The sequence below is a fragment of the Mesoplodon mirus genome (genome assembly GCF_964341445.2).
Source record: "Mesoplodon mirus genome assembly, contig: HAP1_SCAFFOLD_901, whole genome shotgun sequence".
NCBI classification, from domain to species: Eukaryota; Metazoa; Chordata; class Mammalia; order Artiodactyla; family Ziphiidae; genus Mesoplodon; species Mesoplodon mirus.
In genome coordinates this window covers 30,871-102,959 of record NW_028295141.1, presented here as the reverse complement: position 1 = coordinate 102,959, position 72,089 = coordinate 30,871, and the positions used below count along the sequence as shown (strand labels likewise).

Here is a 72,089-nt window from a genome sequence, read left to right as displayed (position 1 = left end):
ACAGGTCCCAGTCTCTGTGGTGGTTACAAGGATGCACTGTGTTAATGCTTCTAGACTCTACAAAGTAGAACACTTAGCACAGTTTGCAGCATCGTTAATTGTTGCACAGATGTTACCTGCTCTGTTGAATGACTTTGCCTGGTACACACCAAAGCGATTAGGAAATGGATATATCCCAGCTTCATTTCCTTTCCATTCAAACAGGGTTCAGGAAAAAAAAATTTTTTTCAATAGTCATATCATATAGTGGAAAGAGCACTGGTGTGAAGGCAGTTTAGCGTTTGAATTCCAGGGCTTATGCTGTCTGTGGCCTGGGCAGGTTACTTTTGAACTGCAATCCCCACACTTGTAAGATGACATTAAAAACCACTCTTTCTGTGGGTTCTTAGAATTAATTAAGCAGGTTATGTGTGTCAAGTAGCCTGGCACTTGAATGAGTTGTCAGAACCAAGGGCTGCTGGAGACGATGCTTCTGCCCTAGGTAATCTCCCCTTCTACTGGGCGGCAGGTAAACACAAGCACAGTAGTCAGTGCTCTGGAAGAAGTGAGTTCTGGTGCTACAGAGCATAGAATCTTTTTTTTTAATTTAATTATTATTTTATATTGAGGTTATTTGATGTACAATATTGTGTTAGTTTCAGGTGTACAGCAAAGTGGTTTAGTTATTCATGTATCCATTCTTTTTCAGATTCTTTTCCCGTACAGTTTGTTACAGGATATGGAGTAGAGTTCCCTGTGCTATGCAGTAGGTCCTTGTGGATTATCTGTTTTATATAGAGTCGTGTGTATATGCTAATCCCAAACTCCTAATGTATCCTTCCCCCTCTCACCTTTCCCCGTTGCAGAGCACAGAATCTTGGAAGGGAAAGTTCAGGGTAGGCTTCTTGGAGGAGGTGCCATCCTTTCTAAGGATATGTAGAAGCTCCTGGGGTGGCAGGAGGGAGCAGTGTGTGTCAAAGTTTGAGAAATATAAGAAAATATGGCAAAACTAAGGTATAGGACTGGAACTCAGGGTTTGGGAAAGAAATGAGAGTTGATACTGGAAACTTAGTGGGGCCCAAGAGAAGGGGGCCTTGTTTGTCCTGTCAGAAGTTTAGATGTTTATCCTGAAGGCTGTGGGAAACCCTAAAGAACAGTGAAATGGACTTGTGGTTTAGAGACTCACTCGGACATCCATGTGCAAGGCACTCGATTGGGTGCAGGGTGAATTGTAATCTAAGGTTCCCACTTAAGTTATAAAAGGTGGGACTGGATTTTGCAGATCTGAGAGAGAATGGGTGGGGCCTGGTGACCAGTTAGAAAAGGGAGGGCAGCAAGCGTGGGTGACAGTTTACAGCTGCATCTTTTTGAGAGATACAGAGCACAGTAGAAAGGGATTGGGGGTGGCGAGAGGATCTTACTTGATCTTCAGTGCTTTAAAGGGGCCTGGTAGACGGGTCTGGACCCAAGGTACAGATCTGGGCTTTTTGGGAGGACAGGTGTTTGAAGGCATGGTAGAGACTTAGGTTACCCACAAGAAGATCCAAAGAATCATAGGTCTGAGAGATTTTTAAGTGGGTATATTTGAGGATGTTTATAAGCTGTGAGAAAGTAACCAGCAGAGAAAGGGTGTGAAGATGTAGGAGAGGAAATGATTGTTCATTTGTTTTCAAAAAGCTGAATACTCATCGTGTGCCTGGACCTTTTCCAGGATCTGGGGTTCACACCATCTGTTATCTCTTCTGCAAGGATAGTTCAACTCATCCCCTGGTGAAGAGAAGTCAGATTATTCTTTGCATCCCATTCAGGTATAAGAACTGTTCTGTACCTCTGAAGGGACTTTACTTAACCAGAGTAATAAGTTAGAAATCAAAAGAAATTAGAGCTGGAAGGGACCTTAAAGGCCACTGTACTTAATTTTGCCTAATATTTTACATTGAATATAAGAAAAATTTATTGTAGAGCCCATTCTCTTCAGAGTTCCTTCACTGAACTTTCTTTATGTCTTGCATCCAGTGGGTGTGTCTTGTAAATTTTGGCCTCCTCCTAAATTTGCTTCTTCATCCATATTACATTTGGCCCAGACTATGGCAGAAACTCCTGGGTGGTTCACGGCCCCTGGATTCAGTTCCTCTAAGTTCATCCGCCTGCTCGGGTTAAGTGATCTTCTAACATAAAAAGATGTGCTTAAAATAATGCTGCTAATGGCTTGCCCACACAGAGTTACTGCATAGTAGCCGCCCAGCGTGTGCTCTGCACGGAGGCGTGTAGTCTGAACTGTGTGCGGCCAAGCCTCATATGGCTCTTTGCCCTGAGGAAGGGGAGCTTTTTGTGATCACTCCCTTTATCTAGTCGGTCCTTCAGCAGCAGGGAGCCTTTTTCTAATCAGTGGAGGCACCCTTACTCAGCCAGTGGTAGCCCCAGGTCTCACCACCTGTGGGATACAAGCCATGCTTTCTCCCAGGCTTGCTTGGGCCAACATCTCTTTCATTTCTGTCTCTTCTCACACTTGGACCCCTGGCCTTTAGTCATCCCCACCTGCAGTATTTACAGTGCCCAGCAGGAGTCAGGCTTGAGTGTCTTTTCACAGATGTTCCCTCTGCAGTTAATGCACCTCCTACTCCAACTCTGCATAGCCTCATCTTTCTAGATTCCGCTTCAGGGTTATCATGAAGCCATCACTTGGATATAACATTCTGCCTCCAAAGGAGCCTCTGTGCATAAAGGTTATGTTTCTTTATCTCATGTGATTGAAATTTTCAGTTTACACATGTCCCTCCTTAATGAAGGCTTTAAGGGCAGGAGTCGTTTCTAATCCTTAGCACAGAGCAGATGCTTTTTTTTTTAATGCTTTTTAATGATGATAAAATGTGTGTTTTAAATCACTTATTTTACAATAATTTTGCTTTAGCTTCTGGCAGAAATAAAGTTTACAGAAGTCGTGTTCCTGCGAAAAGAAATAAAGATGTGACCTTCCAATTGTGTAAAGCTCTTAAACGCTGTGTAAGTGCATCGGGTGCGCTAAGGAACGTGGAGCTAAGTGGGCTAGTTGTGAGAGAGAGAGGCTTAACTATGTTAACAAAGGTAAGCCTTCATTGTGTCCTGCCAACATTTGATAGTTGCTTTTGGGGCAAATTAAACCAGTAAAATTTTAAACTCTTCCTCCATATTAAAGGGATTGAATAAATTGGCCACTTTGGTGCACCTGTGTCTTGCGAATTGTCCAATTGGAGATGGAGGTTTAGAAAGTGAGTTTCAGTCTTGTTTATGTCTCTTCCCATCAGACTGGTCTCGTGATTTCCTACACACCATGTTACTTCCTGTCTACCTTTTCTTGGTGTTGTTCATGCCTGGATTGTCTCCTGTACCTGCTCAAACCTTGGTCCATTCTCATTTGTACCATGACATTTTGTCATTCTGGATACTGTCAGAACTAATTTTACTTAACTTTGTGTTAAGCCACAAACCACACATTTTGTATATTTTCTGTGTTTTGTGTTTGTCTATATATTTATGGTTTCTCTTCAAGAAATATTATGGGAAGGGAAATGGCAAGATGTAAAGAGCAAAAAAGTCATCATTCTCTTTAAATTGTTAGAACATCTATCTGCAATCATAATTATGACGCACTGTGTTATGTGTTAAAATAGTAAATACATGTAACGTCCCGTAGGAGCAGCAAACTCAGTGGTGTTGGTGAGGGTGTGTCATGGAAGTACTCACAAAGCAGGTGACTGTTGGTTGGGGTCCTGAAACATTCGTGTGCCTTCCCTGTGTCCAGTAGTGGTCTGGAGGGGTCAGGAAGCCTGCTTTTCAATTTGAGGGAACAGAGGGTTTGAGGTCCTCTCTCTTCTATTGCTCTAGTATAGTATACTGCATAGCAGCTAATAAAATACTGGGTTTATAGTTGACATTTAAATCACTGATTGATCATTAAGATTGGGATGTATCTTTGGAAATGAAAATAGGAAGAATCTTATGCTTTTTCTTTTTTTCTTTTTTTTTCCTATATCTGAAAACGTATGTAGTACTTTGCTGAGTGGTTGGGAATAAAGTTTGCAGTATTCAGTGTATTCAGTTTTAGTATCTAAATAGAATTAAACTGTTGATGTAAACTGGAATAGCACTTTGTTACTGACAAGTTTTAGAATGCATCTGTTCGTCAATTACCTGTTTGGGAAGATTGTAGTTAATGATTTTGAGAATGTGGCTATAAACCTCCAATTGACTCAAGAAAAGCAAATAAGTCAAGATTGACAAACGTATAGGCTCTTCATCTTATTGTGTATGTGGGTTTTTTTTCCTTTTAGTTATTTGTCAAGGTATAAAGAATTCTATCACACTTAAGACAAGTTAAGTAAACTTCACGGGGTGTATTCTGACATGGCAGGGAGCAGATCACATGGCCTAGATCTTAAAGGTGATTTTATGTTTAAACTTTCATGAAAACATATGTGATTGAAACACATTAATATATTGATACAGAGGGCAGTTAATTTTTGTCTTTTTTTTTTTTTTTTTTTTTTTGCGGTACTGTTGTGGCCTCTCCCGTCGCGGAGCACAGGCTCCGGACGCACAGGCTCAGCGGCCATGGCTCACGGGCCTAGCCCCTCCGTGGCATGTGGGATCTTCCCGGACCGGGGCACGAACCCGTGTCCCCTGCATCGGCAGGCGGACTCTCAACCACTGCGCCACCAGGGAAGCCCTAATTTTTGTCTTTTGATACATGTGAGTGCAGCTTTCATTTTGCTGAAAGAATATGACCACTTTTCAGGTTGGGATTCTACCATTTAATAAAGATAGTCCACTTAATTTTAGAAATAAGAGATTTAATATATAATACCTAATAATACTTTTATGTATTTTTTTTACTGAAAACGTTTATTGTAATACTGTGAAGAAACTATGCGGTTATAGTCTTCAAGACTTAAATGAATCAAGTGTTTATTAGCTGCTGTAGTTTTTAAACTAATAAAAATCAGTACATCAGCAATTTGTAAATACAGTTTTTAAAATAATACCTTAAAACTTTACAGTGGTTATTATGACTGTATTTAGGCCTAAAGTTATTTAATAATTTGATATGAAGGCTTTTTAATAGTATGATGATGCAGCTCAGGGATAGGTAAACTCTGGCTGGTAGGCCAGATGCAGCCTGTTGCCTGGTTTTGTAAAGGAAGTTTTTTTGGAACATAGTCGCACCCATTGTTTACATGGTAGTTATGGCTACTTTCACCCTACGCCAGTGGGGCAGAGTAGTTGCAACAGAAACTGTATAGCCCACAAATCTGGAAATGTTTAAATTTAGATTTTAAAAATTGAAAAATTCTTTGAGCCTATACAGGGCAAGTCCATTGACCCCTGAGGTAGAAAACAGTCAAGAACTTGGGTGCCGAAGCCAAGTGGCCTAGGTTCAAATTCCCTTTCTCCCATTTCATAGCTAGTGACCATGGGCAAATCACTTAACCTCTATGCCTCATTATGAGGTGTAAATGCACTCATTTGTATAAATCGTGCCTGGCACATACTAAGCACTGTGTAAGTGATTGCTGTTGTTTCTCCTTGGAGCTTTGATAAGTTATTGTTAATAGAAAAACGACACTAATGATTTTCCTTTTAGAGTAACAAAGGCACTTTGAGTCTTTTATTTTTTCAAGAATGTAATAAGACTTTTTTCATTTACAGTCAGTGTTCCCTGTTACCACAATTTACTTTATGAATATAAAGAACTGAATGTCTCTAAGACAGTACTTTTGCTTAAATGTCAAACCATTATTTTTCCAAGGCACATCAAACTGGCTGTGCATAGTCCAGGCCTCTAAAGCTTGTGTGCATACCCTAGGTAGCATGTGAGATATACATTTTGTAAATATAGTTTTTAAAATAATGCTTGAGACTTCCCTGGCGGTCCAGCAGTTAACACTATGTGCTCCCAATGCCGGGGGCTTGGGTTCGATCCCTGCTCAGGAGCTAGATCCCACGTGCCTGCCATAACTAAGAGCCCACATGCCCCAACTAAAATATCCGGCATGCTGCAACTAAAGACCTGGCACAGCCAAACAAACAAATAAATAAATATTTATAAAAAATAAGTAAAATAAAATAATGCCTTAGGACTTAGGAAAAGAAAATATTAGAACATTTTTACCTTTGTATTATTTTAAAAAATCTGTGTAGTTTATCATGTACATAAATTATATGTATGGAACTTTGTGTATATAATTTGTTAGTAAATAAGATGTATATTAAAAAGTTTTCTTATGGTTTGCCCAGTCAGGTGTTTGGAGACCATTGGAGGACAGAATGATGAAATTTAGAGCCTCAGCAATGATAGAATTTAGAACCAATTCCCTGACTTAGAAGATAAGGAAAATAATTCACAGACTGTAATTGAGTTGTCCAACTTTACATAAGTGTTCAGAAACAGGCTATCCAGTGGCTAGAATCTAATCACTGACCGAGTAGAATCTGGGTCACTGGACTCGTAAACCAGAAGTGACCGTTGAATTTCTCAGGTTGATGCTCCTGGCATATATGCTTGATATGTGTGTGTGTGTAAATCTCTGACATAATAAGCCATACTCAGTAGGCACACCCTGTTTCCTTATTCAGGCATCTTAATTTCATCCCATTAAGTCTTTGACATATCAGACTACCAGAAAGCATGAAGAAACCTGGGCTGAGAGTCTTCGTTCCAGGAGACCTGATCTTGACTGTATGGCTGGTTTGAGGCGTATCACTCTGAACTGCAACACGCTCATTGGTGACCTGGGTGCAAGTGCTTTGGCAGAATCTCTTAGTGAGGATTTATGGCTTAGAGGTAAATTCTAAAATTGAAAATATTGAATTTTTAATATGAAATATGCTTAGCTTTTGGCATGGTACTATTGTGATAGGATTTTTTTAAAGCCTCCTTTTACTGATAGCTTTTATTTTGCTTTTAAACTTTCTCTAAGAGTTGCATATATCCTTTATAGAAAATACAGAGTAACAAGAGAACAATTACCCGTAATTTTAATACCCAGACATAATCACTGTTCATTTTGGTGTATATACTTTCAGTCTTTTTTTTCTACAAATATATTTGTACACTTAGGGATTACAAAAATAGAATTGTAGTATACTTACTATTTCATATTCCTGCTTTTTTCACTTAATGATGTATCATGTAGTATTGCGTCGTATTGATGTCCCATAGTTTAATCAATTCTTTGCAATTCGATTTAGACAGTTTGCTTTTCCCTGTCAGAAACAATGTGAATACGTTGTATATACATCTCTGTGTCCATCGGGATTACTTCTGTAGAATAAGGTACTACAAGTGGAATGACTAAGTGTGACATATTTTTAAGACTTTTGATACACATGGCCAAATTACCACCCAGAAATGCTATGCCAATTTATAGTCCACCCCAACAGTAGATGTGAAGCCTGCCTCTCACAAACAGTGGCTTGTAGCACTTGTAAAAAAAATGTAAAACTACAAAAATGAGTACCTCTCCATTTTCTATGCAAGTGGGATTACTCCAAATTTTATAACTTTTTTCAATTAATTTAGTATGAGCATTTTAGCAAGTCAGTAAATTTGCATCTCCTGCATCATTTTTTGTGATTGTTCAGTATTGCATTATATGAATATGCCACAGTGCACGTAGCTTATCCATTCTTGTATATAAGCTTTGTCCAGGTTTTCAGTTACAAATAGTACTCTGATATATATCCTTACCTATATCTCTGACTATTTCTTTTGGTTAAATTCTTAGAAAGAGAGTTGTTGGATCAAAAGGGTATAGACATGATTTAAAGGCTTTTCTTACAGAATCTTGGCTTAATCTGATAGGAAAATAACTACATTTTGTTTTATTTTGTATTCATTTGATTTACTGGTGAGGTTTACTGGCTGTTTGTATTAATTTGGCTATTTGGTTAATTATACCCTGTGTCCATTCTTCTGTAGTGAGAGTTTGTAAGGGTTGTATCATATCCTGTCAGATCCGTATGTCTTACTTGCTATTTCTGTGTGTCATGGGGGTGTTGAAAGACTCCAGTTATTTTAATGTGATGGTCCACACAATACTTAAAAAAAAGACTCATCGTAGTTTCCTTTCATGTAATATTTTTTAATACCTGTGCTTTGGTGATGATCCCTTTGGTTTAAATGAGTAGGTTGTTCAGCCCCAGAACTACTAGAATTCATGTTCAGTGTTTCTGGTTTTTGTCTGACTTTTTATGGAGAGAGTTCTTGACCATCATACTTTCATGATAGGTTTTTACTATGTACTCTCTATTCGCACATTGTTTGAATTTGTTATTATTTGTATCCTCTTAGACTTGTCCTTTTTTCCTCTAAAACTAACAGTTATTACATTTCTCCTATTTTGTTTTCCCCTTTTAGCTAGTTTCAAGTGTGATTTGGAGCTGAAGATCATGATCAAAAGAATGCAGTGCATTTCTGAGCTCCACCAGGTTTTGCTTGTGAGGTTTACATGCCTCTGCCGCCCTTGCTAATTATGAACTGAGATTCATTTTGTGATGCTTTTTGCTCATACGTTATATACAGTTATTCTTCAGTTCTGTAATTGTAAAATATGTTGGATGATTTATTGATACTAAAGCCAGGGTTATCATTGCACATTCAAGAAGAGGTTTTTAAATTGGATTATGCATTATGTGTGTGCATATACGTTTCTGTTTTTTTCCATACCCAAAATTACAAACCTGCCATGACTTGTCTTGTGCAGGACTCTTCCACACGTGAGAAAATGAGAGTTGTCTATATGTTAAATCTGTAGAGTTAGGAAGTGACCTTTGTCTTTCATCGAAAGCACTTGACCTGCAGCAGTGTGGCCTCACCAGTGAAGGAGCAAAGGCTTTACTAAAGGCCCTTGAAACCAACAGAACTCTGCTCGTTCTGGATATAAGAAAAAATCCACTTGTTGGTATGTGGTCACTTTTTTGAAATTGATAAACACGTAGCAAAACAAAAAGAATTTGTTCACGTATTGACAGTTTTTTAAAATTTAATGTGTTTAACTTTCCTCATCACACACAGTTGGCCCTTGAACAACGTGGGGTTAGGGGTGCCGACCCCTACGCAGTTGAAAATCTGGGTATAAGTTTATAGTCAGTGGTTCCACATCTGTGGATTCAACCAACCTTGGATCGTGTAGGACGATAGTACATATTTATTGAAAAATATGCGTGTGTCAGTGGACCCGCGAGGTTCAAACCCATGTTGTTCAAGCTTCAACTGTACTTTTCTAGTGTTGCACTTCCCTTATGTTTTTAGCAGATAATGTACTAACTAAAGTGAATTTTACTTGTAAATTGTTCTTATCTCTACTCTGAATAGAGGTGAACCTAGGTACTAAGCCTACTTCCACCAAGAGCATTCTTTCTTTCCTGTGCAACCTCTGAATTCTTGCCAGGAGCACTTTATTCATTTGTCAGAATCACAAGCAATTTTTAAAATATCTTCTGTGTGCCAGATATGGGTTTAGGCACTAGGGATAAAGCAGTGAACCAGACAGACAAAAGTCTTGCCCTCGTGGAGCTTACATTCTAGTGAAGGAGTTCAGATAGAAATGAGTAAACAGATAAGTAATATAATTTTAGAGAGTAGGAAGTGCAAAAATATCTTAAAGTAAGGAGAGTGAGGGAGTTCAGATAGAAATGAGTAAACAGATAAGTAATATAATTTTAGAGGGTAGGAAGTGCAAAAATATCTTAAAGTAAGGAGAGCGAGGGAGAGCAGGTAGGACGCCATTGGATAGGTTTGTTAGGGGACAGCTTCACTGGAGAAGTGGCATTTGAACAGAGACATGAATGAAGAGAGGAGCAAGCCATGGAAGAACTGGAGTAAGCACATTCCAGGACAAGGAGGCAATGAGTATGCAGGCATGTAGGTGGGTGGAGTATTTAAGGAAAAGCAAGGAGGCCAACATGGCCAGAGTACCGAGTGAAGAAGAGTGTGGTATGACATGAGGTCAAGGAGCTAGCCAGGGGTCTGCTCCTGTAAAATCTTGAAGGCCAGAGTGAAGATGTGGATTATTCTAAATGAGTAGAGGGGTTTGAACTGGAAAAAGGCATGATCCAAATAGTATCTCAATAAGGTGACCTGGTATAGAGAATGGACTTGGGAGGATAAAGAAGAGAAACAGGGAGACCAGTTAGGAGACTGTCACAGTGCTCCAAATAAGAGACGTTTATGGCCTAGGTTAGGTTGGAAGTTTGGAGCAAGTGAAAAGTGGTTGAATTCAGGTTGTGTTTTGAGGGTGTAGCTATCAAGACCTGCAGATAGATTAGATGTGGGGTATGAAGGAAATAGTAACAAGGAGACAAGTCGTTGATGATTATGTGTGCAACTGGGTGGTATCACTTAGAAGAAGGGGGCTGATGGGAGGAGCAGCTTTTGAGGGACTATCAGGACTTTGGTTTGTTATCTTGGATGCCCTTTAGGTATCTAAGCGTCTGGATGGTGCTCAGACTGTACTTTCTATCCAAAGGTATCTAAAGCCACTTTAGATGCAAAATGTTTAAAGCTGACCTTTGCTGCTGCCAAAATAGTAGCCACTGGGGGCAGTCTGCAAGATGGCATCTTAGGTTTTTGAGGAAGAAATTAGAATACACAAAGGGGGAAATAAGTGTATAATTACATAATGTAGATTTCATATTTAATTTTATGGGAAAAGCAATAATTAGTTGGCTTTTGGTTTTAAATGGAAATAGCCACTCATTGGGAAATAATTACTCTAATTTCAATTTATTTTACTTTAAATCATTCTGTGCTGAAAGCAGTTACCAAAAAAGGTCTCCAGAATGGAAGGAGTGCCAAGTCAGAGGTATATAACATGTTTTAATTCTCTCGGAAGAATTTCTCTTTAATGGCTTGTTTTTCTTTCCTTCTTAAAAGAAAATTATCAAGGTACTTTCTGCCATCTTAAAACTAAGTTTTTAGTCAAATGAAATGGCTTTTCTGTCTTTGAAAATGTTGTGTGATGCTTTAATTTAGCTTCCCAGAAATGCAGATTGAAGACCTTTTATTAACTTAAAATATCTTAATTTCTAATGAAGATCAAACCCTCCTAAATTACCTGTAACTTAAATGGCATATTTATCATTTCTCTCTCAGTACCAGTGGATAACTTCTCCATCGGTGAAGGAACCATCCAAAGCTTCTAGACAGAAAAAGAGAACTATAATTTTGGAAAGTGGTCGAAAAGGAAAAGCTACTATTAGAATTGGTAACTCTTTTTTTCTTTTTTTTTTTTTTTGCGGTACGCGGGCCTCTCACTGTTGTGGAGCACAGGCTCCGGACGCGCAGGCTCAGCGGCCATGGCTCACCAGCCCAGCAGCTCCGCGGCATGTGGGATCCTCCCAGACCGGGGCACGAACCCGTGTCCCCTGCATCGGCAGGCGGACTGTCAACCACTGCGCCACCATGGAAGCCCTCTTTCTTTTTTTTAATGCCACTAGAACTTATACCCCTTATATTTTCTGGTGTGCTAAAATTAAAACAGCTTTAATGGTTATTCCTTAATGGTTAATTACTTCCTTAACAGTTAGCTATTAATATTATTTGTGGTTCTTATGGAACGTACCTAGGATGTTCCTGACACATAGTGTTTAATATTTATTAGATATTAATTTTAATATGATAAAGCTCTTGAAGTGACAAAATCCATATCCAGATACGAGGTCACCTTTTCTCCCTTTCATGTGGGGTCCAGGCCTTAGGAAAGAGGGAAGCATGTGATGTGTCTGTTGACAACCCCAAAATAAAATAAAGTAGGCAGAGCCCTTGGCACTTTACAGATATGAATACCTTTTATTGTCATCAGAACCCTGTGAACAGACAGTGTTTTACAGCAGTGCAGACAGGTTAGGGTCAGGTGCAGCGGGGAAGTGGGATCAGGCAGGATAAGAACATGGGGAGATTGGTGGGGGGGGCTGTTTCCAGAGCCTTTACTAAGGAAACAACAAAAATCACAGATGATAATGACTGTTTTTTCAAAATGCAGCAATCAGTGGAAAAACTAGAAATGATCATGTTCAGAATTGTGATCAGTTGTGTCTAAGTATGTAGAAGTCAGTTACTTTCCCATAAGCCAGAAATAACACTGAAAAACAAGGAAAGATCCCATTTGCAATAGTCACAAAAATTAGTAAATATCTAGAAGCCAGTTCAGTGTTCTCCTGAAAAAGTTAGTGCAAAAGGATAGATGAAACATTTTAAACATATATGTTAACATTAATAAAATGTAATGTTAACATACGATCTATTAACATATAAAGCCACTGGCAGAGGGAAACAGAGATCGGAGGAGAAGTCCAGAAACAGGTCCCTGTTTACTTGAGAATTGTATTTTAACTTAGACAATTTTACAGTCTAACTTGACTTTGTCTAATTGATTGATTGAAGCATTGATAATTCATTTAAACAGAAATTAGATATTTGCATCACAGCATACACAAATTCTAGTCAGTCAAAAAGATGCAAAGGCAACTAAATGCAAGAAGCAAATATAAAATACAGGAGAGAATTTCTGTGTAAGTGTAGGGAGTACAGAAGCCTTCCTAAGTAAGCCATAAAACTCAGAAGCCATAAAGTAAAAGATATTTAATTCCATGAAAATTTAAAACTTTTCTACAGTTCAAGACGTAAACAAAACAAAATGACAGACACCAAAGTTGGGTAGTGTATTAACATATAAAGGTTACTGTTGATATAGAGAAGAACCCACAAATAAATGAAAAAGGATAAGCAAATTTTCAAAAGGCAGGGGGTGGTTTCTACCTGTATGAGCAAACAACTCAGAAGAAACACAGCTGGCTACTAGACAGTTGAAGAGGGGCCAACTTCTTTAGGAAATGCAGATTAAAACCATGGGATTTTCTTCCCCTCTGATGGGCAGAAATTCTAAAGACTGATAACATCTGGTGTAGACGAGGGAACAAACACACTTTGCCTATGTTAAGTATAATAAATGTGTTCAATTTTGGAGTGAGGTTTGCAGTGTCCATCAAAGTTCAAAACTCTCTTGCTCTTTGACCAAAGACTTTTACTTCTAGGCACCTGCCCTCTGCCAGTACTCTGCCTTGCACAGAAGTGTGCATAAAATCAGGCACCCGCAAGTCCAATGAGGGATACTGACATAATGGGGAAAATCTAGAGACAACCCGGATGTCCTTCGGGAGGGGTCTGATGAAGGAAATTAGGATCCATCCGTGGTATGGAGTAACGTGTGTGTGGAGAACGGGGAAGGTCTGTGAGCAAACTGGGAAGATGACCTGATACGTCGTGAGGTCAAAAGGAAAAAGAGCAGGTGTAGAAAAGGACATTTCTATGATTCCACTTAGAAACCCACAGTGTTTGTATTTGTAAATACTATGTATGTATGTATGTACATACGGAAACACGCATATATACACGTATACACATTTGTGTATCTGATCCTGAAAATGCACAAAAGACTGTTATTGGCAACCACCTCTATGGAAGGGAATAGATCTTTATATTTTTACTCTAGTTTTCCTAATCGTGTGCAAATTTAGAGTTAATTTTTTATTTAAAAGTTAGGCAGTCAGGAGAGGCCTAGTGACTGTTTTGTGGGCTTCTCTCACCTCAGGATGCACTCTTCGCGCCCTTCTTGTTTCTGGTTTGTCTTTTGGAGCAGACACCACTGAAACGAGCGTCTTGTCATCGCTTGCCAGCTGCCTGCGGTTTTCTTGCGCCCTACTAACCATCACCACCTTTGTGAGATGCTGTTTTGCGCTGAGGTGGTGCCTTTCCCCTCACACACACCCCTCTGGTACCTCGGGAAGTCCAGGGGTTTCTCAGTGGGCATTCTAGAATACTCATCCCAGAGATGCAGTGGGTTTTTCAGCCACATGCATTTGGGGAAAACTCTGTTCCTATATGAATTATCCTCTTGGGAGTTCACGATTCACTGGAGCTCTTGAGACGCTCTAGGAAGTTGAGTCCAGAAACCCATGTAGCCCTGTTAATTCAGGATTTCCTAAATTTCTATGACTGACTGTGGCACCGCTTTTCCAGTCACAACCATCCTTATCAGCTTCCGTCCTAGACTCCCTGGGGAGTGCTGCTCAGACTCTGTCCTGGAAGCTTTGTAGTCCCAGGATTACCTGCTGCTTCCACACCCACCCGGCCCCCTGCTAGCGCTCTGTCAGCCTGGCACCTTCTCCCTGCCCCCAACTCATTCGGCCACAGGCCCTGCCCCTGCTGTGGGATTTAGTGATAACTCCTGGGAGCGGTGGCCCAGCACAGCCCACGGCAGTGCTCGGTGTGGCTCACAGGGCTTAAAACACACAATTTGAGCCCTTACTGGAACGTGGGAAGATGATTTAAATCCAGATGTCTTATTTCATAATCCCCCTGTCTCTGAAAGTGGGAGAAACAGACTGGGAGGGCCGTATGTTTCAAGCAAAAGGGAGACTGTTTCTCTGTGGAAGTAAAGAACGGGCCCTCACAGTTAACAGGTAACGTAGGGGGTTTGTGCTGAGTCTGTCACGTTGGGCCTGTTATACTCATTTATATGACCGTTGGGTCCTTATTGGCATTTTCACTTACTGCCCATGCTTGAAACTCCCCAGTGTCCCTGTCTTGATCACGAGCCCTAATTCTGTTGACCTAGAAAGTTCTTTGTGGGAACTTTCTAGCAGGCCTCTCCCCCAGTGTCCCCACCCTCCAGCCCCTGTGTCCTAGTGCTTTTTCTACAACGCAGAACTCCTTGTTGTGCAGACCTGATTGCTCCTCGTGCTCCAGGATCCGATGGATCCAGTTCCCAGGAGAGCGTGTCTTCAGGGCCCTCTGCGGTCTGCAGTCCTGCCCCCAGCCAGGCACCCAGCACCCCAGGTGCTGCAGAGAACTTGCTGCGGTCCCCCGTGCCTTGGCAGAGACAGCTCTCTGCCAGATGCCCTTCCTTCGTCTCCCCCTGTCCTGACCCTTCCCACCTCCCTTCCGCTGAAACCTTCAACCTTCCCTTGGGCAGAGGTACTTGCTCAGCTCTGTGCTTCCACAGCGCTTATCCTGTGGAATCTGAATTCTCTCCACAGCCGTCTTGCTAGGTTGGGAGCAGCTGATTCCCCTTCATCTTTTTCTTCCTTCCCTCAGCCCCACAGCAGGGACACTCTCAGGCACCGTGCAAATTTAATCTTCAATTTCTAGTTGTTATGACATTGTTGCTGTCAGGATACCACCTACGTTCACAGTAGGATGGGTAAATGTGTGGGGGACGACTGTAAAGACAGATTCTTTGTAAATCCAGGTTCTTAATTCTTCCCCCTTTTAATATTTTTTCCCCTTAAATCACGTGTCCTTCTTGCTGCTCCAGCTCTATAATTGGACTGTCACCTGGGGAGCCTGAGGCAGCAGAATATCAAAGAGGGTAGACACTACATTTTTAACGTCAGTGTCAACCAGGATACCTACTACCTGTGCAAAGGGGGGCCCAGAATTCAGGCTCAAAGCCTATTACCGGATACTTGGTTTCCCTGCTTGCGTCTCTTCTGTCAGTCGACGTGCACTTGACTCCTATTAACTTTAACAGGAATTATGTGTGTGCCCTGAGGGCCGAGCATAGCTTTTAATGGGGGCTTCCTCACACTGCTTTTCTTTGCTGTTTACTTTTAATGAATCCCACCCTGTAGAAGTGGAAGAATAAAATAGGATGTGCTTGAGAAAATGGAGAGAGTTATGACATATTTTCCTTGTAATCCAGAATAGCATGTCAGCTCTTCTTCTGTTTGTCTCCTTTGGTTGTCAGTGGAAGATAATTTTGGCTTGCTCACTCTCCAAATCAGAAACTGAAGTCCAATACTAACGTATCCTAGATGAAACTTGACCCATTCATTTTTGAGAGTCTGTATGATCCCTGTGCAAGGTGCGGAGAATGAAAAGACAACTCTGTTGACTTCAATTGATATTTACATAGCATTGAATGTGTTCCAGATGCTGTTCTAAATTCTATCAGTTACCTACTTTTGCATCATAGAACACTTCAAGACTGTGACTGAAAACCACAGCCATTTCTTTTTCTCAGGATTCTTTTCAGTCAGCAGGTGGGGCTGGGCTCAGTGGGGTGGTTTCTTCTGCTGGTCTCATCTGAGATCACTTATTCAACCAAAGTCATCTGGTGATCCACCTAGAGTCTAAATGGCCCCCCTCATCTGTCTGGCAGCTGGTGCTGGCTGTGGGCTGGGCCTGTTATTTCCAGCAGGCTAGCTCGGGCTTGCTTCCATGGCAGTGATGTTTTAAGAGGGCAGGTATAGAAGCCTCATGCCCCTTGAGGCCTCAGCTTGGAAGTTGCACAGCATCACTCTTGTTGCAGTCTCTTGGTCAAAGCAAGTCCACAAGGCCAGCCCAGATTCAAAAGGTGTGGAGCACTAGACCCCACCTCTTGCTGGGAGGGCTGCAGAGAATTTGTGGCCATTTAGTCCTCACATCAGAGAGGCACAACAGAGAGATTTAGTAACTTGTTCAAGGTCACACAGCTTGGGACAACACAGTGTTTTAAGTGCTTTGAAAGCTGCTGCTCATTATTTTTAAATCTTACTGCCACTATTCGGACCAACTTATTTTTTTTCTCTGCAGCCTTGTAGAGAAAGGGTCATTCACATTGCTGTGTGGCTGCCATGGGTTGAAAGCTTCATCTATGTTGTACCACTGAACTGTCATAACTAGTATGAAATGGAGATATTATTATTATTGCTAATATTCAGATGAGGAAACTGAGGCTCTTGGAAATTAAGTATGAGTCGTATAAGAGAATGTTAACTCACTGTTCCATATGCAAGAGTGATCTCTCTAAGTAAATGATAAATGTGCTGGCACAGATCTTTTTTTTAATCTCTTGTTTGCATCTGGAAAATGGTTTTTAAAACTTTTCTGTTGCTTTGTTAATGGCAGTTGCACATTGCAGAAAAATAGCTGGAAGAAAAAACATGTTTTTCAGATGTCCAGTGCAGGCCCAGGATAGAAGCAAGATGAATATTCCATTCCGCATTGTCAACACCAAAGGAGATGATGCTTTAGAAAAAAGATTTCTCGACAGAGCTCTTGAACTCACTATGATCTCCCTGAAAGGGCATAGGTGGTGAGTACGTGTCCCATCCAGAAGCTTGTCAGAGAATTGGTTTAGTTTTCAGACGCTGAAGGAGACACATCTAGGAGGCTGTCCATCCTGGAGTAGCAGTTATTGTAACTAGTTGGGAAAGACCGTTTGTTACGGGGGTGCTCCTGCTGCTGCTTACAGGCCCCTTAGCATGATTCCATGGCCGAGAGCATGGGGCGGGGGGGGGCACACCTTCTGGGAGCTTTGGTCAAAATTTCCTTTGAAAGTCTCTGCTCTGACAGCACAAAGGGTGCCATCCCCTCTCTAGTGCAGCTGGCACAAGCCTGTTCAGTGTAAGAACAGACACTGTTGCTCCCCTGAACATCAGAGAGAGTAGTTAATTCTGTGAGCTCCATGGAAGATGTATGTTTTCACGCATGAGAATAGCTGCCCGCTCCCTGCCCCCTGCACAGCAGGCTCATTGAAGAGTTGAGCTAACCTAGGTTACCTGTGAGCATGACGGTCCTTCACTGCCGTTGGAAAGGAATTTTCTAATGACTGAGATGTGTGACGCTCCTGGCCACCTGCAGGGGCTTTCAGGTGGGAGGTTGGACACGACGGCCTCAGGGGCCGTGACTCTCGCAGGAGCTGGTGACGGGAAGGAGGGTCATCCTGATGCTCAACCAGATGCTCCTGTTCTTAACGGCTGCATCGGTGGTTCTTCTGGGTCCGTGGGAGGCATTCAGGCCTCTCTGTGTAATGCTGTCACCATCGAAGATGTCAGAAGCTGGCAGCCTTCATGAAGCATTTTTTGGAGATGCACCAGCTATGAGCACATCCTAACTAATATACACTCTGCCCTTGAACAGTGTACAAAATTGAAAGTCACCTGGGCATGGCTAAAAAACACAGTATGTTTTTCGAATGAACATACTTATGATAGATTTTCTTCTTTTTTCAGAGAACACAAAAGCATCCACAGCTATCCCAAGCTGTTGAAACTTAACCTTAATTCTGACTTGAACTGGAAGCTTTTAAAAAGTCTTCTCTTACTTTTCTACCAAATGCCAGCCACTGTTGTCTTTGCTGCTACTTTTTCTGCCTAGATCTCATATTCAAAGCTGCCTATGGGTTTAATTATATGCCAATTGCAGGTTATTATTTTTAGAGAAACACAGACACACAGCATGGAGGGTGGGTGGGGCCCTCTAGGTGCTGAATTTTGATCCTTTGCAAGATGACAGCAGTGGGGTCTTCTGGATCCTTTCTTTATACGGTTGTTCTCATAAAGCGGTAGAAGTGACTTACTATATGTTTGTATAGCAAGGTCTGTTTTTACTACCAAATAGTTTATATATCTATGCATTTATATCTCTGTGCCTTTATATTTCTAATAATATGGTTCTTGTTGGTATATGTTGAGACTTTGAGAATTTGTTAGGATCCTTGACCTTGTGCATTAGAGTGTTAGGTTCTCAACAGTCGTGTGCCTCCCCTTCCCCCTCCCCTCTCCCTTTTTAAGCTGCTTCACAAGATTTGGAAGCTCCCTGATTCACTTTTCCTTTCCTTTCAGTGGGTAGAAGATCGGTTGGTTGGTTGGTTGGTTGGTTGGTTTTGTTTTTCAGTTATGCTGTTAAACTAAAAATCTGTGTTAAATTCCCTTACTGTTGCTTCACGTGATCGTTCTCCTTCTGGTGTTTGACCAGTGATGCCGAAGAAGGAAGATCTTTGCTGAATAGTCTTTTCCCCTATTGTTCATCCATTGTCAGTGTTTTATGTTGACCGTGTGAAGGACATTAAAGTCCTAAAACATCTAAACCTTTGTCAATGAATTTCTTTACATGCTTTTTAGATGGATTGTTCTTTTAAAAACTTTATGCTGGGAAAACTTGAGTCTAAAAATAGCATCTGTGAAGGGTATTTTTTTCAGAACCGTGTAAGACTTGAGTCCTGTACCTCCATGTTTTTAATGATTCAGCGTACTGGTAGCTTTCCGTTGGCTTTTGGAATGGACGTTATCAACAGACCACCTTACAACACAGCTCACGATATAAAGTTGTATGAACTTTGTCCCACTTAGGCTGGAAACATGCCACTAGGACAGTTTTGAGCCATCTTTGTGTTTCGCTGGATTGTGTAATGAGGACTACACTGATCTTTCGTCCCAGCTCTGCACCAATTAGTTGGGTTAGTTGGGTTTCCTGCTTAGGGCTAAACCTTGCCAGTCATGGTTCTCTCATCTGTAAAAAGGAGGATTGAAATAACTCCCCCACTTATCTCAGGGATGTTTGAAGAGCTTAAAACAAGGGCTCAGTGCAGGATGTGACTGTTTAAACACAGTAAATGTTTCAACAGCAAAAGCCGGCCAGTCCATGGACGCCATCCAAGTGTTCACATATAATAGTGCTCAGAGTCTATTTTGCCTACTTCCTCATCCATTCATATGATGGTTCCAAGTCCCTGTGGTTTGTACCGGCCCCAAATCTCTTGAATCTCCACTTATTTCCATTCCCATTGCCACAGCCAGCTCTGTCAGCCCTCAGTGGATCATTTCAGCAGCCTCATCTGCCCCCACCTGCCCCTACCAGCACCGCCAGCTGGACCGTCACTTCCCCTTCATGCTCCTCCTTGGTTCATAAAAATCCCAGACTTCTGAGCCCAACGGTCACAGCTTTGTGGTGTCTGGTCTGGCTTCTTCTTTCTTGTGTTTCTGGTTCTTGGAATGTGGCGAGCATATATGCCCGTGCTACGTCGGGTAAGCCTGGAGTTTCTGCCCCCCCTCAGCAAGACTGATGTTCCTTCAAGACACCTGCCAACCTCCTGAGCTTGTTTGTGTCTCCTGCATTGGAAGGATGCGCTTTTCCTTTGTTCTTATAAGCGTGACCCTTTTATCCCATCACAGCACCTCCATTCTGTGTTTTCCTGTGCCGAGGGTGTCTGCTTACGTGCCTTCCCCATCGGAGCAAGGAACAAGCCCTGTTTCTCCACCTCCATCACCTGGCATCCTGCCTTGCCCTTAGGAGGTGCTCAACGACTATGTGTTTAATGAATGGAAAGGCAGGGCTTCCTGAATTTTGCAAACAGCCTGCAGTAAAGGCAGAGGTACAATCTCACATACGTGGATGTTTTCATTTTTCAAGAGCTTACTATATAATTTCATTTTTTAACTAAAATTTAAAATCTTGGAGGGCTCCCAGGCTCTTCTTTACATATGTGTGAAAGTGTTTGGAAAACGGCGAGCAACTGCATTCATACCAGGACAAAGGGTAGTCACTGTTGTCTGGAGCACAGATCGCTGGAAGATACTCATTGAGCGAAAACCTTGACCTTTGAATGTCTCAAGTGAGTGAACGGACGCCAGTCTGCTGACCACGTGGAGAGTGGGGAAGGGGAGACAAGGATGCAGGCCCCGGGTCTACAGGCTGCGGGAGCCACAACTGGCCAGTCTTTAAGGTTAAAAGCAAAGTGGACAGGCAGGTGTCTTTCAGGCCTTGGGAAATCTGTGTAAGCCTTGGTGGCCTCACGTTCCTTCAGATCCTTCAGATCCTCCGGAGTGTCCTCCTTCTTCTCCCAAACTGTTTTTGTTTATTTTTCTCTTTCAAAATTTGACAACACATAACCCTGTTAATACCACCTAAGTGAGAAAAAACAGATGTGTTCCCTCGTTGCTTATGTTTACCTGCACACACTGCTTTATCCCCAGCACTGTGGCTCTGTTCTTTGCCTGCACAAGAAACAAAATTGTTCTGTTCGGCGCTAGTCTATGTTTATCTAAACGTCTAATGCTGTCTCATCACAACTTAGCAGATGCTGGAAGGTTTGGCCAGCCCTTAGGTGAAGTATGTGACGTAACAAATAATTAGTCCCTTTTCTCCCCTTTGGAGCTTAAGGAGCCACTAAGACCCTGTAAAATGGACAAGACCCATTGATAGATGTCCAGCTCCACCTAAGGCCCTTGCAGGTCTGGCCTTGTATCACTCTGGGATTAATGTTTGTTGTATCGTGTCCTTTGGATGGAAAATAAAATGAGGAAGAATTTTCTCACATTTGATCCGAATGAACATAATTAAAAAGTGAAATGCTACTGCGTCTGCAAAGAAATCAGTCACTTTAATTGCAAAGAAGATTCCCTGCCTCTGTTAGTAATGGGGCTCTTGGTAATTTAGAATCAGAATCCATGACAGCTTGTGATGAATTGGCTCCTTTTGGGCTAAAGAAGGTAAGAAGTTCTAATTACCCCTGGATTATTCCAGAGTGGGTGGAAAAGCTTGATCAAAGAGATATTGGGAGAGATCTCAAAAAGCTAGCAGTGAGCAAAGATTCATTGAATTTCTTTTTAAGAATCTACAGAATAAAATAGTTCATTTGTTGTGACAAAAACAAGAGCCTGTGGTATTTGAAATCCCAGAGCAAATTGGATTTTCTAAGAAAATAGGGAACTGGGCATATGAGAAAAAGTTTACGTACCCAGAAGTCCTATAGTTAGGTTATAGAAATTGGCCTTGCTTACTTGTTAGCACACGAGAATACTGACAACCTTGTGCCTTGCTTGGGGAAAAGTATGGAATTCATCCTTTGAGTGTTTAAATGTATAAGTAATTGGCACTAAGCTGAAGGCAGTCCAAAATGTTTGATTCAAATGAAAGCATAATTTAAGTTAGTAGAAATGTACTCAGGGTCCTAATGAATGAATCTACTGACCCAATCCCTTTTGGTATCCTAGCCTTTGTTTCTCTTCAGATTGCCAACAATACCTGAAGAATAGGCTGGATTTTAGGTTGATGCATTTTATTTTGAATTGTGTGTGTTGATTTTTGTATATCTATATAGATGTAGATATATAGTTATAGATATAATTTCAAACTTAAAGAAAAGTTGCAAGATTAGTACAAAGAACTCTTGTATGTGCTTTACCTAGATTCACCAATGATTAATATTTAGCTTTATTTGCTTTGGCATTCACTGTCTTTCCATATATACATGTTTTTTTTCTCCTGAACCCCTTAAGGGTAAGGACACATTTTGCCCTTTTCCCTGGAAATAGTGATTACTTCCTAAGCGAAACAACATTTTCTTACCAAACCACAGCACAGTGGTCTAAGTCAGAAATTTAACATTGATACTGTTGACTGATCTACCATCCATATTCAAATTTTGCCAGTTATTCCAGTAACATCCTTAATGGCTAAATTTTTCAGGCCAGGAACCAGTCTACAATCCTGCATTGCACTTAGTTCTCATGTCACTTTGGTCTAAGTATGAAATAATTCTTCAGCCTCTTTGTTCCTCATATTATGAGAGTTTGTGACGAGTATAGGCTGGTTGTTGTGTAGAATGATCCTCATTCTGGGTTTGTCCTGTTTCCTCATGGTTCTTTCATGTTCTGTGCTTTGGATGGGGTTCCACAGAGGTGACGGTGTGTCTCTCTGTGCATCCTTACAGGAGCCCCTTGATGGTCATCTGTCTCATTAGCATCTTGGTTAAGGTGGTGCCCCCGCACTTTCTCCACTGTGAAGTTATTATTTGTCCCTTTGTAGTTAATAAGTAATTTATGGAGAGATATTTTGAGACTCAAAGTATTCTGTTCTTCATCAAACTTTTGAATTACATACTGGTTCACAGAACCAGTAATTCAGGTGGATTTATTTGATGAAGAAGGTGAAGTGATTCTTAATGCTTATTTTCCACTAGTAGTTTTACAAGCCACTCTTCTCTCTCCCAAAGGAAAAAAAAATCCTAAAATATAAGCAGTGGAGCTGTGCAGAACAGTTCATTGACAAAAGGCAACCATTGGAGGATATGTATTCCAGGAGCTCTGAGAGTAACAAACATATTTTGAGAATGTGAACAGTATGAGCAAGTGTGCTTTCTGGTGAATCAGGGAAGGAGGAAAAGAATCCCCTGATCAGGCTATGGGGACCGACTTGCAGACTTTTCCCTCCCTGAACTAGTCAAGGTTGTTTATTTCTCAATAGTTGTAGAACAGCCCTTTGGCCACACAGACCTTTAATCTAATAACCAGATCATGAACCACATAGCCTGATTATGCTTTAAAAGATGTGATATTTATAATAACCTGAAGTTAAAGTTGCTTCTAATGACTCTAGCCCAGCAGAATAGCCCCCAAGAGAAAAGTAAAATCTTGGCTTCCATCTAGCCAGGTGAAAAGCTGTAGGCATCCCGAGAAATGAAACTTGAAGTTGAAATGTAAGAAATGTAGGAAGTCACAGGTCATTCTGGGGGAAAAAATTAATGATCTTATCCAGCAGAGTAAAAAGCGGCTAGAGGCTGAATCATTCTTTCCTGTTCCCTTCCCCCAATTTAAAACCATAGGTTCTTTAGGTTGAAAGTCCAGGATTTGAAGCAGAAATCTTTAGGAGTTCTTAGGAAATGACAGGTGAGCAGGTTAGTAACCTCAGGTAGGAACAATTCTGCTGTAAAACACACCGGGGAAAATACTCCTGAATTTCTGATGAATTTAAATCTTGGGCAGTCTAACATATTTTCTAAAGAACTATGTTCAAATTAAGGCTCCAGCTGATGTTACCCAGTCACCTCCCCCATTAAGCCATCTCCAGTTCTCCCAATGGCATATTGTTCAAGATATGGTGTCTTCCATGAGCAAGGTTCTTGTGGATACAGGGACAAGATATATCAGTTAGGATTTTGTTGGTCACAATACATAGAAACCTTGGTCCCAACTGGCTAAAGCAAAAAAAAAAAAAAAGAAAAAAATTATTGGTTGATGTAACTGAACAGTCCAAACACAAGGGCCAGCCCAGATCTGGTTTACTCGAGAGGCCCATGTTGTGTATCCTTTGGAGCCACCTTTCTGGGACTCTGCGTCTTTGTCCTCCTTCGTGTCATGCTTCATGATAACCACATTGGTGACATTGCCTCTTCAGAACGGGTCTGTAGCTCTGCTTTCCTCGCCAGAGTGTCCAGCCTCACTCTGCTTGGGCTGCCTTAGATCAGGTTCTCGTTCCTGTGCCAATGAGTAGGACCTGGAGGAAGGGACATGCTAACTGGCTGGAATACAACAGGACCCATCTTTGGAGCTGGGTAGGTGGCCAATCCCACGTAAACCATATAGAAGCCTGTGCAGTTTGCTAAATAAGTTCTGCTTTTTGTTGCCCTTATGGAGTTTACAGCTTCATCAGGGAGGCAGACAAACAAATAAGCAAATGGATACAAGATGTGAAGTGAAAGAACAGAGCTCTGAGAATAAATGTCAGGGAGACACGGTCCAGACGGCGAAATGGGAAGTGACATTTGAGTTGAGATCTGAATGGTTGCGCAGGAGTTAATCAAGAAAAGAGGTTAGGGAGAGACAAAAGCCACGTGAGCATTTGGGGGAACCTTTATCACTTGACTTTCTCTTTGGAGAGTTGGTGTGTGATGCTCAAAATATTGAACAACTAGTATGGTACCCTAAAGAGGGCCAAATTACAAGTGGCCAAAGGAGGATGACTCCAGGAAAGCACCACCTTGCCGTAGGTGGCCACAGATGAGTGGCCCACTGCTGGGGTCTGAGGCCCACAGGGCTAGGGCTGGGGCAGAGACTGTTAACCAACTAGGATGGAAGTAGTAGATAAGTATATAAATAACTGGTATGGCAGCAGAGGCGTGTACCTGGTGGATTTCAAGCCTGAGTGTACCCCCTTTTTTTCTGGGCCTCTTTCCACTGTTTACTGACCACCAAACCTCCCCATGCGATAGTCAATAAATGTTGACTAAACATATAGATGACTGTATTGGTAGCGTGGGAAAATTATCTACATTCATGCCTGATTGATATTGATAGAAGATTTCGCCCCAGAGCAAATTAGCAAATGCTTCCCTAGATTCCGCAGAGCATCTCAGACATTGATTTTCAACTAGAGGCTTCTGGGATTTGAATCAGCATCTGCCTGAGGTTTGCAAGTTGAGGGGAATCTCAGCCTGGAGACACATGTTGATTCCACGTAAAGTGTTGGAGGCCCGCACGGAGTAATAAACTTATAGTTGTGTTCTTTTTGAACCATTTACTACTTATTGACTTAATGGGCATGTTAAAAAAAGTCATGAGATGAAGCATTAACATCTTGATTCCTGTCTTTTCTTGAAGGGGGAGAAAATTTGGGCCTGCATTGCAGCATGGAGGTTTGTCTGCAGCCAGTAGAGGCTGCCTCTTTAGATGGTGGGCTCTAATTTGCCTTTCTTCCACCTTTCTCACTTTTTTCATATTTGTGACGTACTTGCCCTTGGGTACCGGGTCTGAAAATAGCAAGATTTCAGCTTTCTATTAGAAAACCATCGCGAGGTCAAAAGAGTACGATGATCCTTGGCATCACCCTTCTGGCCTTTTCCACTGTTTTAACCCCAGCAGCAGGAGCATAAACTTTCCAGCTGTGTGCAGGACTCAGAACTGAGCCAGAGCAATCCCCAAACCAGCTGAAGTTAGTCTGTTAGCTTTGTGCAGCCTGAAAGCTTTACATAATCATTGCCAGTCATACCTTCTGGTCATTTCCCTTTAGTGTACAGTTTCCACCTCCAAGTTCTTCTCTTACACCCTGAGAGGCTGGCCCAGAACCAACCTAGGAGCCTCCACTTGGGTGAGTAATTGTCATTAGCCTCCCTTGAGTCTCTTAAGCATCTCTCCTGTTTAGGGCTGAAGTCTAGTTCTATACGATTTCAAGTAAAAACTCCCATCCACAAGTCACTGATCCATTCATCCAACCTTACCTAGTTAGTTAGCAAAATGGGGAATCGTATTGACAAGATCATTATCCTTAAGCGAGTTGGAGCCTAGTAGGGAAATTAAAATGTCAACATGCAATTGTCATACTCTGGAACAAGTGCCTATCAGGTAGGGTTGCAGATAAAAATACAGGACACCCGGTTAAACTTGCATGGTTTATTTGTTAAATCTGATACCCCTACCACCGGGGAAAGTCTTGGGTGCAAGGGAACACAGGTGAGGAGGACCAGGGACGTCTTCCTAGAAGTACTGCCATTGAGGCCAACATGAGAGGGCTTAAGTCAGAAGAGGTGCAGGATAGGGGAGGGCTCTGTGAAGACAGCAAATAGCACGTGTGAAGGCCCTGACTTGAGAGCCGCTCCAGGAAATTCAGGGGCCTGAGGTTCAGGATGTGGGAATGTGGAGGATGGAAGCGTATGTCAGGGGAGGGGAGACTGGAGATGTGATGAAGTCCTGCCATGGAATGTGGACTGGATCCTAAGCACAACGGGCCAGCCATTGTAGGACTCGAAGCGGCAGAGTGACGTAGGATAGGCATTTGAGAAAAACCCTTCTGGCTGGAGTGTAGTGACTGATTAGAAGAGGGAGTCTGGAGACAGGAGAAGGCAGAGCAGTGCTTGCTGCAGTAACGATAGTGAGTGATGGCGGTGGCTGTGAGGAAGAGAGAGGAATGGATGAGCTCCTTAGAGGATGGATGGGTAGATGTGGGAGATGAGGGAAGAGAAAGGTCGCGCATGAAGATGGTTCCACTCAGTGGCACAGGAGAGGTAGGGAGAAGTGGGTACTGCGCTGCCATTGGCCTGTTTGCCTCAGACTGTCTCCCTGTCTTTCCACTGCTCTGCTCCGTGTCACAGGGCTGATCCTGCAAACCCCATCGCCCAGATTTCCTCGCCAACTCTTTTCCAGGTAGGTTCAGCCAGTGGAAAACATTGGCCAGAGGTTGGAGGGCAGGGGGATGGGAGAAGCCAACGTATTTTTCCCTCGCCCTCCACTCTCTGTTCGGGCAGCTGCAGCAGGGTTGGTGGCCGCTTTGCTCTGAGTGGCTGCCCCAGGCACTTCACAGTGCTTAGTATGATAATCTCGAGGTCCATCCACGACATTGCTGCAAATAGCATTATTTCATTCTTTTTATGGCTGAATAATATTCCATTGTATATATGTACCATATCTTCTTTATCCATTCACCCATCAGTGAACATTTAGGTAGCTTCCCCATCTTGGCTATTGTAAATAGTGCTGCAATGAACATTAGGGTGCATGTATCTTTTCTTTCTTTCTTTCTTTTTCTTTCTTTCTCTCTTTCTTTCTTTCTTTCTTTTTTTTTTTTTTTGTCACACGGCATGTGGGATCTTAGTTCCCTGGCCAGAGATGGAACCCATGCTCCCTGCACTGGAAGCACGGAGTCTTAACCACTGGACCACCAGGGAAATCCCAGGGGTGTACGTATATTTTTGAATTAGAGTTTTTTCTGGATCTATGCCCAGGAGTGGAATTGCGGGACCCTATGGCAGCTGTATCTGTTGTCTTCACATCTCACATCAACCACCTGCACTCCAGTCCTTGCTCTCAACGTCATCTTTGGGGAACCCAACCTGCGACAGGGACCTTGACAAGAAGAAATGGCTCAGGGAAAAGCTACCTGCACAGGGAGGAGATAGAGGCCATCGACCCTGGGGTGCGGCGGGGAGAGTGGGCACAGAGATTTGTCATTTCACCCCTGATACTCAGCCCTCCTGGCTGCCCCACTCTAGGTCACCTCGTGATACAGAGATGACCCGGTTAGAGTCCCTGCCTGTGCAGGAATCTAGGGGCACCAGCGGGTCTGAATAATATCAGTGCAGGGTCTCCCCCACGGCACTGGGGTTATTTGGGGTGGGTCATCCTCTGCTGGGGGCCCCTTCTGGGCACTGTGTGGGGTTCAGCAGCATCCCTGGCCCCACCCATTTGATTCCAGGGGCCCCTCCCACCCAGTTGTGACCACCACAGATTTTCCCCAGACATGACCAAAGAACTGGGTGAGGCGGGGGCAGGATGGCCCTGGGTGAGGACAGGTGTGTTGAAGCAACCAGCCTGTCCCAGGGCAAGGTCTGCCCCAATCCCGTCAGAGCCTGCATTTAGAACTGCCCCTTCCCTTTCCCAGCTCCCCTGCCCTGCAGTGGTCTCCGAGACATCATCCCTATGTAATAAATCACACCTTCTCAGTTTACTGTCCCCAGCACCTAGAAGAGTGTCTGATGTGTAGTAGATGCTTCATAAATACTTGCTGAATAAAGGAGTTGAATAAAGGGATGAGTGGATGAATGAATGAAGGTTACAATGGAAGGAGGGGCGAGATTCCCTTTCTGGCTCTCGGGGGTTGGGAGATCAAGTGAGAGATCCATCCTAAATAGGCTGACCAGCCTTCTGGGGTTCCCCGGGAATGAGGGTTTCCCCATAGTTCCAGCACTCAAACCTGAGCGGTCCTGGGCAAACTGGAGGCGGGTGTTGGTCACCCTATGTAAACACAGTAACAATTCCAACTGCAATAGCAATGGCCAAGGACCTCTAGGGTCTTATTGACCAGGCAGAGTTCTTTACCTGGCGGGGAAAGTGGCACAGGAGGGAGGGAGGAGTCTAAGGAAGAACATCCCACACGACAACGTGTGCCAATGGCCCTGGGCCCAAGGTCACACCTGACCAGGGCTTGCTTTTTTTTTTCTAATTTACTTTTTCCCACATGGATATGCAATTGTCCTAATGCCATTTATTGAAAACTCCTTAATTTCCCCACTTTCTGTCATATCAAGTTCTCATATATCTGTTTCTGGACCTTTATTCTATACCATAGAGCTGTATGTCCCATCCTATCACCACTAGGGCTGTTTGATCACTGTAACTTTATTTTTTATTCATTTATTTTTTTGGCCGTGCCGTGCGGCATGTGGGATTTTATTTCCCTGCCCAGGGATCGAAACTGTGCCCCCTGCAGTGCAAACTCGGAGTCTTAATCGCTGGACCTCCAGGGAAGTCCCCAGGGCTTGCTTTGACATCCATCGAATGGTGGTGGGTGGACACAGGGAGCAGCTGTCTGTGAGCCATCCTGTGTAGAAATGCAGGGTGGAGGGCAGGCCAGCTGGAGCGGGAGGGGAAGAGGCGGAGGAGGGAGGGAGGGCGGGCGGGCGAGAGACAGAGAGTTTCCGGAGACAACAGCTCTGGCCCTGTCCTAGGGCATGAAAGCTGAGCTCCTAGTGCCAGGAGTCTTGGAGCCGCAGCCTGTGAGCCAGGGTGACTGGCTCTCCTCCCTGGTGTGTGTGTGTGGGGGGTGGCTCTAGGCTTCTCAGGCTGGGAATGGGGTGCACGGAGCAGGGACGGAGTAGGGACCCTTCTCTCTGGGACCTCGCGGGCCATCCTTAGCTCACAAAGCTGAGGCACTCCTGGCCCTAAGGGTGGGGGTCTTATCCTCCCTGTCCCCTGGACTGCACCCTCTCACACACAACTTCCCCGTGTGTGCTCCCAGCAGCCAAGAGAATCTGTTTTTAAAAGATTTGGGGGAGGGGGGTAAACATACAAACAAGAGCAGAATGGATACTTTTTCAGAATGGGAATGGCTCTGTGTAACCCCACCCCCTGGGTAACCACAGTCCTGACCTCTAACACCCTTGACGAGTCAGCCTTGGTCTGGGCTTGCGGACCCACGGAAGCTTCCTCATCCCCTCCTTCAGACCCAGTCTCTCCCTCGGCGTCTTTGTGAGAAGCACCCGGGGAAGTGGGACTGCTAGGCTGTACTGCTGCTAGAACTCCACCTGGGCTCCACCAGGCTCCAGCCCCCCACGCTGTGCACCTCTCTGACCCTGAGGCACCTCAACTGGTAGGAGCGGCATCACCTTCCCTCCCGGGACTTGTGACACTTAAGGCAGACACCGAAAAGACAAGTGTTTGGCTCCCTGGCTGGCAAAGGGCAGGTGCTCAATTGTCATAAGTGTCCGTATCAGTAAGGGTTCTCCAGACAAACAGAACCCATAGGGTTTATGTGTGTATATATACACACACACGTACATATGTACATGCATACAAAAATATACAGCTGTGTATATATGCAGTATGCATACAGACATATACACATATAGTATATACAATACACACACATATACACACATATAAAATGCACAGTTTGTATATATACAGTATGTATACACACATATACACATATACAATACATACATATACACTATACATACACACATAAAATGCATAGTTTATATATATACAGTATGTACACATATGTATAACATGCAATAGACACCTAGGTACATGTATATCATACATATATACACACATACAAAGATATTTAGGTGTGTGTATATATATAGTATGCATACATATATAATATATGCAATACATACACGTACATATAGACACACATATACACCTACATATAAAAGCATGTAGCATAAAAATATATACTGTATATATAAATTCATCATATATATACATATATCATATATATAAGATATACACACATACATATACACAATGTATACACACACATACACACCTATATGTAAATATGTGCATGTAAATACACATATAAATACATACACAAGTGTGTCTATATATAGTATATACATATATACATATAATACCTATACAACGTATACACATACAGGTATACAACATATATACACACCTATATATAAATATACACTGTATACATACATACATACAGTGTACCTATACTGTATATATACACACACCCATATATCAATATATGGGTGTGTGTATATATACAGCATGTTCACATTTATAATATGTATACTATATATATATACACATACATACATGCATACAATATATACACACACATATAGGCTTGTATGTATACTGTATATAGTACTTACACATATACTACAAACGCACGCACATATAAACGTGTATACATATATAATATGTATACACACATATACAAATTAATAGGCTTGTGTATATTCAGTATTTTTACATATATAGTTTTGTTTTAAGGAGTTGACTCGTGACCGTGAGGCAGGCAAGTCAGGGCAGGACTCTGGGCTGGAGACACAGGGAAGAGCTGATGTCCCAAGGCCATTGGAGGAACAGTTCCCTCTTTCTAGGGAACCTCATTTTTCTCTCCAGTCCTTCAACTGATGGACGAGGCCCACCCACGCCGCGGCATTGACAATCTCCTTTACGCAAAATGGACCAATTTCAGCGTTAATCTCTTCCGAAAAATACCTTCCTGGCCACATCTGGAATAATGTTTGTGGTTGCCGGGGCCCCACGCAGTGCGCACATGAGATTAACCATCCCCGTGGCGATGATGACACTTTATTTTCTCCCTTGACCATTGTCACTACTATTCCAATTAAAATGGCAGTGCCACGAGGGCAGGGCATTTCCTTTTTTGCCAGTACTGAGCGTCCGCGGTCTGGTGCCTAGCATAGGCTAAATACACGGCATTTTTGTGAACAGAAGCCGGGATGCCGGCTGTCATATTTAATGAGGAATTATAGTCTTCTTATTGGGGGGGAGGGGGGGTGTGTGTGTCACGGTACGTCAAGGGCGGGAGTCGAACCCGCCACCCCAGGCCCCGAGGGCTCTCCTCGGGTCCCCACTTCGGGCCGGTGGGGGTGGCCGGGGTCAGCCGAAGACGTGCGTGCGTGCGTGCGTGCGTCGTGAGAGCGGGCGAGTCCACGGGGTGGGCCGCGCGTGCCGTGAGTGGTTCGCCCCGGCCCCCGGCTCACTGTGCTCGCCTCACGCCGGCCCGAGTTCGCAGCAGCGCTGGAGGCCCCAGGCCTGTGACCACAAAGAGGGAACCGGGGGCCGGACGGGAGCGCGGCGGCGGCGGCGGCTGAGGCCCAGGCCAGGCCCCCTCCCCTCAGCCGCCCGCCTGCCCGCTCGTGTGCCCCGCCCCCGCCGGCGGCGCCGCGCCCCTCCCCCAAGCGCCAGACTAGCACGGTGCGGGGGCCGCGCGCGAAGACATGGGGGAGAAGCTGGAGCTGAGGCTGGAGTCGCTCGTGGGGGCCGAGCCCGCCGTCTGCCTGTGGCCGCTGCAGGTCTACGTAAGTGCCACCCGTGCCCTCCTCCCGGACCCCCGCCCCTCTTCCCCCACGGCGCGCGCTGAGCCCACCGAGAAACGGAGCGACTCGAGTCGCCAGACCTTCTTTGGAGCCCCCCTTCCCCCCGCGCCGTGGTTCTCCGCGGCCGTTTCCAGCCCCCGCGCGCAGGGTGGGCAGAGGGGAGCCGGCGCCGGCCGGGGGCGCAGACTCGGCCGCGGGGACCCCGCGCTTCCGAGGGGCGCCCGAGCCGGTCTGCGGTTGGCTCTGCAGGGCTGGGGACCCCGGTACCCCCGGGCCTGGACTGCCGGTGGGCTTGCCCTTCTGTACTTTAGGATGTGACATGTAGGGATTCTGTTTCCTGGTAGTTTATTCTTAGCGCTGTCAACGTGCTTAGGTTTTTTTTTTATTTTTGAGGGCACCCTTTCCTCCCTCTCTCCAGTTTTTTTGTGTTTCTGTTTTGTTTTGTTTTAGTTAGGCATTTTGTCCCTCTGATCTTGAGTGGGTGGGCTGGCAGGACACTTGGAGAGGAGGCGTTCCGTCCCCTGATCTTGAGTGGCCTTTGGAAAATGACACGCCAAAGGGAAATTTACACAGAAGTCCGGTGATTCCAGAAATGCAGGGTGTCCGGCCAGGTGGGCGCACGGCCTCTCGTCCCCTGTGGCGGCGTGGTGTGCGTGTACCTTGTCTCAGGGTTTACTCTTGGGCCCCGCAGCTCACCGTCCGGAGGGAAAGCGCAGCGGGCGCCTTGGGCCGGCGCCTTTGGGGCGCCCTTTCGTGCGCTCAGCTTGCGGGGGACCGGCCTCCAGGCGACCCGGCGGGGAAGCCCGCGCGACCCGCCCCTCGCGCGGGCTCCGTGTGTGTCAGTTTTGTGGAAACTGTGTCGCGACCGGGGTCGGGGTTGGGACGCTGGGACCGCCTGGGAGCCGATGTTGACGCCGAGGCCCGGTTCTCCGCAGTTATCTGAGGTCCGAGGGTTTCCAGCCCTCCACTGCGCACTGGCGCTTTCTATTTCTGCCGTTCCTGTGCCTGGAGGCGTGGCTGAGCCTGGGCTCTGGCTTTTCCGGTTGGGTAACTCCGGGTGTCCCGGGTGGGTGACCTGAGCAGCAGTGGGCCGGGCGGGGAGACATGCCAGGGGAGGGAAACTGAAAGTGGGGAGAACCTTCAGAACTCCAGCTGATGCACTTGCCTCGCCTCCCCGCCCTTCTTACTGCACTTGTCATGCACGGGCTGGCTGGCCGGCGCATTTTTCAAAATGTAATAATTTGTGTGTCCTTAGTAGCCGTGAAGCATAGTTCACTTGTAGTGCACAGTTGTAGGAGTTTTGATCGCCATCAGGCGGCAGAGCAATCCTGTCATCCCATTTGCTGCCCTTTGGCGCCAGGGTGCCTCTAGCCTCTTGGTCACTAATCTCCTCTCTGTCCCTAAGGTTTTGGCTTTTCCAGAAAGTCAGATAAACGGAACAACAGCACGTAGCTTTTTGATTCTGGCTGCTTTGGCTCAGCAAAACCTATGCGAGATTCCTCCCGGGTTTGTTTTGTTGTTGTTGTTCTAAATATTTATTTAGTTAGTTATTTACTTGGCTGTGCTGGGTCTTAGTTGCGGCACATGGGATCTTCATTGGCGCGTGCAGTATGTTTTAGTTGCGGCGTGGGGGATCTAGTTCCCTGAGCAGGGATGGACCCCGGGCCCCCTGCATTGGGAGCGCGGAGTCTTAACCACTGGACCACCAGGGAAGCCCGTCATCCCTGTTGTTGCGGGTATGAGAAGCCACTCCTTTTTCTGGCTGTGTTGTATTCCATTTTCCGTTTGTCCATTCGCCTGCGGGTGGCAGGACTTGTGGGATGTTTCCACTTTTGAGGGGATCGGGAATAAAGCTGCTGTAAACATCCCGGGGCAGTTTTCCATGTGAACTTGGGTTTTTACCTCACTTGAGAAAATACTCAGGAGTGGGACTGGGGTCTGTGCTAAGTGTATGTTTAACAACCCTCCTGCATCTTAGAAATTGATATTTTTGAATATTGGAAGAGTTGAGAAATCCACTGTGACCCAGCACCCAGGCACTTGAAACGGAGTTGAAAGTTCATCTGGAGATGGTCACGTTGTCCCCGTCACTGTCTTTTATTCGAGGCAGAGCAAGGCCACAGATTTGTAACCCTTGTAAGGAAGGCCTCGTGTGTCCAGGCCCTGGCAGGACCTGGCTTTCTAGTGGTGGGCGGTTCTGCAGTGGAGAGCGTCTTTCCCTTGCTGGCCAGACCTCGCTTGGCAGGGTGCGGGGTGTGCTGCCTGCGTGGCCGGGCGCTCTTTCTGCCGGTCAGCAGCCGTTCCTGGTGTGTCTGTCCTACTACCAGGCAGGCGGTCAGGGGCCCTAGTGAAGTGCTCAGCGAGCCGCAGCCTTCCTAAAGTTTGCGGGTAATGTCTGCTACCCTCCCATTTCCCTGCTGAGGAATTTTGCTCTCTCATGGGAAGTGAGGGGGCAGTACTTTATAAGAGTTCATGTTTTGTGATGACTCGATGCTGAATACATTAAGAAAATGGGCTCCTTCCAGAAGCCTAACTTCTCAGAAGGTCAGATTACGCATGTGACAGCACGTTTGAAATGAGTGAGCTTGTTTGTTCATTGATTCATTCATTCTGCAAGCACCTCCTGGATATTTACAGTGAGTGTTCCAGGGGGTGTGGAGGACAGTAGACAGTATTCCTTTTTTTTTGATTTTTGAGTTTTACTTTATTTTTTTATACAGCATGTTCTTATTAGTCATCAATTTTATACACATCAGTGTATACATGTCAATCTGACTCGCCGAGCTCAGCACACCACCATCCCCACCCCCCCCGCGGCTTTCCTCCCTTGGTGTCCATACGTTTGTTCTCTACATCAGTGTCTCAACTTCTGCCCTGCAAACTGGTTCATCTGTTTGAGACAGCTTTGTACTTCCCGCTTCCAGGGGCTCTCATGTGGGCGCTGCGAAGCGGGGCTTTAGATGGTGCAAGGTGGAGGGTGGGCACTAGAACCGGAGCCCAGTGCCCGGGTGTGTGTGCGCTGGATGGGGCGTGCGGCCTAGGACTCCTGCCGGCTCGGTGACCCCGGCCGAGTGCCTTAAGGCTTCTAGGTCTCAGTGTTCTCATCTGTAGCATGGGCTGAACAGGACTCACTCTCTCTGGAGGTTACAAGGTCGCACTGTGTTAATGTTTGTAGACCCTACAATGTAGAACACTTAGGACAGTTTGGAGCATCGTTAATTGTTCCACAGATGTTACCTGGTCTGTTGAACGACTTTGCCTGGTACACGCCAAAGCGATTAGGAAATGGATATATCCCAGCTTCATTTCCTTTCCATTAAAACAGGGTTCAGGAAAAAAAAATCTGTTTTTCAGTAGTCGTATCATATAGTGGAAAGAGCACTGGTGTGAAGGCAGCTTAGGGTTTGAATTCCAGGGCTTATGCTGTCTGTGGCCTGGGCAGGTTTCTTTTGAACTGCAATCCCCACACTTGTAAAATGACATTAATAACCACTCTTTCTGTGGGTTCTTAGAATTAATTAAGCAGGTTATGTGTGTCAAGTAGCCTGGCACTTGAATGAGTTGTCAGAACCAAGGGCTGCTGGAGACGATGCTTCTGCCCTAGGTAATCTCCCCTTCTACTGGGCGGCAGGTAAACACAAGCACAGTAGTCAGTGCTCTGGAAGAAGTGAGTTCTGGTGCTACAGAGCACAGAATCTTTTTTTAAAATTTAATTATTATTTTATATTGGAGGTTAGTTGATGTACAATATTGTGTTAGTTTCAGGTGTACAGCAAAGTGGTTTAGTTATTCATGTATCCATTCTTTTTCAGATTCTTTTCCCGTACAGTTTGTTACAGGATATGGAGTAGAGTTCCCTGTGCTATGCAGTAGGTCCTTGTGGATTATCTGTTTTATATAGAGTCGTGTGTCTATGTTAATCCCAAACTCCTAATGTATCCCTCCCCCCCCACCTTTCCCCTTTGCAGAGCACAGAATCTTGGAAGGGAAAGTTCAGGGTAGGCTTCTTGGAGGAGGTGCCATCCTTTCTAAGGATATGTAGAAGCTCCTGGGGTGGCAGGAGGGAGCAGTGTGTGTCAAAGTTTGAGAAATATAAGAAAATATGGCAAAACTAAGGTATAGGACTGGAACTCAGGGTTTGGGAAAGAAATGAGAGTTGATACTGGAAACTTAGTGGGGCCCAAGAGAAGGGGGCCTTGTTTGTCCTGTCAGAAGTTTAGATGTTTATCCTGAGGGCTGTGGGAAACCCTAAAGAACAGTGAGGTGGACTTGTGGTTTAGAGACTCACTCGGACCTCCATGTGCAAGGCACTTGATTGGGTGCAGGGTGAATTGTAATCTAAGGTTCCCACTTAAGTTATAAAAGGTTGGACTGGATTTTGCAGATCTGAGAGAGAATGGGTGGGGCCTGGTGACCAGTTAGAAAAGGGAGGGCAGCAAGCGTGGGTGACAGTTTACAGCTGCATCTTTTTGAGAGATACAGAGCACAGTAGGAAGGGATTGGGGGTGGGGAGAGGATCTTACTTCATCTTCAGTGCTTTAGAGGGGCCTGGTAGCCAGGTCTGGGCCCAAGGTTCATATCTGGGCTTTTGGGGAGGAGAGGTGTTTGAAGGCATGGGAGAGACTTAGGTTACCCACAACAAGATCCAAAGAATCATAGGTCTGAGGGCTTTTTAAGTGGGTATATTGAGGAAGTTTATAAGCTGAAAGAAAGCAACCAGCATAGAAAGGGTGTGAAGATGTAGAAGAGGAAATGATTGTTCATTTGTTTTCAAAAAGCTGAATACTTATCGTGTGCCTGGCCCTTTTCTAGGATCTGGGGTTCTCACCATGTGTTACCTCTTCTGCAAGGACAGTTCAACTCATCCCCTGGTGAAGAGAAGTCAGATTATTCTTTGCATCCCATTCAGGTGTAGGAACTGTTCTGTACCTCTGAAGGGACTTTACTTAACCAGAGTAATAAGTTAGAAATCAAAAGAAATTAGAGCTGGAAGGGACCTTAAAGGCCACTGTACTTAATTTTGCCTAATATTTTACATTGATTGTCAGAAAAATGCAGAGCCCATTCTCTTCAGAATGCCTTCACTGAACTTTCTTTATGACTTTCATCCAGTGGGTCTAGCTTGTAAATTTTGGCCTCCTCCTAAATTTGCTTCTTCATCCACATTACCTTTTTCCCCGACTATGGTAGAAACTCCTGGGTGGTTTCACGGCCCCTGGTCTCAGTTCCTCTAAGTTCATCTGCCTACTCGGGTTGAGTGATCTTCTAACATGACAAGATATGCCTAAAATAATGCTGCTAATGGCTTGCCCACACAGAGTTAGTGCATACTAGCCGCCCAGCGTGTGCTCTGCACAGAGGCCTGTAATCTGAACTGTGCTTTGCCAAGCCTCCTGGGGCTCTTTGGCCCTGAGGAAGGGGAGCTTTTTGTGATCACTCCCTTTGTCTAATTGGTCCTTCAGCAGCGGGGAGCCTTCTTCTAATCAGCGGAGGCACCCTTACTCAGCCAGTGGTAGCCCCAGGCCTCATCACCTGTGGGATACAAGCCATGCTCTCTCCCAGGCTTGCTTGGGCCAACATGTCTATTTTTATTTCTGTCTCTCCTCACACTTGGACTCCTGGTCTTTAGTCATCCCCACCTGCAGTATTTACAGTGCCCAGCAGGAGTCAGGCTCGAGTGTCTTTTCACAGATGTTTCCTCTGCAGTTAATGCACCTCCTACTCCAACTCTGCATAGCCTCATCTTTCTAGGCTGTACTTCAGGGTTATCATGAAGCCATCACTTAGATATAACTTTTGGCCTCCATAGGCACTTGTGTGCTTAAAGGTTATGGTTCTTTATCTCATGTGATTGAAATTTTGAGTTTATAGATCTTCGTCCTTAATGAGGCTTTAAGGACAGGAATCATTTCTAATCCTTAGCACAGAGCAGATGCTTTTTAACGGTGATAAAATGTATGGTTTAAATGACTCATTTTACAATAATTTTGCTTTAGCTTCCGATAGAAATAAAGTTTCCAGATGTTGTGTTCCTGCAATAAGAAATAAAGATGTGACCTTCCAGTTGCGTAAAGCTCATCAATGCTGTGTAAGTGCGTCGGGTGTGCTAAGGAACGTGGATCCAAGTGGGCTAGTTGTGAGAGAGAGAGACTTAACTATGTTAACAAAGGTAAGCCTTCATTGTGTCCTGCCAACATGTGATAGTTGCTTTTGGGCAAACTAAATTTATAAAATTTTAAACTGTTCCTCGCCATTAAAGGGATTGAATATTGGGCCACTTTGGTGCACCTGTGTCTTGCGAATTGTCCAGTTGGAGATGGAGGTTTAGAAAGTGAGTTTCAGTCTTGTTTAAGTCTCTTCCCATCAGACTGGTCTTGTGATTTCCTACACACCATGTTACTTCCTGTCTACCTTTCCTTGGTGTTGTTCATGCCTGGATTGTCTCCTGTACCTGCTCAAACCTTGGTCCATTCTCATTTGTACCATGGAAGTTTGTCATGCCGGATACTGTCAGAATTAATTTTACTTAAGTTTGTGTTAAGGTGCAAAGCACACGTTATGTATATTGTCTGTTTTTTGTGTTTGTTTATATTTTTATGGTTTCTCTTCAAGAAATATTATGAGTAGGGAAATAACGAGATGTAAAGAGAAAAAAAGTCATCATTCTCTTTCAAGTTGTTAGAACATCTACCTGCAATCATAATGCACTGTGGTATGTGTTAAAATAGGAAATATATGTCATGTCCCGTAGGAGCAGGAAAGTCAGTGGTGTTAGGGTGTGTCATGGAAGTAATCACAAAGCAGGTGACTGCTGGTTGGGGTCCTGAAACATTAGTGTGTGTTCCTTGTGTCCAGTAGTGGTCTGGAGGGGTCAGGAAGCGTGCCTTTCAATTTGAGGGAACAGAGGGTTTGAGGTCCTCTCTGTTCTATTGCTCTAGTATAGTATACTGCATAGCAGCTCATAAAATACTGTGTTTATAGTTGATATTTAAATCGCTGATTGATCATCAAGATTGGGATGTATCATTGGAAATGAAAATAGGAAGAGTCTTATGCTTTTTAGGTTTTTCCTTTTTTTCCGATGTCTCAGAAGGCTCTTTGACGGGGGACTTTTTATTCTCCCATACAATTCCATGAATACTTATACCCTGGCACTTATTTTAATGGCATTTTCCATTTATAAATGTCTCTGAAACACGTACTGTGAACTATTTGAGGGTAATGACCATGGCCATGGATGACACATCTTAAATGTGCATCGTGTTAATGTTTGAGTGTCAAGTGGTCTACCATCAGTGCTTCCTTCTTTCACCCAGTTTTCTTCCTCATTTCCTTCTCCAAATTTGTCTCATTTTTCTACTCTCCCTTTTGCTTCTCTATTCTTGCTTTCTCTTTCCCATTGCGTGTGTCATTCTTCTTCTTCTTCTTCTCCTTCTGACTTCATTATTATGGCCAACCAAAACCTTTTCTAGGATTGTCTCTATCTTCCTTTCCTCTTCATTGCCATCCACAAACTCTTAGAGAATATTGTTGCTTGAGTCCCTTACTTCCTAGCATACCCATGTACTTCCTGATCACTTTAGAACATTGAAAAGGGTTGGAATTTTTAAAAATAGGTAATTATAATCAGTCTTCTTTCACCTCTGGCATAAGACTCTTCTTCCTCAATCTGACCATTCTGAAGTCTAGAAGTACTCCAGCTCATTGGTCTCCCTTACCCCCATGTTTAGGCCAAAGAACTTGTGAAACCTTAGCCCTGTTTAATACTTGAATTTATCAAAACATAAGAGGGCTAATTCTGCCTAAGGGCACCAAAGAAGAATAAAGATGCCACAGATAAACGTTTAGTCCAGATTTATAATGGACTCTTAAGTGCCTAGTTGAGTGCTAACCGTTAACTCACTTGAACAACAGGGAGTTCATGACACAAACTAACATGTTAATTGTATAGACACTTCACTTCACCATTCCTCAATGTAGCTGATAAACTGCATCCAGTTAGCTTAAATACATGAATGATGAATTTCCCTGCGTATATAAATTGGGAGTTCCTAAAGTTTTCTTTTTCCCTTTGTACAACTACTGACTGCCACCTCGCTTGGTCAGTGCAATAGAAAATGATGACTAAGAAACACATTGTCTCAATATCAGTGGACATAATGTCCTAGTAGTCTATAAAAATCTCAAAATTCTTAATCTAAAAGGTAGTTCTGCCAATCTTATATCCTTTTCCTTTGTTAATATAAATATCCAATCTATGAAGGTCTCAGTTTCCTTACTTAGAATATGAGGTGGATAGATTTGCTAATATCTAGGGACCTTTCCAATTTTAATATTCCCTAGTTATAAGGGCTGAGCCAAATACAGTGGCTCCCTTAATCATTAACCTCGCTCATGATGAAAGTTATCAGCAAGTTCTACTTGTAAGAGATCAAACATTCATATCCATGTATATTGTAGCACATTGATTTTTACAGAACTCAAAGTAACACAACATAGTTACATTCATAGACTTAAGGTCACTGTGGTATACTTTACAATTTTTCTTTTCCCTAGGAAGGAAATGTAGATCCCTAGGAAGGGATTTCTTTCTCTGCCTTTCAGTAATGTAAGCCTTTTATTATCTCTTGGATCCTAAAAATGGGTAGGGTTTTGGCAGGTGGAGCTTAGGACAGACATTCCAGGTGACAGGGACAACACGAGAAAGGGCAGAAGGAAGAATGGATTTTCAGAAAGACTTGATATCTTACATGATGAGAGCAGCGTTTCACAATCTCTGTCCTGCAGAACACTGGTTTTAGATGATGTTAATGTAGTTACAAGACAGAAGCATTTGGGAAGAGCCGTACTCTACATCCCGACATGAAATTCAAGTTTCACTTTGTTACATTACATACTCTGAAAAGTTTTGGAGGAAGGAATTGATTTATTTTTGTTTAATTCAGTCTTACTCACAGTTACTTGACAAACCTATATTCAGCTGGTGGGACTGTATTTTGTGAAAGGCCAATCGGAGAAATGGTGAGATGGAGCTTAGGCTATTTCTCTGTTGGGACAGGCATGTGATTATTTTTCTTATAATTCTTTACTGTTTGTCCTAACAATTGTTACTTTGCAGGAGTCAGTTTTTTTGTTTTTTTTTTACATCTTTATTGGAGTATAATTGCTTTACAGTGTTGTGTTAGTTTCTGCTGTATAACAAAGTGAATCAGCTATATGCATACATATATCCCCAGGATTCAGTTTTAAGCCCTCTGTTTTTACCTGAGTTATTGGGACTCTTAGAAAGCTCAACAATCCTGGAGTCTTCATCTCTGATGTAGTTTCCAGAAGCTCCTGGCACTTAACCACTATTTCCTCTTGATTCTTTTCCTCCGACTTCAGACTTCTTCCGATTATGAGCTGATGGTTTTCTCAGCCTCTAGTGTCAAAACCAGCTACCTCACTCATCTTCATTGTCTCAGTTACAAGGTGCAATATTTCCCATGTTTATATGTGTCAAAATATAAGTCAGGGATTGATACATAGCATATGCGTAATAAAAATTGTATTTCTTTTTTTTTCTTTGTTCAAAGGTATCCAAACACTGGTCAAGTTCTTAAATTGAAAGTAGAGTGATCTAACTTATTCAGCTCATCCAACCATCAATATTCAATACTTGTCTTTTTTCTTACACATATTTCTTGTATTCCAATTGTGACATTCTAGAGCACAGTGAGTACATTTATAACTTATTACTGCATTACTACCTTGGCTGTTCCTTGACCAAAATTTACTTCATACAACTGACAGCCTAATTAACCTACTAGAGTTTTTTTTTTAATGTACGCATACATTAAAAAAAACTCTAGTAGGTTAACTACATTGCTAATAACTGAATTTTTACATCTCTACGCACCCATGTATCCAACACCAGATCAAGATATTATAAAATATTTCTAACAGCCTACACGGTTCTCTGTTACTTCTCTCTGTTCCATACTCTCCCAGGGCAACACCTAAGCTGACCTCTATCTATCACCATATATGACATAACGTGGAAACACACAGTGTGTATTCTTTGGTATCTGGCCTCTGATTACATATCATTATATCGGTAGTTTATTCTTTTATTGTGTTTTCCTGATTTTTTAAACCTAGACATTCATACAGTGTCAAAGTACCACTGAGTTCTTCATATTATTATGCTGACCTCCATCTTCAGGGGCTTTCCACAGTCTTCCATGTGTCTTTCCACCTACTTTCTCTTCCATCTAATTATGTTTCATTTAACCAACCTCAGCCAGCCTTCCCCCATATTCCCCAACACGTAGCACTCCTGTGTTCAGCCAGTTTTGTCCCCTATTCCATAAGGCCTTTGTGCCATTCCTGACACTGTGCCTGTTCCCTGCCCGGAAGGCCTGTTCCCTACCCTCTATATACTTGTTCAAGACTCAGTTTAAATGCTACCTGTTCTGAGAAGTCTTCTCAGAAGAAGCCAGTACTTTTTGGAATCCTTCTTTAATGAAATCCCATAGCAAGTGTCATCTGTCCTCCCTGATCTGGTAATTAATTATCCATTGGTCCTATCATATAGTGTTTGTTTTCCTTGTGTGCTGTTATTATTTATTGAAGCAGATTACAGTGACTTGAACCAGGAACTGGGTCATTTTCCTCTTCATTTTAGTGCAAGTTTCTGTGATATGAAGTTAAACTCTTTTTCCCTCACTTCCCATTCACCCTCAGCAGTTGTTAAACATGAAGTACAAGTGAAACTTGTTGGTTAACAGGTTTTTGTGGTCCTTGGTTCTGGTCCCTAGGTCTAAGCTGCACTTCTGTAGTGCTAATTTGACTGATTTCTTATTGTCACGTAACTCAGGAATTAACTAAATCATTACAAATTTAGATACATATAAGATAGTATAAAAAAAAAACCCAGTGGATATCAAAAGTTTTGGCCTGGAGGAGAGTGTCGTATGAGTCCTAATTTGGTGGGGTTCACACTTAATGATCGAGCCTTCCAATATTCCACTGTAAGTAAGAAAGAGGTATGCAAATATATGGTTAATGTTTAACAGTGTTGATAAAAAAGAGAAGAGAGAAAGGGACGACAGATATTTTGAGGGCCTTGTGGAATTCATGAACAATTATGATTGGATGGGGAAAAAGAAGAACCGAGGGCTAACCTCCCACAAGTGAAGTCAGGAAAGAGAGAAGGGCTCATCTGGTATGCAGGTAGAGAGGTTTGACCTACAGAATCTTAGAAAACCTCAACAATCTGAGCAGTGTTTGCAAGAGGCAAACTAAAGGGCTAACAAAAGTCTGCAAAAGTCTCACACAAAGAACTCTGGCATGGTGTTCATCATCTAGCTAATCCTAACATGCAGACATTGATGAGAGTAAAGTCAGGTCTTTACCAGAGTGGGTTTCTTATTTGGGCAACTGGGTCAAATGAAGAAAGGCAGGTGTAGGCTGCCAGAGTAATAAATAAGGAGAGGAAAAAACAAAAAGAACGAGACATATCATTCATCAGTGATTTCCCCCCAGTATTCTTAGCCTCCACCTTATCTCCATCTTGCTGCTAACACAGGAACTAGACCGAACAGTGAGGTAAAAGGTCTCTACAGAAACTGAGGTAATATAGAAAATAAAAAAATAAAACATAAAATTGTAAATTTTCTTCCTAGGGGTAATTGAGATGATAGTTCAATAATAACATAAGATCAGGTGAAGTCTAAAGAAATTTTAGAAAAGCTGGATAAAGTAAGAAAACATCTGTTCGCTGGCATCTGAATGTTAGAGAGACACCAAGACATGTGGGCCAAGTTGTGGAGAGAAGGGAAACACAGACGCAAGCTTGACACTTGGTGCAGCTTTTGTCCTTGGGGCATTTGCTGATTCAGCTCATACAGCCTAGGAGCTGAAAAGCCAAAGAGTTCAAAAGACTGTAACCACAGAAGCCAATGGGCAACAGCTCAAGCTGGAGGCAACAACTAATGGAATGATAAGCTAAGTGTATCTTTAGTCTCACAGGGCTGCGGGAACCATTACATTTAAAGCCTAACAAATACAAGGGTAGTTGGGAATAGGGAGAATCCAAACATTCACATGGTAATCCCAAAGGGCAACACCCATAGAGGAAGGACAAGACAGAAATAGACCAACCTTCACACAGACTGAAAAACGGCTTTGAATGAGCTCAAACTGAGAATGGACTAAGGTTACCAGTCCCTATAGTAACTGTCTGCCATGGGCCAAAGTAAATCTTTTCAAGAGAAAGATAACAACATCCAGAATGTGGAGGTATCTTTATAGTTTCGTAAAATAATTTAAGCCCAATTTTAGTATAAAAAATAATTGGACATAACCAGGAAAAAGACTAAATGATCAAATGTTCAAAAAAAGAAGAAAGAAAGAAAAAAGACAACATAAATAGACACAGGAGGACAAGGGTTAGCAGGCCTTGGTTTAAAAAAAACAACAAAACTACTATGGTTAAACAAAGAAAATAGACACATGGCAAATAAACATATGAAAAGATGCTGCACATTCCATGTCATCAGTGAATTTTGAATTAGAACAATAATGAGATACCACTACACACCTATTTAAATGGCTAAAATCCCAAAACTGAAATACCGAAGTTGGTGATAATGCAGAACAATTGGAATTCTCATTTGTGGCTAGCGGGATACTTGGCAGTTGCCTACAAAATAAACGTACTTTTACCATACAGTGATGTAGTAATCACGCTCTTTGGTATTTACCCATAGGAACTGAAAAGTTATGAAAAGTTATGAAAGTAAGAGCCTTTACAGTGAGAAAATTCTATGATTCTATGGTTTTTCAACTCATTAATTTGTGTAGTTCATCCATTTTACTCATTGTATACACTTAAGTATATTGTTCCTTGAAATGGCCATTCAAAGGTGTTTCCTGTGCCACACACTATGAATGTTAGGGTTGGTCCTGTGTAAATCTTACCCCCATTGAATTAGTATTATCCCTAAACAAGCAACTTTGTTCCATAAGGAAACAAAAAAGAGGTTCAGAAATGTCCAAACTAAGTTTTTATAAAACTGTGTTATCAAATCTTATTTATCAAAAAACTTCAAACATAGCAGTATGAGTTCCCATATACCCTTTACTCAGCTTCCCCAAATGTTAACATTTTATATTACTAGAGTATAATTATTGAAAGCAGAAAGTTTACATTGTCACAATGCTACTAATGATTTATAGACTCGTATTCAAATATTGCCTATTGTCTTGTGGTCCAGATTCAAATCTAGGATCCCTTATTGCATTTGCTTGTCATATCTCCCCATTCTTCTCTAATCTAGGATAGTTCCTCAGTCTTTTTTTGTCTGTTATGACCTTGAACTAATGGAAAATCTTATGCAGTCATTTTGTAGAATTTTTCTCAAATCGGGTTTGTTTGATATTTTCTCATGGTTAGACTGAGGATATGAATTTCTTGACAAGAACACTTCAGGAGAGATATTATGGCATTTTCAGTACATATTAGAGCTACAAACAAATCTGTATGTCTCACTACTGGGGATGCTAACCTTGATGACTTAGTTATAATGATAGCTGCAAAATCACTATTTTTCCCTTTGTAATTATTTGAGATTGTTCAAATATTCTGCTTCTTGTTTAATTTTCCCATACTAATTTTAGCATCCATCAATAATTTTTGACTCCACCAGTTACTGTGGTGTTTGATGATTGTTCATTTTCTATTCCCATCATTCCCTCTACATTTATTAACTATAATTTGAGTATAAGAAAGAGCTGTTCTTCTCATTCATTTATGTATTTATCTGGTTATTTGTTCATATATATACATACATCAGTGTGAACTTGTGGATATTTATTTTATTCTACGGGTTAAAATTTATTACTATCATTAATAGTTTTGTTTCTCAAAGTGTTCCATATTTGGTCACTGGTACTCCTTCCAGCTGTCTCCTATATTTTTCCTACATGGCCATACAGTTTTTGGAGTAATATCTTACTTTCTGACACCACAAAATGCTCCAGACCCATCTTTTACTTTCTTCTGTCTCAGGCTTGAATCAGTCATTTCTCCATGGAGTTCTTGTTCCTTGCATTAATAATGGTATTCAGAAACCAGAATCTTGGTATGAGGTGGATTTATCACTATCCAAGCTACCTCATTGTGTTTTCAGCAGAGAGAGCTAAAAATATATATACGAATACATAAAAATATACAAGTATCTCTATTTTCATATTATCTATCTGGGTGTGTGTGTATACACACACACGTGTGCACACACACACCTTATCTAGCATCTGTCTACCTACATATATATATATATATAACTTCAAGTTGATATATGAATTCAAATTGATACCTTGATTCCAATCCAACACCACAGGGTTTATTCTAGCCTCCCTTACCCTTTCCTTATTTGTCACTCTTTAACAATTAGAAACCTGATTCTCATTATTTGCAGTCTATTTAGTCATTTGCTCAATTCTGGAATACACATAAAATATTTAAAAAATCATTAACCTGTACACGTGTGAAAAATAAATTTACTAACAAGTTCAATATTTGTGTACATTTCTTTTTGTCTTTAGCTTTTCAGTATATATTGTGCATGGTTAATGACAGTGTATTAAAATACTGTTTTCCAAAGTTACTTAGGTTAGCTCTTTCCCACCTCCTTCAGTGTGTTTTTTTTCTTCTGCAGTGTGAGAAAATCCAGTACTTTGTGTTCAACTCAGACTACCAAACCAGAAGTTCTGGCAGAAAAGGTGATAATCCATATGTGCAATAAGATCCCCAGGTGATTCTTTTCATTGGAGAAATATGAGGAACACTGCTTGACGTCTCTACAACTAAGATGTCTAAAATGAAACTTCAATTATTCCTTCTTCCAAACTGTCCCATCCTGCAAATCTTTTCTTCCTCAGTGAATGGTGCCATGATTCACACAAAAACTAACTCAGTGCAAAAACCTGGGAATGATCCTCAATTCCTTCCTTTTCTTCACTTTCTGCATAGACTGCATCATTAGGTCCTCTGGAATCTCATCTCTCTCTCTCTCTCTCTCTCTCTCTCTCTCTCTCATCACATACATAATGTTTCTCTTCATCTTCATTGCCACCATCTTAGCCACTACCATTTCTCCTTTGCTCTACTTGAACAGCCTAGTATCTACACAACTATCTTTTCATTTAATTGCTTTCTCTTGCATCTAAGATAAAGTCGAAATCCTTAGCCTTATAGATTCTGGCCTTGCCTTTTCTTGTAAGTTGTATTTTCATACTTATAAGTACAGGCACACTCACACGCACACACATATAGTTGGTATTGTTAGTTTAGGTTTGGTTTGCCCTCCCATCCTAGCATGAGAAAATTAAGAAACAAAGTCAAACCAAAAAAAAAACTTTAAAAATAAATTTGAATAATATCCTTTCCCTCCAGAACATTTCTCTAAAGCAGTATTATCATTAATGGCAGTACAGACCAGAATTTTTTCCCTTAGACATAAAGGCATGGTGAAGAAGTCTCATTAAAAACTGGAATCTAAGCTTTCAATGTCAAATTCTGTCTCTAATCTTCTGCAGTAAGCCATAATGATTAAAGTATAGGAATCTGAATCAGAGGTCTGGTTTAGTATAATCTTTTTTGTAATAAGCTTTGTACCTTAGACAAGTCATTTATCTCTCCATTCCTTAATTTCTTCATTTATAAACGGAGACGTTAAGAGTATTGATATTCAAGGCTAATGAAAAAAGAATGCATCTAAGTACTGTATCAAACACTTTAAAAAGTAACCAGTTCAGGTTCTCTGCCCATTTTTAAATTGGAATATCTGGGGGGTTTTGATATTAGATTGTATGATTTCTTTAGATAATTTGGATATTAACTCCTTATCAGATATATCATTTGAAAAAAATCTTTCATTCAGTAAGTTACCTTTTCATTTTGTGATGGTTTTCTCCTCTCTGCAAAAGGTTTTCAGTTTGATATAATCACACTTGTTTAATTTTACTTCTGTTGGCCATGCCTGAGGAGATAGACCCCCCCAAAATATTGCTAAGATCGATGTCAATGTATTTTTCCTAGGGGTTTTATGGTTTCAGGTCTTAAATGTGAGTCTTCAATCCATTTTAAATTTATGTTTATGTATAGTGTAAGGAAATAATTCAGTTTCACTCTTTTGCAAGTAGTTGTCCAATTTTCCTAACACCATTTATTGTCTTTATTTCATTGTATGTTCTTGCCTCCTTTGTTGTAGATTAATTGATCATATAACTGTGGGTTCATTTCTGGGCTCTCTATTCTATTCCACTGACCTATGTGTCTGTTGTTATGCTAATACCATACTGTTTTGATTACTATAGCTTTGTAGTATAGTCTGAGATCAGTGCATGTCGTACCACCAGCTTTGTATTTCTTTCTCAATATAGCTTTGGTTATTGGAGGTTTTTTGTTTGTTTGTTTGGATGATTCTATACAAATTTTAGGATTATTTGTTCTAATTCTGGGAAAAATACCATTGGTATTTTGATCGGGGTTACATTGCTTTGGGCATACATACAAATGACCAAAAGACACATGAAAAGATGCTCAATATCACTAATCATCTGGGAAATGCAAATCAAAACCACAGTGGGATATCACCTTACACCTGTCCGAATGGCCATCATCAAAAAGGGAACCCTTGTGCACTGTTAGTGGGAATGTAAATTGGTGCAGCCACTATGGAAAACAGTACAGAGGTTCCCCCAAATGTTAAAAATAGAATTACCATATGATGAAACAATTCAACTTCTGAGTATCTATCCAAAGAAAACAAAAACACTAATAAGAAAGGCTGTATGCACCCCTCTCGTTCATTGGAGCATTACTTATAATAGCCAAGATATGGAAGAAACTAGTGTCCATAAATAGATGAATGGATAAAGAAGATGTGGTGTTTATATACACATATATATAATGAAATATTACTTAGTCCTAAAAAAGAATGAAATATCTTCACTTGCAACAACATGGATTGACCTAGAGTACTAGGTGTGCTAAGTGAAATAAGTCAGGCAGAGAAGAACAAGTACTGTATGATTTCACTTATATGTGAAATCTAAAAAAATAAAGCAAAGAAAAGAAAACAGAAACAAACTTGTAGATACAGAGAACAAACTGGTGATTACTAGAGGGGAAGGGGGATAGGGGACTGAGAGAAATAGGTGAAGGGGATTAAGTGGTACAAATCTCCAGTTATAAAATAAATGTCTTGGGGATGCAATCTACCACATAAGGAATATAGTCAATAATACTGTAATAATTTTGTATGGTGATATATGGTTACTAGACTTATCATGGTGACCAATTCAAATGTATTTAGATGTTGGATCACTATGTTGAACACTTGAAACTAACATAATATTGTATGTCAACTCTACTTCAATAAAAAAGTGACCAGTTAACATTAATTGGTATTATAATTACATTTTCTCTGCATAAAGGCACATTTTATTGATTTTTTCATTATAAAGTATAAAAGTACCTTTTACTCTCAAGATGAGTTCTAAGATTACTTGTTAATGTTAATATGGTAATTTAAAAGATGTCTAGATATAATTTAATTTTAATTGCCTAACACAAATATGTCTGATATTCACCAGTATGAATTCAAACCTATTAGTAAAGATGTCAAATGAGTCACCAAAACATTTTTGTTTATTGCCTCTCATTGAACCCTAAATGCTAACAAGACTTTTTGTTGGAATGAGGGATCAAAATTTTATACTCTTTAAGAACTAATGCCATAGCTGTTTTATTTTTATAAATAAAGCTCTTTCCGTTTACTTTGTAGTGTACAATTTTTGAATGGCCTGGAAAGAGAAAAATTATTCTTTGGGCTGACAAAAATGATAAAGAGGCTCATTGCTGATGAAGGGAAGAAGACAAAGGAGAATAGAGAAAGAAGGATTCGTTCCTCTTTCAAAAGGGGGGCAAGATACTAGAGCTTTCTGCAGGGAAACTGAAGCACACCTTTCTTTCTGAGATTTGAAAGGAAGAGATGCCCTACATTGAAATATCTAGAGTATATCTTTCATTTAAAAATGAACCTAGCTAATCATCCAGTGAGGAAGAAAAGAGTAAAATAGCCTTTGATCAAGTCCTTTCTGTGGTGTTAAATGCAACTAATTATAATGAATATCACATATCTAATGAGTTCAAGAATTCCCCTTGGAAGACTTGGTCTGTCCTTTACAAAAAAGAGAGTTCAAGTGAGTTATTTGCATTTGGTAGGGAAGCTCTACTGTCTAAATCATACTCATTTAAAGGTGAAGTTCAGGGCTTCCCTGGTGGCGCAGTGGTTGAGAGTCCACCTGCCGATGTAGAGGACACGGGTTCGTGCCCCGGTTTGGGAAGATCCCACATGCCGCAGAGCGGCTAGGCCCATGAGCCATGGCCGCTGAGCCTGCGTGTCCGGAGCCTGTGCTCTGCAACGGGAGAGCCCACAACAGTGAGAGGCCTGCGTACCGAAAAAAATAAAAGGTCCAGTTCAAAGTCTGCCATAGTTTGTTATTATATATGTGATTTTTGAATGTAATATGCAGTTATATATGTATATAACATCAACAAGAAAGTGACCCACTTTAGAGTCAAGAAAATATATAGGTGAAGTGTAAAAGGGTTGGAGTAGATATACCATAACAGTAACAACACAACAAAACAAGACAACAACAACAAAACTGGAGCGGCTAAGAAAATATCAGAAAAAATATATTTTAAGATGAAAATGTTTACTAGAGACAAAGATATTTTAAACTGATAAAATGATTATAGCATCTAGAATGTATAATAATTATAAACTTATATGCACCTAACAACAGAACTTCAAAATACAATGAAGCAAAATCAACACAACAGAAAAGAGAAACAGACAGTTCTACAATAATAGTTGGATACTTTAGTACCTTTCTTTCAATAGCAGAACAGACAGAAAATCAACAAGAAAATTAAAAAAAAAAACTTGCACAACATTATCAATCAACTAGACCTAACAGCCATCTATAAAACATTCCACCCAACAGCATCAGAATATACATTCTTTACAAATGCACATGGATATACTGTATGCTAGGCCATAAAACAAATTTCAGTACATTTTAAAGGATATAAACAATACAAAGAGTGCTCTCAGATGACAACAGAATGCAATAAGAAATCGTTAACAGAAAGAAATTTGTTGAAAATCACAAATGGAAATTAAACAGTATATTCCTAAATAATTCATGGGTCAAGTAAGAACTCATAAGGGGAATTAGAAATAATTTGAGATGAAGTAAAAGGAAAGTATAACATGTTAATATTCGATTGGTCGCACATAGTCTTTTGAAAAGCAGAGGGGTTAGACAAAGAGATGTAAATTAATTAAAAAATCATTTATTATTCTGGGAATAAAAAGAACTGGGCTTAGTCTCAGTTTTGCCTTTCTTTATCTTTGTGTCTGTTGATCATCTTGGAATAGTCATTACATAGCCAGAATACAGTTGCCATCTCAGGAATCAAATACCGTTATCTCTAGGGCTACCATAACAAGATACCACAAACTTGTTAGCTTAAAAGAACAGAAATTTATTTTATCACAGCTCTAGAGGCCAGAAGATCAAACTCAGAGTGTTGAGAGGGCCATGTTCTTTCTGACGCCTCGAGGGGAGGATCCTTCTTTGTCTTAACCAGATTCTGGTGGTGGCCATCAATCACTGGTGTTGGCATTTTTTGATTTGCAGCTGCATCACTCTGGTCTCTTCCACTGTTGTCACATGGAATTGTCTCTGTGTGTTTCTGTCTCTGGAAACAATTTAAATAGAAATTTCTATTTTTAAAAAACAAACTGTTGATTACTATGCTCTATTTAGATAGTTCCTCTAACCCACACCCAGTTCCATTTCCCCATATGTATTTGAGAAGGAAAGAGGAACTCCTGTGAGCTATCCTATTGGAAAAAATCAATGATACAGTGCTTTACTAGAGATGCCTCTTACCTAAAATATTTGAATTAAATATAAAATCTGGGGAAATTATCACCCAGTTTCCCTCTTCTAGAGGCATGATCTGAATGATAGGCAGCAGAATATTTTATACCCGTGAGGTTTGCTGACATTATTGATTTGATCCAGAATCTGTATTTTCTCTCTAAAGAAAACAGTATTCTCTCTTTCCTTTCTTTAATTTATAATGTTGATGTCTTAAGATTATTGTCAGAGAGGATGCTTGTAGTTCAAATGATTTGGCTGTATTTCACCAGTATTATTACAAGGTAGTCAAACAATGGCTGGGCTCCAGTATAGACCTCGGTCCCTTTGTTCCACTGGGATACGGATGTGAAAGCCACTGTTTCCTTATATTCCAAAGACCAAATAAATAAAACAAATAAATAAACACACAAAAAAACAAGTAAATGAAACTATCTTAAAACCAACTCTCTTTTCTTCCTCATCCATGTTAATTCTCTTCTACCTAAAATTACTTCCTGGAAGTGATTTTTATGTTTCTTAGAGCCTCTTTATGTATATATCCACACTAATGCATATAAAACTGTTCCTTGTAGATCTTTTACTTTTTCCATTTGAATAATTATTTTCACATGTCATATAGAGTTTATCCATTGTCCTAGATATGCATTTTTCCTGTGTATTTGAGCATCATAGGAAGATAAATTCTACTCTTGAAAATGTTAACTGGTGACTGAGACACAGAAAGCTATTCTTGTTACCATTTTTCAATAGTGAGTAGTAGATTCTGTAGGGGTGGAATTTTAAGATGTAAGTATACTGTTTTTCTACACTCCAATTACGTTCCCCTTATCATAGAAATTGACCAGTGAAGTGTGCTGCTGACTTTTCAGAATCCACGTACATACAATCCATTAAGTTATTAGATATAACGTTGGTCAGAAAAGCATACTGTGAAATGTTGCTTTTATTTAAACTCCCACTATTTTCACTCCATGGTTTCAAGATTTGACTTCTTTATTGCCCTCTGGTGGTGGGCTCTGTGAACTGCATATTTACGGGTCTGGAGCACGTATCTTCCCGGAGGTATTCAACTCCTCAGGTACAAGCTAAAGAGTAGATGATAAGAAGCATTCAGATTTATTAAAACTAATTAAGAATATCAGTAGCCTGACTGTTGTTTCTAAAAATATAAAATATTTATCCTTCTGTTGTCAAACAACCATATTTCATGAAAAGAAGTATAAATCCTTTTTTGCTTGCAATAAAAGAACAATAATTGAAGGTATTCTTCATTTGGACCAAATACCTTCTCTGAAAACATAAGTGAAAATAGGAGTTGAACTTTCCAAAATATTCTTTAGTAAATAAAACTCCACATATAATTTCAAATTATCATTTAATTTTACCTTAAATTTAAATATCTATATTGACTTAAATGCTGTCCTCTGTAATTTCGGATGATTCCCTCCTTTATATCTTCTTCCTCTCTTCAACAAATAAAATACATATGAATGCCTAACATGAGGTAGGGTATTCTCTGTGAAATAATGATGTTGGGATACTTGATTTTGACTTAGCAGAGGGGTTGAGCCTCTGTGTTGGTGAATTCTCCCCAGATGGTGCGTGTGGAGAGGGTCAGGCATATCTCTGTGCTCCTGAAGTTTTCTCTGTGAAACTGTCAACCTCCAATATCAGAAATAACTTCCTTCGTGAGAAGGGGTTTTCAGACATGAAAAGTTTTCTCTTAAAGTGCAAGTATTTTTAAAATCTATAAAATATAGAGCATTATAAATTTTCTTTAGTTACTACAAGCTGAATTTTAACTGAGAAGACTGGGAAGTCCATGTATGTGTACATGCATGCATGCGTGCATGTTTGTGTGCTACACGTGTGTGTGTGTGTGTGTGTAGGTCTACTGAGGATACAGAACATATTCTGGACATGACAGAGCAGTGGTGTATCAGAAGGGAAAAGAGTATAAAGGACCAGCTTCACCTGCTTAATTTGTCCCCTGACCTGGTGTCGTCTTATTTTCCACCATCCTTTGCTGATCTGTATACTAAATACCCAGGGCTCCTGGGTACCTCCAGGTACCTCTGTAAGTTTTACAAGCCTATCAATATCCCATGTACAGTGGATGGAACCTGGACTTTTTGCCCATATAGTTTTCCTTTCCCTCAGAGTTTTCGTCTGAGCTATGTCATGGGGTAGGTACTGTTGTGAAAATTTGTGCTCACTTGTTAAATAGAAACTACTCATTGAACTGTTTAAACAAATAAACAGTATCTTGAGTCAATTGCAGGGCACCTCCAGTCTCCACAAAGCAGAGTTACTTTGGGACAGGAAGTTCTTTTAGTTTCCCCTTAAATCAAAATACAAAGTTATTGAGCAATTCTAGGACCAACCCTATAGTTGCAAACTTGGGAAGAGATCACAGGATTCTGTAATCGTCTGCTTATCCCCTTATTGGGACAGCAAATAGCTCAATAGTTCTTATACTGAAGTCAAAACGAAGAATAATACCGGAACAAAGTCTGCATTGAAAGTCTGTGTCTTATTTTTATTTTCTCTTGGCACATAGTAGGTAACTGTTAAATGTTCTCTTGATAAATGTTAAAAACACACAAGGTACTTCATATACTAGGGGTCATAAAATTTCAACTTTTCTTTTGGTGTAGGGGTTGATGATGAAAAGTTTGGAAACTTCTGATCCATGTTAATGTTCCTGCTTTGAGAACTGCAGGGTGCAGCTTTTAGATGGAAAAAGTTGCCAAGAGGACCAGAAGTAGAATAAAGGCATTTATGTAATTCTTCTTTATAATTTCATTTATTGGTTTTCAGCAACTAACTTTGAAAAGTTGCCTGAGGCTGCCTAGGGTCTGCAATAAGGATCACAGCTGTGCTGTCCTACCCCCTTCCCACATGTGGGAACAGAACCTACCCAGCAGTGCTAATAGAGGCCCATGGCTTTCCACCCACCTCGGTACTGCTCAAGGCAGTGGCTTTTTTCTACCAGCCTCACCCTTCTCCATGTGAATCTTTTTCTTCTTTCCAGTTTTATTGAGATGTAATTGACATATAACACTGTATAAGTTGAAGGTGTACAACATCATAATGTGATACATGTATATATTGCAAAGTGATTACCACAATAAGGTTAGTTAACACATCTATGACCTTACACAATTAATTACCTTGTGTGTGTGTGTGTGTGTGTGTGTGTGTGTGTGATGAGAACATGTAAGATCTACTATCTCGGAAACAAAATTTTGAGTATGCAATAGAGTGTTGTTAACTATAGTCACCATGCTGTACATCAGACTCCCAGGATTTATTCATCTTATAACTGGAAGGTTATACCCTTTGACCAACAACTCCCCATTTCCTCCACTCCCCAGCCCTTGACGGCCACCATTCTACTCGGTTTCTGTGAGAGCAGCGTTTTTAGATTACACGTAAAAGTGAGATTATGCAGTGTTTGTCTTTCTCTCTCTGACGTATTTCACTTAGCATAATGCCCTCAAGGTTCATCCAAGTTGTTGCAAATGGCAAGATTCCCTTATTTTTTAAGGCTGAATAACATTCCATTCTACATATGTGCCGTATTTTCTTTATTCATTTGTCTGTCAATGGACACTATAGAAACAGAAACTCACTCAGTTTCTACAAGTGTCCAAGGTAACAATAGACAAAATATGGATGTTGGTGGGTGTAGATCCAGGCAGTAGGTTAGACTACATCCCACAGGCAGGAAGGCCGCTATTTTAGGAGGAGCTGCTTTGAATATGAATCAAATAATAATTGATTTATATATCACCAGTTCAGAACTAACTCATCTGTTTTCGACACCTCACCATAGATATGAAATGAGAATGAGTGGAAAAAGAGGCTTCTGAAGGCAAACAGTCATAAAACCCATTATTATTCTGTAAAAAGGAGACTATACAGTCTTACCTTTAGAACCTCAACTCAAACAAAGACATGTAGCAGCCTCAGTAGGATATAATCGCAACAGAAAAAATACAAGCAGAAGGCAGAGGAAAAAGAAGTGCCATTTGGTATGGGAATAAATAGCTCTGTATGTCTCAAAAGCCTCCTATAAACATGTCTGGGTGTCAATATAGTGTAATAATTAATATCCATAAACCCTGAGTCTTAAGAAAAAAGAACTGTATCTTTTGCTTTCTTTTAGAAAGGGACAGAAAGGTAACTATATTTGCTTTAATAAATACAGAGACTTAGTGCACTTAAATATTTGATCAACTAATTTTAAAAATGTTTCTTACAGTATACATCATTTTCTGATGAAACAGGGGTAAAATAAGGTTCTAGGGTGTGAGGAGGGCATGAGGTATTATACACATTTTCTTTTCTGTCCTTTTGTAGCTGAATATCCTTTTCCAGGCCTAAAGAAGTAGTAAAATTATGCACCTAAGATTGAATAAAAGGTTTCATAGACATATTTTACATATATGCCATTAGATTTCCACAGAGTTATTTCAGGCTGCCGACAGGTTGCTTGCTTGAGCTGAGACCCCTCTAAACAAAGCCCAGGAAGAAGGTAACAACTGTGAAAGCCAACTTTTTTATTCTGTGAGTAACTTGGCTGCAGAGCAGACTAATTACCCCTTTAACCACACTGTTTGAACTCATTGTACTTATCTGGGAATCACTATTCTGAAAGTAGAGAAGGGGACTAGGGAAGTTAAAAGGGACAAAAGACCTAAATATGGTCTCTTTGCAGAATCTCAAAGGTCAGGCAACAGGCTTCTTCTTTCTGATGGTTTTAAAAAGAGAAGATGAGCTGTGGTTTAAAGGTCCACTTTGGAATTCAAGTTCTACCTCAGGTGCAGCCTGAATACTAGTCTCCACCTTGAGTGAATCACTGAAGGATCATTTCTCAGCACATAGTCAGTGTTTGTTAAATTTTCATATTATTTTATCCCAGTGAATAATATTGATGAGGGATTTTGAAACTATTAAATTCTGCCAAAGGACTTGATTTTGTAATGATACCAAACCTTGGAAAATAAAGGAAGTAGAGATTGGTGAATCCTTGACAAATTATTAGAGTTGTAACTGATTGTTTCATAAGGAAAGATAGGGAATGGATCACTTAGGAAACTGAATGAATACTTTGAATCTCCTCTATTTCTGTTAAAACTACAGGTTAGTTGAGCTCAAAAATTGTAGGTATAAGAATTGTGTTTTTTGGTAATAAAATTTGTTTTAACCCTTCTCTCAATTACGCATTTAAATGTTGACCAATTCACAAGTAACTGTTTACAGTCGATGGATTGGCCAGTGGCTTTGGGATCATTCATTTTATAGTCTGGGATTTCCAGTGTGATCTTTATTTTCCCATTTATACTCTATTTCATACATTTTATTAGCAGCAGTAGTAGAAATAGTAGCAGCAGTATCATTATTATTTAGTTAGAGTAGAATTGTTTCTATAACTTCTTACGGTCAGACGTATACTAAGCAACACACAATTTGAAAGCACTGGTGTTGGAGTAAATTCGATGTTGATGAGACTAGTCACTGCCCTTAAAGGAGCTTGTCTCCTAGTTGGAAAGATGTGACATATACAATAATCTGAGGCATTAAGTAAATACATGGGTCTGAGGGCAGAAGATCCTGAAGGAAGCAAGCTACAAAGAACTCATTTTGAATCCTGGCATTAATATTGGCAGATCTCCTCACACCTTTTTACGACAGTTATAGACAAAGCAAGTAGGACTGGAGAATACACTGCAATGGCCCAAATAAGATTTAATGTCATTTCAGCCTAGGCTTTGAGTATATGATAATTTAAATGCTACCTAAATAGTAAATTTACTTTAATGCTGACAACGTAGAAAAGATACTTTGCTGCAAAAGTATACACAGTAGTAACAAGTGGATTTTGGAAGAAACTAATATTTTGTCTTATACTGGTAACTACACTATTGCCCCAGACCTAGCAGCAGCCTTTACTCTTTGTTGTTTTCTTCTAAGACTGAAGAGCCTCTTTATTGTTTGTGCTGATTTTTTTTCCACCAACAGATCTCAGAGCAATCTGAGTGCACTGGCCAGTTGGGACAAAATTATCATTAGAATTCTTGGCTAGAGAAGAAAGCTCCTAATTTAAGAATGGCTTTTTGCCTTCTGAGAGCTCAGAAGAGCACATTGCAAGCCATCTACATTTATAAAACATGTTTTAGTATGGAAAATTTCAAACATCTACAGAAATAAAGAGAAAGAAGTAGAAACTTTCATCCATTGTTCTCATCAAATGTCCATTTCAGGCCAATAGATTTTCTCTACACCCTCTCTTACTACTACCACCATCATCCCCAGCAATTTTAAAGCAAATCCCAGATTTCTTTTTCTCAGTGAAAACGTCAGTATCCATATTTCTAAAATGCAAGAACTGCCCTTTTTAAGCTCAACTATGTCATTATCACACATCCGCAAATAATAATGATTCCTTAATATCAACAAATAGCCAGTCAGTTCATGTTTCCTTGATTGTCCTATAAATGTATTTTTATTTTAATAACCATTATTTATTTGATTGCTGATCCAAACACAACTTCTTTTAAAGTATAGGTTTAAAAGAACTCAATTTGCTCATTTTTCTTGCAAGTATTTGTCCTTGAATTCAAAGCATTCATCCAGTAGGGTTCCCAACTGTCTGGATTATGCTGATTGTCTGGATTATGCTGATTGCATCCCCTTTCTGCTTATATATTTATCATGCTCCTTTGGCCCATGTATTTACTGTCAGTTGGTAGATAGATCTAGAGCACTGACATAATTCAGGTGTGATTTTTTTGTCAAGTTTACTTCATAGATAATATTGATGAATTCCAAAAGGAACTATCAAGTGTCTGTCTTACTGTGACGTTGCAGCCATTAATGATCAATGTCTAGATCCATTAATTTATTAAGGGTACCAAATGGTGATATTCTACTAACTAGATGATTATTCATTTACTAGCTAGAACATTATTTCATCAACTACTTGGTTGCCCTGAGTTACAGTTTAATTAGGAAAGGAAGAATAAATGTTTCTTTTATTTTATTTACCAGTTTTACAAAAAAAGAAAAAACAAGAGAGAGAAAGGTTGACTCTTCCAAAGATAACTAATGAGGTATTTTCTTTCTTTGTTGTTGTTTTCAGTGAGGTTGTTATAAATATCGATGCAGAGATTGTCCCCTCTTAGGTTCACGGATCCTGTTCAAGTTGGCTCCTGAGTCCTTTCCACACAACCACAGTAGTCTTTGAAGTCTTCCCAGCTCTCTTATATGACAAGATGTAACAGGAACATCTTGTTCGTTTCTTATGCTGGATTTGAAATCAGCTGTTTCTCCAAGGAGACATTATCCACTGTGTTTATTCAAACTTGTGTTCCTTCTAGTTTAACCTTCTCTCGAGACATGATTTTTTTAAAACAAATTACTTACTGAATTTTTCTCCTTTTCAAATCTTGCTATTCTCCAATCACTTCATTTCTGAATTTTTCTAATTTCTTTTATGTTTTTCTTAAAACCAGTTTCTATTCCTTTGAAAATTTCTTTTACTTTTTCCGCAGTATCAGGCAATAAATTTCATTTGTTCTGTGGACGTGTCTTTCTGTGACGTTTTCAGGATTTGCTGGAACTTTCTTTTCACCCTTCTTTTTTCTTTTTTTTTCTCACTGATTTTCTACAGGATGTGAATGGAATACTCTTCTGTCACTCATTTTTAAATGAAATAAGTTTCCACTTTAGGAGGGAAACATAGATCAGAATATAATTTCTAGCTTCAGAACTCCAGGGCTCACTATCTTCTATTATTTTCACAACATAATTTTATTGATTTATTTATTTTTTGCAGTACGCGGGCTTCTCACTGCTGTGGCCTCTCCCGTTGCGGAGCACAGGCTCCGGATGCGCAGGCTCAGCGGCCATGGTGCACGGACCCAGCCGCTCCGCGGCATGTGGGATCTTCCCAGACCGGGGCACGAACCTGTGTCCCGGCAGGCGGACTCTCAACCACTGCGCCACCAGGGAAGCCCCACAACATAATTTTAAAAAATGACCTTAAAATTTCTAAAATCTTCCTCCTCGGCCCTCCTATGCCCATTTACCCAGGCCTCCTCTTTCCTGTCCTTGTTGAGTATGGGGATTTGTTCTGGGATGGTGCTTTGGTTTGATAGGTGTCAAGGTTTCACAGACCCCAGAACACTTGGCATCCTCAGAACATTTCAAAGTTCTTGCACTCAGCTGCAAAGTGGAGCCTGCAACATTCACTCCCGGTTTCTGCCGCTGTTCTCAGTGAGTTTTTCAATCTCAGTGAGTTCGTGAACCATAGTAACCTTTGGCTCTCCTGAAAGAGAGAGAGAGTCCTTCCCTCGTCTTCCTCCCACACACCTTGGGATACACATATGTAGGTCTTTTTCCTGTTGTTGATTTGTTCCTACCTGGCTGTGTGTTGCAGTTCATGTGGACACCTTGTTGTAGATGTTGTCTGTGGGTTTTTGATCTTGTTATCCTAGATGCTTTTCTTTCTTCTTTGTGGGGGTGGGGGGTTGTGTATTTAGGGGAGGGGTGGCATATTCAGGGATAAAAATCTTCTCTGTAGCCACCACCATTTCCCCAGAATCCTCTGCCATTAATATTTAAAACAAAATCATGGGAATCATTATCCGGATCCTTAGGATAATCATTACACTGTATCTGTCTTTTTTTCCAGGCTTCAAGCTGCCTGTGGCTCACCACGTTAGTATACTGACATGACTGGGCAATGCCTAATTTGATGGGCTCTTTCTGTACTACCTTCCTCCTAATCATGACGGTCTTGTACGCTATACATAGTCTTCTTCACTGATAGGGAATTTAGAAAATACAGGAAGCCATGGGTTTAATAGCTGAAAGTGGAATTAATGTGTTCTTTTTCTCAGGTAAAATATCATAAGACTCCTTAGGCCAAAGTTGTAAAATGAAATTGCAACTTTCCTGGAATCATTTTGCAAACGTGAATGCCCACATAAAGTACACTAGGACTTGAATCCAAGGAATAACACATTTTTAGAGCCTCCAAATGTATAAACTTAGTACAATTCTGCATTACTTCTTAAGGCAACTGAAGAAAATAATTTTGTGATCAAATAAATATTGATTTTATTAACAGTTATTTTAAAAGTTTACAAAACTTATAAAAAATGTTAAGGCTCTATCAGCCTCATCAGTTGTTATTTCTTTTCTAGAATCTTGGATAAAGGAACAGTCGTTTGAGGGGAAACATGGTATAAAATGGGAAGATAATCTAACAGTAAAGATAGTTATATCTCTTCCTGTGTGTTGAACTACTCCTAAGCTTGGTGGTTTAAAACAGCAGGCACTTTATCTCCTCACAATTTGTGAATCAGCGGAATGGGCTGGGATCTCCTGGGTGGATCTATCTTGCTTTCACCTGAGGTGACTACTGAGGCTGCCATCATCTGGTTGCTGGACTGGGGCTGGTTGCTTTCACATGTCTGGCCATTGGTGCTGGCTGTGGCCTGTGCCTAGTCTCCACTAGGTTAGCCAGGCTTCCTAACATGTCAGGTTTCCATGAGGACAAGCCCTAAAGCACGAGTACTCTCCAAGCTTCAGCTCTTGATATGCCATTGGGCCAAAGCAAGTCACGTGACCAAGCCCAGGTCAAGGTGGAACAAAACTACACAGGGTGAGAAAACGGGGGGAGGGGCATTTGCACTGGGGGTCAGTAGTCTAACAAACTGCTGCAATAACTATATAAAGAAAAACACCCCGGAGGACAACTGGTAAAAAATAAATGTGTGCGGGGTGGGGTGGGATTTGGCATAGGGGGGCAAAGGCAGTAAACAGGGGCTACCAAAATCTGAAGATTCTGGAATTTTTGGAAAATCCACTGGGATTAAAGGAGTTACACAACCATGTTCTGACACCAGAAGAAAGGCGCCAGTTGAGCATCAGGGAAGTCTAGCGCTCTTCCTCCATCGCATCAATTTTCACGTTTCTTTGACTCAGCATATTTGTAGAATGAATCATGACTTTCTATAAATTTTTAATTCAGTTTTTCAAAGAAATAGTGACCTCGCTTCTATCTGCTGTGCCACAAAAATGCCGTAGAAAAAAATTCCTTCTGTTAAGTCGCTCACTAGGTGAAACTGTATGTGTAACCTAGTACCAAAGAGGTATTAAGAATCGCCACAGCCGAGCCGGCCCTCCGCATCACGCACCCTATAGCAGCCAGTGGGTGAGCCGGGAGTCGAGGAGGTCACCGTGAGAAGGAGGGGCGCGGGCAGCGTGGCAGCCTCCTTCCGTCTCCGTGGAGCCACCTCCGGCCTCCGGTACAGGGAGTCGTCTGCAGCAGCCAGTGGTGGCCAGCCTTGCAGCGCTGTGTTCTAGGTCAGTAGCTTCCAAGACTCCAGTTGGATTCATTGGAGTAGGCAACGTGGGGAGTCCAGTGGCAAAAGAGCTCATGAAACATGGCTAGCCACTCACCGTTGTTGATGTGTTCCCTGATTCATGCAAAGAGCTTCTAGATGCAGATGAACCCTGTAGTGTCTTCTGCAGGGGATGTAGCCGAAAAAGGTGACAGAATTATTACAATGCATCAATGCACTAGAAGCTTATTGTGGAGCAAATGGAATTCAAAAAAAAAAGTGAAGAAAGACTCACCATTAATAGATTCCAGTACTGTTGATCCTATGGTTTTCGGAGAATTGGCCAAAGAAGTTGAGAAAATGGGAGCGGTTTTCACGGATGCCCCTGTTTCTGGTAGTGTGGGAATGGCTCGATCTGGCAACCTCACACTTAGGATGGGAGGGGTTGAGCTGCTGTGGTGCATGGGCTCCCATGTGGTGCATCGTGGAGCTGTTGGGACTGGCCAGGCTTCGAAGATCTGCACAAACTTGCTGTTAGCTATTAGTAGGATTGGAACTGCTGAAGCTATGAATCTGGGACTCAGGTTAGGGCTTGACCCAAAACTCTTGGCTAAAATCCTAAATACGAGCTCAGGACAATGTTGGTCAAGTGACACTTATAATCCTGTACCTGGGGTGATGGATGGAGTTCCCTCGGCTAATTACTATCAGGGCGGATTCGGAGCAACACTATAATGGCTAAGGATCTGGGATTAGCATGAGACTCTGCTACCAGCACGAAGAGCCCAGTCCTTCTGGGCAGTCAAGCCCATCAGATCTGCAGGGATGTTGTGCGTGAAGGGCTACTCAAAAAAAAAGACTTCTCATCCGTGGTCCAGTTTTTGCAAGAGGAGGAGACATTCTGAGTTTGCCCTCTGGCTGTGAACACTGAAACATTGAAACCAAACTGTGTCTTGGAGCCCCTTATGGCTCACTCCACAGGAAAATGGGCTTAATCAAAGGTCAACTGTCTGCTTTTGAGTGTGTAGGTCAGGGGTTCCCAACCCCTTGGCCTTGGACGGGTACCAGTCCACAGCCTCTTAGGAACCGGGCTGCACAGCAGGAGGTGAGTCGCAAGCAAGCCAACTAAGCTTCATCTGCTGCTCCCTATGGCTCACATTACCGCCTGAACCTCACACACCCCGCCCCCCCTCCCTGGAAAAATTTGCTTCCAGGAAACCGGTCCCTGGTTCCAAAAAGTTTAGGCACCTCTGGTCTAGGTCACAGTAGATCCTGGGATTTTTCGCCCATTCTAAACTGCTTATTCTTTTTATCTATTTAGCAAACATATCATCTGTAATTTTTTTTTCTGCAAGCCACTGATGGTAACTGCTAGCTAGCTAGCTGATTGGCCTTTTTCAAAAGTTTGATTCCTGAGCATCTTCAGCTAAAACTCTGCCTACTTCACTCAGGATATTATTTACTCCACTTTACAAATAAAACTAAAATTGTTTTCAACAGGATAAAATCTATCCTCGAGGAAAGAAAAGAAATTGGTGTGAGAAAAGATATTAGAGAAAGGGGAAGTAGAGTGAATTACTACCTGTGTCCCTCAGAAAATTTGTCCTGTTAAATAACCCAGTGGTGATATTCTTGCATTGAGATTACTGGTTTAATTTCTAGGAGTTGTTAAAGCAAGAGAACTCCTTGCTGCATGTTATGTAATTTGGACTCTGTTACATTATCTTGTTGTGCCCCTCTTGTAACAACTTCCCATACTCAGCAAACTTGTTTTTTTCATATTTTTGCTTCCTTGTCCATTTTTACTGCATATTTTTTGACTTCAAAAGAATGACATCTTTAGAACTGTTTCAGAGCCAACGATGACATGTGCTTTAGATAATTATTACACTATGCTAAATATAACCATATTCTTTTGAATTCAAATAAATTTCTATGCTGATATAAAAAGAGAGGCACATTTCATCAATGTTTAAATAGTATCCTTCTTCCTCTAAAACTTAAAATAGGATTCAGTCTGATTCCTAAAGGGTTATTTTCTTCAACAACAAGAGCTGACTTAGGCCATTTCTTGGCAGTGGAATCTGAGCATAGAGGTCCCTGTCTGACTGCCCTTTGTTTCTCACTCACAGTATCCTGGGTGAGTGTAATGGACGGGCGTGCCCTTATGACTTAGCCCACTGCTACTGCTCCTGATGAGGGCTAATGGTGTGGGCCACTTTAACTCCTGCCCAGCAAAGTGCTGACATCTGGGGTTTCCTATCAAGTTTACCAGATATTTCACAGTAATTTCATAATTTACACAACATAAAAACACTGATTTTGAGCTTAGGAAAGCATTTCATTTAAACAGATACAGAACACTACTCTACAAAATGGTTTAAAATTTGTGAGCAATTGCATTAAATAAACTCTAATATAAATTAATCTAATACAAGTAAACTAATAGTTGCAAAGCTACTGGTTGCTTCAGAAGCGGTGGCTACGGATAACTTCAAAGTTGTTTCCTCAGTTCATTAAGAGGAGGAACTATTTGCTGTCAGCTTCTTCTTGGGGAAGCTTAGTTTGATGCTGATTCGCGTTATGAATGTATAGGAACCATTACTGGTTCTTCCTTTCCATATTCAGTGCACCATTATACTTCTATCCTCTTAAGATCTGGATATCTGTTACTGCTACTGTTGGCTGGAGCCTGGGAGGAGGAAAGCTATCAAGAAAAAAGGTCAACAAGTGTTAAAGATTTTTAGCATACCACTGAGACTTTTTATCAACCATAACCATAAGAAATAATAATTAAAATTACTTATAGCCTGGTCAGTGAGACCTTGAGTAAATTGTGGAAGCATCCATGTTTCATAGAGTTTCAGGGGATGGATATTTCCTGTTATTAACTCTATATCCTCTTCAACTGGAACAGAGAGACCTTTCTCTGTTGAAGCAGTTTTGTCTTTTTCCTGGGCATTTTCAGTTTTCTCTTAGGAGAGACTTGTAAAGCTTACATATACAAACTTACACATACACGAATAAAGCAAAGAAGGGATAGAGCAGTCTTGAGAGGACACGGTTTTGTAGCAGGCACACAAGACAGAGCTAATACTCCCTGATTGCATTTGCCTCCCTAGCCCCATCTCCTTTGTGGAAAGCATCAGCATTCTGACTGGTCTCTGCACCCCACTAACTGGACGGAACACTGCATTGGCATTCTTAGGGAGCACTGATGGTCCCTCCGGAAACTGTGGTTAGAGCTTGTGCAGCCAAAGTGCACAGGAAAGAATCAAATATACTTCATATAACATGCTTACTCTGTTTTGCTTAATTAGCACTTATTCCCTGTAAGAGGCTGATTTCTGCTTTGACAGGGAGTAATCGAACTCGGTATTCACGCAAACCATAAAATTAAAGTTAACATACCTCAGCTTTTCATCCTACTGGAAGAAATGTATGAAATCTAAAGTTATTTTTTAATTGCTGCTGTTTAGAACGCCTGAAGCCCATTTGCTGAACTTGTTAAAGAGCAGTGTTAATGAGGGTATTTTTCGTTTCTTTCTTTTCCGACCACAGCATGAATTCTCAGCCCAAAGTGTGCCCTGTTTCCCACAATAGAGACAGGGGAAAAAGTGCGAGTCTCTCACCACAAAGCATGAGACAACTACAAATACTTCTCTCCCAGAGTTAACATTGATGAGAGTCTTTGTGGAAAAGAACTTCCTCTTTTTGCGGGAATACAGTAGAAATGCAAGATGTATTCTCCACAATTTCACTATTGGAAAAATAATTTCATAGTCTCTCTCTCTCTCTCTCCCTCTCTCTCTCTCTCTCTCTTCTCTCTCTCTCTCTCTCTCTCTCTCTATATATATATATATATATATATATATATATTTTTTTTTTTTTTTTTTTTTTTTTTTTGCGGTACGCGGGCCTCTCACTACTGTGGCCTCTCCCGTTGTGGAGCACAGGCTCTGCACACACAGTCTCAGCGGCCCTGGCTCACAGGCCCAGCTGCTCCGTGGCATGTGGGATCTTCCCAGACCGGGGCACGAACCCGTGTCCCCTGCATCAGCAGGCGGACTCTCAACCACTGCGCCACCAGGGAAGCCCCATAGTCCATATTTTTTATTGGTCTTCTTAAAAAGTGTTTAAACACTTAAACACAGTGTTTACAATAAGGAGTAAAAGAGAAGATTTTCAATGTGATATTTCAAGGAGCATTTTGTAAAGGCAGGATCCAGTGCCAACTTTGGAAAATTAACACACACCTATGAGATCAAAGAGTCACCTGCAAAAAATTTTATTATGTTTTTCTTTCATACTAGTTTCCTAAAGGTGCATTGTTACTTCTCGGTAACGTAATAGTCAGAAAATACAGCAAATAGTTTCTCCTCTTAATGGTGGCCATTTGAGGAAGAAGTAGCTCTTACATAAGTGTCTAGTGACCTTATCTCTTTTGATACAATACCTCTTGGTTTCAGAGGCTTGCACAGATTTCCTCTAAATGAATAAACTTAGTAAGATTTTTCTAACTATCAGTCTAAAAGTAGATTTAGAAATCTACTTCTGAAGCAGTTTTGTTAAGTAATTATTGGTCAGTTCTCTTTCTGATTGGTACTTCTTTCTGCAAAACAAATCCCTGTACTTAGAACAATTAATACCACCATCCCTGGCTCCTTGATTATTACACAGTGATGTTTCTTGAGAAAAAAGCTTACCCTTTTTGGGGGGAAACTTCAGCCCATGAAGTAATACTTCATTAAAACTAGATCTGCTTCTAATGCCAGTGTGATGCAGATCAGTATCCCCTTTCTTTTGACTTTCCAGGCTGTGTGAAGAGAATGGTATGGTTTGGTTTAGGAAGGGTTGTAGCTTAAGAGGATTGCATTATGTTTCTGTGTCACTTTGGGGGATTTTATTTCAATATTATATCCTGTTCTGTAAAAACACCCTAGTCATTCTCTTACTTATTATTAAATAATTAAACGCTGCCCTTTGTTTACTTTCCCCTTCTGATCAGAAGACTCCTCTCCACTCTAGGCCTTGATCTGAGTTCCCATTCATCAGCTTGTAGTAGCTACACTTCTGGTTTCTGAAGTCAGACAGATACGGGTCCCATTTCTGTCTTCATCAGTTATAATTTAGCCTCTGATATATGCATACCAGAGCTGGCAGTGACAAACATTTTGCTTCTCCTTATTTTCCCAGGGTTCTGTGCATTTTAATAGAGGATCACAATATTTGAAGTAGAGCTGGGATGGGGTGGAACGAAAGAGCAGGAAAACATGCTTTTAGGAAGGTCTGATATACAAATCACATGGAGGTAACTGCTTGAGGGAAAACCACCCCTACCTGAGTATTGTCAATAAAGTAGCACAGGGAGGCAAACGAATCAATTGTTCACTAAAAATATTCCTCTTTAGAAGAATAAAATTCACAAGAAAGCCTCATTGCAAATAAAATATATTTGTTTTCCTAAAGGAAGATATTTGGAAAGTCGTAGTAAATACCTCCTTTGACCTTCTGTGTCCCTAGTGTTCTATCTCCACTAAGTTTTATGAACACTACATAGAGGAGGAGGCTGAGTCTCAAAGGCCATAAGTAAGAGATGGATTTCAGAGCCTTTGCAAGGTCCTTTATGCCCCATGACTTCCCATTGCTTGTGCTTTTCATCCAGATAGGTGCTTAGGATACCAGAATGAATACATCTCTTTCGAGAGGTTTTTAACAGACATTAGATACTAAACAAGTACAACACCTAACAAATAGAACAGAATGCTTTATTTAAAGCAGAAACAGAATAAATGCTCACCTAGTATCATTTAAATCCCCATTAAATTATCTTTTGAATCAACATGTTTATATTTGAGGGTATTTTCTTATTTTTTCCTAGTTCCCTTTACTTGCACCTCCTTTCTTTTTCACTTTTCCCAACTGAAATGTTTATGGTTTCAAAAGTAATTACTTCTTGAAGAAAGTTTTCATGTATACTAGGTGCTACCTAATGGAAGCCATAAGCATAGAGTCTGCTAGCATTTAGAGTGGTATAATACATAGCCAGGTTGAATCAAGTGGGAGAGAAGGTTAATCATTCTTTTAAACTGGCAGTGTTGCCAGAGGTGGATTAATATGCTCTTTGAATCTCTTAGGTGCTGTAAGTCTCCTTGATCACAATCACTACGTTAATGGTTGAGGTTTTGAATTAGTGGTGTCTCCTGGGCTCAGCTGGGCCAAGTCCCTTCACCTCTCTGGCCATATTAGGTGATAGTTTTCTCATTTCAATACATGATCTACGTTAGAGGGAGTGTTGACTATACCAGACTTTTAACGTGGGCACCCAGAAAGTGGAAGAATCTCTCTACTGGTGATGAATCATAACTCTTTTCATTGTGAATATAGTCCTTCCCTTAGGTAAGGTAGGAACACCATGAAAAATAGAAAGTTCTCGGGTGTCTGTGGAAGCTGGAGTGCTCTCGACCTGTCAGCTCACTGGCAGAGCAGGCTTCGTCCAGACACTAGAGAACAAAATGTGAAATTGGCACCAGCCAGCCTCTCCATTGCACAGGATATCCCTATTTAAATTTGACAATCGGGATATTTTACAATTTGAAATTCTTGTCATCTGGTTTTCTTTAGTTTTTTCTTTGGGTTGAAAAGACTGAGAAGCTTGTTAAAAAATCTGGAATTCTGATGGTGAGGCTTAACCAGATCTATTGAGTCATCAATCAGCAAACATTGACCAATGCTTACCATTCCCTCAGTTACTATACTAAGGACCCAGACACGTCTCAGATAGTGGCCTTGCTCATTCACTGTATTTACAGTACTTTTTTCTAAATGTAACCAGAGCTCAGGTAAAGACAAGACATTGATTTGAGTCTGAAGTAAACAAAGCTGACTGGTCTGACCCCTTCAGTTTCCAGAATTCTTTTGTTTCAGGTAGTAATTTTCCCAGACCAATAGAACAAAGTCCTATCGTCTATTTATTTAATAATTTATCACAATAGTCCTTGCCCCTTTGACCTCTAGTGAGGAAACTTGCATAAGAAACTGAAATATGCTTAGGTTCTATGGGTAAGTGCAGATAATGATATGAATGAAATTGAAAATGAAAGCAAAGGTAGAAAAGCCAGTTCTGAATAGATGAAGTAAGACAGAGGTATTTGAAAAATCAAGTAGAAAAGATACAATAAGGAATGGAGAGCTTCTGGAAGTTTTCCAATAGGTGAGGGGTTGGTACATCATTTTCTTTTAATAACATGTCTGGCAGTTGTATGCCAGAGAAAGTTATAAGGGGGTTGACTATATGCATGGAAGTCCAGTGAGAACACTGTTTCTGTAGGCCACTGACGGTGTTCTGAGTGTACATTCTATAGTACTAGAAATTAAGTTAGGAAACAAAGGGTAATCTGATGGCATTTTAAATGACATTTCACAAATGATTAGAGCTAAAAGGTGTCTTTTTTCACTCAGCCAACACGTTGAGCACGTCCTATGGGGCAAGCACTGTGCTTATGGGTAAGAGATAAAAGAAAAAATAAAGGCCAGAGGAACTCAAAAGAGAGTGTGAGAGATGCATAAACAACTCATTACAATCAAATAGGGAGAGGCTATTAAATAAATAGATCATAAAAATGTAACTTTGTAAAACAGAACTTGGAGTCACTAACCCTGCTAATAGGGGATATTAAAGAGGATGCCAACAATGAGGGGGTTTGGAATTAGGTTTTGAATGTCAGTAGGAATGTTCCACGTGGAGAGAAGGTCAGGGGCATACCAGGCAGAAGGAACATCCTGGACTTGAGAACCAACACAATATGTTTAAGTGATTGTAAATGAGATTTTTTTGACTAGAGCGTAGGGTATAAGTTGCCAAATGGTAGAAAATAGAGTATAAAAGTTAGGCTGGAATAAAAGTATAAAGTGTCATAATTCTTATGATGAAAGTTAGGTGTTTTCCTACAAAATGGGTTACTTATAAATATTTTAAAAATAGAGACTGCGGTGTAAGGCTTGAAAAAACACTAAATCAGAGTTGTACAGAGCTCAGGCTTAGTGGTGAAAATTTCTGTATTTTGTTTTCCAGGTTGGATACTGTTACAATTCTTTAACATTTCTTTTTCCTGAGTAAAGGCATCTGGTGAAAATATGGGATCCATTTTATCCTGGGGAAGTTTTGTCTTAACCTTTCTTCTATGTATTTTTCCTATTTAAAATGCTTTTGCAGAATCTAATCATACGAAGTTCGGATACTTGAAGTACCTGCTCATATTCTCCCTTGGACATAATGGGAATAATTGGGAAGTCTTCTCTAATTTTGAGACTACCGTGACTACTCTCTTATGTTGGTTATTCCTGTAGATGAACCAATTTTAGGTTCATCTGAGTGATTAGTTAAACTTACTCCTCACAGATTGATTCAGCAGGTCTGAGAAGATATCTCAGAATATGTATATAGAGAGATAAACAGTAAGAAATTACAGTAAGCACAAAAACAGATAAAGATCATTCATAATTTTTCATAAGATCTTATTTTCTCTCATTTCTCTCTTATTTTTTTCATAACTTTTCTTTAATCATATGAAAAAGAAGGGAATTTACATGGAATAACAAAAGATATGCAAAACTTAAGGAAACACAATTTTCTTAAATTTCTCAAACTTATTTGTATAGGATTCAGAATGCACTTAAAATGATTAAATGACTTAAGCTAAATCTTTTTTATTGCAAACTGTTTTAACCCAATTAACCAAGCAAGAAACTGAGAGTCATTCTTTACTCTTCTCCCCTCCCTTAAACTCTGGAACAATCCCTAGGAGTTGTCATAATTATACTATATATATATATATATATATATATGTGTGTGTGTATATATATATATATATATATATATATATATATACACACACACATATATATATACACACATATATGTGTGTATATATGTATACACACACACACACACACACACACACATATATGTCCATTCTTCTCTATGTCCATTGTCATATCTTTTACATTTCGTACTCGGATGTAACATCCCAGTTCACTTTTTCCCTGACTCCAGTATTATTTCTGTCTTGTTTATTCTCTGCATTGCAACCTAAATTTCACTCAATGGCTTAGAGCTCTTTGATAGCTTCTCTTTAATTTTGGGGAAAAGGCTTCAAGCACTGTGCTCTTGCCTACTAGTCCACCCTCATCTGCTTTCTCTATCCTTACTTAGCATCTCCTTCTTCCATAAGTTTTCAGCAATACTCAGTAGACTTCAGGGTTAGACTTCTCTTACTGCTGAACTTTCTCCAGGTAATGTCATCAATTTGTATCATACTTTACTCATTCAATCCTTGGTTAATGCACTCTCATCATACAAGTTTCCAAATAAACATTGAATCTCTGGCTTTTCATGACTTCCATTAGAGATTAAATTCCCATTCTACGTGTTCTTATAAAACTTGGCTGTCCAGTTACCTATGAGAGGTATAGTTCTATTTTATAGTTCATTGCCCCTACTACATTGTAAACTGCATGTGAACAATGTCCTTATTTACCAGTGTTGTAGGTACTCAATGAATATTTATTCTGTTAAAAGATTTATTCTGTTAAAAGTTAAGAGACGGTTTATGTTCCATAAATAAGAGAAAATGTAGCTCAGAACCAAGTCGTGGCAAGAGGCTTGAATAAAAGTAGACAATATTGAGAGATAGTAGGAATTTAGGTTAGAGAGTACTTGGTTACTGAATTAATTGTGAAGGTGAGGGATGATTATACAGAGTCCAGAGTTTTATTATTCCTTTAAATTAATTTTTATTAGAGTATAGTTGCTTTACAATGTTGTGGTAGTTTCTGCTGTACAGCAAAGTGAATC

The 72,089-nt window shown here is 41.0% G+C and overlaps 1 long non-coding RNA gene and 1 pseudogene across 2 annotated transcripts in view; both read left to right on the top strand.

Annotated features, from left to right (window-relative positions):
• The window catches only part of LOC309797708, a 3,161-nt gene extending 238 nt beyond the window's left edge, over nt 1-2,923 (top strand). The window contains exons 2-3 of the long non-coding RNA XR_014292780.1: nt 1,691-1,787; nt 2,891-2,923. This is a non-coding gene — a long non-coding RNA (uncharacterized lncRNA). The remainder of the gene's footprint in view (nt 1-1,690; nt 1,788-2,890) is intronic.
• A 14,691-nt stretch (nt 2,924-17,614) lies between these two features.
• Nucleotides 17,615-64,073, top strand: LOC309797704 (3-hydroxyisobutyrate dehydrogenase, mitochondrial-like; annotated as a pseudogene). The gene is made up of 2 exons: nt 17,615-17,830; nt 62,094-64,073. The product of its transcript is annotated as a 3-hydroxyisobutyrate dehydrogenase, mitochondrial-like (transcript).
• The last annotated feature ends 8,016 nt before the right edge of the window (nt 64,074-72,089 follow it).